We start from the raw sequence: 72089 nt of genomic DNA, 5'->3' as shown, positions 1-72089 counted from the left end.
GAAAAAATTGCATATCGAATGCTATTCCTAAGAACTATTTATTTATTTCAGGCAAAATCTCTTATAAATTACAATCCACATTTAACATGTCAAATAAATTTATTTTTAATATACCCAAGCACAACTAGCGCAATCGTATCTTTATTTTACCGTATACGAAGTATAAAAGAAGTATTATAATCGCCAAATAATTCAAATTCCAGATTTTGAAGTATTTCCACGTTTTATCCCATTCTGAGTAAGAACACATTTTCACCGTTATGTTTTTATGTCTGTCTATCAGCACGTTAACTCAAAAATGATTTGAACAAGACAGATGAAATTTCGTATATAAATTTATGGCCTAAAGTAGATTTTTATCAAATTTTGCAAGAAATCAATTCACAGAAAGTCTACGTGGCTGTTTCAATGCAAAATGCTAAGAAGTAAAAATTTGGTATACAGGTTTACCATAATGATTTGTTTAGGTAACACCTATTTGTTGTGACTTTAAAGTCAAATTGCAGACTGGTTATATTGAAAGTATTTTCATTTAGAGCAATTTGGAAATGAAAATAACTGCTTTAAAAATATTGACGTTTGCATTTAGGAACATGAAAATAACATAAAGAAAAAGAAGTGAATGAAGTAAAGAAAAAAATGAAATGAAATTTTTATTGTGGAGATCATTCTTTACATTACAACTCTTTAATGTGTTGAACTTTAATTTAGTTGTTTCAAAGGAGATGTTCTTTTAGTGAACATATTCGTATCCGTTTCCTCTCTTTATTTCTATACATTTGAGATTAATATGATTTACGAATATATGTATGTACATTTTTTTTTCATTTTCCATCTAACGACAATAAATTAATGTAAGTCATTTGGGCCATGTAAATTCTTTCTTAATAAAAGGAAATAATTGTGGCTATCAGAAGGTTGTTATGCCGGCGACCTGGCTAGCGGTAGCGCGTCTTCTCCTAGATCTGGGTTCCCCGGTTTCGAGTCCTATTTCGGGCGTAGTTGTTCTCTACTCTGTTTTCTGTCGTTGAGGTGTGTGAAAAAGCTCCCCCCCCCCGCCTGTAATAAGGGGCTGTGCAAGCGAATGTGTGTGTCAACGTCTTATGAGCTAGAAGTCAGACTTCTGCCCTCGGTCGCTCAGGAGCTTTGCCCTCAAAAGCTATTGCACACTCGGCTTAAATCGCTGACAGTTCGTCAGCGGGATTGTAAAGTGCCGTAAGTAACAACAGATTGTTGTGGCGGATTGGATTGTGGATTGTAAGAAACAGAAGATTGTTTTACTATCGTTCGGATAGCTGCAAGAAGTTCACCTTCAGATTTTAAAACTAGAAGATACATTCCGAGTTTAATCAATAATTTTATTGGCAACTCTCATTTTCACAGCTGAATCTTTCCGGCATGAAAATGGAACGATTTATTTCCCACTCTATCCTCATGGTTGAATTGTTGACATAAGCTCAAAGGTAAGAGAGCACATGGAGAGAGAGATAGGCTTCACAACATTAGAAAAGTATTTCAATAAAATAACATTTTCATACCGAATTTTTAATAAAAAATTACCGTTTTATAATTAATTCGGAAAATCGGGATAGTATTAAAGTTTATTACAGAATATTCTTAGTATTTTTCTGATTTTAAGATAATACTTCTCTACAATACTTTTTTTTTTCAACTTCATTTTCATGCAATTTTTCAACTTTTTCAACTTCAATAACATTCAATGTATAATTCATTATATTTAAGAATTGTTTGTTTTACTGTAATTCTGAAATGAGAAATCAACAATTAACAAAATTAAATTGACAAAGAGCAAAACAATGGAACCAAAATAATCAGCAAATAACATTTTTTTTAAATCTCAATAATAGCTTGCTATGATCACACTAATTATTGGGGTATTTTTCATTGAAAAAGACAAATGTGAATCATTTATTATTATTTTCAAAATTATTTTTCATTGCTATTTATTTATGATGAAGCAAAAAATAAAATAAAAATGAAATTGACGAAGAACAAAGCAATGGAACCAAAATAATCACCAAATACCTTTTTTTTTAATCTCAATAATAGCTTATTATCATCACACAAATTATTGCGGTATTTTTCATTGAAAAAGAAAAAATTGAAACATTTATTATTATTTTTCAAAATTATTTTTTATTGCTATTCATTTATAATGAATAGCAATGGCAACATGAAAATACAAGCCATTTTTTTTTCAAAACATTTTTTCATCATTTTTTTTTTTTTTTTTTTTACTTAACAAAGTAAAAATGAAAATTTTTTTTAAAAAAATTGCACACATTATAACGCATTTGAATGTGATTTTCTGACTAAATTATTTTCCATATAATATTGAATTTGATGGTCACAGAGTCAAAAAAAAGGTCTATTTTGCACTAAATGTATATTTCATATTTCAAACAAAGAATAAATAAAAAATATATATTTATGAAATAGACGAGAATATCATGAAAAAAGCATCAACGTGTTTATTCAACAAATACAAATAAAAAGATACAATATATCGAAAATAAACTGGAGTAAAGTAAATTTTATAAATCCAAAATAAGGAGAAAAAAAACCACGTGAATAACAAGAAAAAAATACATAAACATATGGTGATTAATGTATAAGATATGAATTAAAAATACTAATATAAGTTTTTAAAATGAGATTTTCCTTCCCTATTTTAGAAGAGTGGTAAAAATGAAATTTTTTAGAAAAAAGTACCAAGTTCTAAAGTTTAAATAAAATGTATTTATGTTTTAATTTTTTTTAAATTAACTTTCAACAACGTTTTATAAGGATGAATGATGTATTGCCAACTTTTTCAAGCGTCAATTAATTTTTGAATATGCGATATTCTCTTTAAAAAATTGCTTTTAAAAAGCTTTTAGTGCAAAGCGCATTAATTATAATTATGTAAAAAAATTCGAAAACCTTTTTAACGTTAAATTATTTTATGTTTTCTTAACATATTGTTTAATTTTATGTAAAAAAATCCATGAACAGACTGGATATCCCATCTTTACTATTATTGAATGAAACGTACGTAGCATTAAATAATGATAATATTCAATACCTAAGATGCATACACTTTTTATCGATTTTTAAAACTGGAACTTCAGAAAATAACTCTTAATATTTATAGATTACGCATTTCAAGAGAAAAAAAATCTCGCAATTCACTGCAGAGGAAAAAGATTTTAAATCTGATGTTATAAATATTCACGGTATAAAAAAGAGTTATCCATGTACCCAATAAAGAAAATCCTGCGTTGAAAACCATTATATACGAGGAAATAATGAAACTTCTCTGCACCATGCCAATAAATCAAACCACAAGAAGCTTCTTTTTATGTTTAAATAAATGTTAGAAATGTTAAAGCAAACCATTAAAATAAAACAGACACTGAGAATTTACCGTGACAGGGAGACATTAATGCATTAATATTTTAAACATGTTTTTGCCTCGAATTCTATTACTTTTTTCCCGTTTCTGCCTGTAAGTAATGCTTTAATCTAGTTTGAAAGTTTCACCTTTGAGCAGGAGAGAGTCTTTAGTGGCGTCTGTCATCCTAAAAATACTCGTAAATTCAGCCACGGGTTGTCGCAGAAACGGATGGCGGCAAAAAAATTCTAATAGGATTAAAATGAAAGATTTGAAATATGCGGGCAGTAAAAGAGTGTGCTGAAAATTAGTTCCGCGCGTTACCTGGAAAAGTTTCTGACAGAAAATTGTGCTCCGCTTTTAACATAATTACATTCTAGTCATAATCCTTTTAAGGATAGTATTTTATCTCGCAAAAACTGGAGAGATGTGGAGAATCAAACTTAATAATGTTTTACTCTCGACCATTTTTGAGATAGACGGTTTTGTCACTTTTTTATAACTCTCGGTGTTTAGATGTTTCAATACGGTTCGGAAAAAGTTTTTATATGCAAATTTTTTTCGTAAATATTAATAAATTAGTAAATGAACAATTTTTTTCATAAATGCAAATTATTTTCAACTTGGCATTTCGCATCAGCACATTGGCTTAAAAAATTTTCTCGTTTTTTCTTAATATCTTTACTCTATTTATCCTTAAATAAAATAATAATATGGGAAGTTAAAAAAAAATTAATAACTGACTATGATATAGTATATATGATATTAATACTTAATATGATATTAATACTGACTATGATAAGTAAATATTTTTAACTTATATCTTATTATTTACTTTAAATGAGCTTGCATTTGGTTTGGAATTTTTTTGACATAGGAATTAAATGCATTTGGTATAGCATGAGCTAATCTCTATTTACTAGTAAATTCTGTCAAATAATAAATTTTAATATAAATTAAACGAAAAATACCAAATATATTGATTACTTGGCTGAAAATTGTGAAGGTTACTTAATCCAATCACTTGAACATCCATCAAATTTCAGTGACTGGGCCACAGAAAATAAGGATGCAGGTATTGTGTACCACACAAACAGACTTCATTAAGAGAAATTCTTGTGTGGAACTCTCACAAGGAGATGTTTTTGTCAGTGACAATGAGACTATAAACAGAATTTTTCATCATTTTGGTATCGCCATGACGCAAAGAAGCTGTCCACTCACTCTGTTCTTCATTACTAATAAAAATGAGTATTTGTCTGTCGAATTTCTTAATTATAAAAGGATAAGACAGTCGCATTGGTAATACAATTACTTGGTAATTTCAGCGTTAGTTTAAACCTCTACTGAATGAGGCTCAAATGCAACGAAATAATTTTAAAAAGTTGTTACATCAGCGCTCTGGGCTGATGTATTGCAATAGTATTTCCTGTGGTTGAGAAAATCTGCTTTTAATTGTTTTCAGAGCAGTCGTCTTCATTTTGATCTGTTAAGTTTATGGATTTCTATTTTGTATGTATGTATGTGTGTGTGTGTGTGTGTGTGTGTGTGTGTGTGTGTGTGTGTGTCTGAAAAATTATGGAACTGTAATGCACTAATGAACCTTAGAAGATTTCTTAAGTCCTTCAACAAAATGTGTTTGAATTTACTCAAAATAGTTCTAGTTCTGGATTAACTGCATGGAATTTCTCAAAGCAACTGTAGAGGAAAAACGATAACTATTTTCAATAATATATGAATTATTTTTTCCAAAAAGAAAAATTTATTATTATTATTATTATTATTGCATTTGCATTTGCTGTGGTCTATCTCATTATGTTTCTAAATTTTCCTGTCAGCATGTTAAAAAAAAAAAGAAAATAATTGTGGGTATAAAATCTATTGAATCGTTTATTTATGAAAAAAAATTAACCTTAAGTAATACGCGAAATTTTGCATAAGAAACTTTTTTTCATTCATTGCAAATGCATTCTTTACCCTTGCCTGTGCAATACATTATCCAGAGAAGTTAAGAAACATGGGATAGTTGAAACTGCAAAATATGTAGTAAGTAAATCCTAGTTACTTTACAAATGAAACGCTAGCATCAGTTTCATTTATTTTAAGCAAGAGACATTTTTAATTTTTTTAGTAGATATTCATTTTCAAAATAATTCTGAATCTATATGTCCTTCGGAAATAAATTATATTGCTGATATTACGATAGAATATAAAAATCTTAGATTTAGTTTAGTTTAGTTTAATTATATTAAAGTCCCTCTTTAAAGAACTATTTTGGGAAGGACCTCGCAATTTTGAACCGCTGTCAGATGACTAGGACGACTACTAAGCTGGCACACCCCTATCCACACTACACCGTACCAGCGGGAGTGCATTTGTTCCGGACGGGTTTAACGTTACCAGGCGCGCTTACACACCGGGTCTTTGGTGGAATCGGGTCTCGAACCTGAAACCCTTCGGTTCTGAAGTCGAGACCTTACCACCAGGCCAGCGAGGCCCTAAAAATCTTAGAGAAAGGAATAATTCTATTCAATTTTTTTTAATTAAGAAGTTAATGAATTAGAAACCGTATTAGTAAATAACTTAAGGTTGATTTTTGAAATGATTTATCCGTTTATAATCCTCTGCCCGAGAATCTTTTTGCTAATAGTTCAAAATAATAAGGAATTAGTTCAATAAATAACAATTTAAGCCAAACATTGTTTACATCTAAATAATTTAGTAATCATATTGACGAATAACTAACAATTAAAAATCGTACATTCTATCAAGATTTAATCTCTTTCGTTCATCAAGTACTTAAAGCGGAAATATTATTGTTTATCAATATTTCCTTTCGGTTCGTAATGTATTTGAAATATTCGGTTGAATTATATTTCCTTTCCATTCCATTTCGGAGCAACTCCAGGATATTTCAGGATGGACTTCATATTTTGAACGTTTGTTATATGGTTATGTAATGTGCTTAATGTGCTCGAACTGTGGAAATATTATACTTTTTTTAAACCTATTTTGAAAGTTTATTTTGATAGAGTGATATTATAAAATTACCAGACAATTTTAAGATGGAGCTTTAGATTAGCAAAACTGCATGCCTGTCCTGTCATGTCAAGGTATTTTTAGTTCCATATTCATTATTTTAACAGAGCTCAAAGTTATTTAGAAGATTACAAAAATATAAAAATAGCAGCATTTAGTCGGTGTAAAAGCTATTGAAAAAAAATCATGATAGATATGTTCATAATAATTTTTGATTGTCTTTTTAAACTGTTTGCATGTTTAAGATACCTCATCAATATATCTATTACTACTATATTTGCAAACCGTTTATACTTTGTATGCGCTATACACAGGAGGGGGGGGGAGTTGTATTAATTGCAGGTGAACAAAGATGATGAAAGGCACTATAGAACATTTTTGATAATATACGATTTTAAGTTGCTAGTCTGAATATTATGCTAATATTTAAACTGTTATTAAAAATAATACACTAGAATTATAAATCTAATAAGCCCTTTTATCTTCAAACTTACGCTTAACTGTGTTTTAACCCTGCACAAGACTAAATAAAGAAATATTTTCTAAATTAAAGCCTTATTTTGCTACTTTGAAATATATTTTGATATATTAACTTTTTTTAAATTTCATTTAAAGGATGACTTTTTTTTTTTTTTTTACGAATGTGTAAGCAATTATTTAATTATCGAAATCTAGAGACATGAAAGTGGCGCCCTGGCTCGAATGGAGTTTGCATCCCATCCCTCTTTTCCTCCAGTACAAAGACGTAGTTAAGAGTTATAGAATCGTATGGATATTGTCAGATAATTTTGTAACACCCGAGACTGCTTAATTTTTTTAAAAATATACTTTTTTTCGGAAACTATTTTAAAAATACTTATGAGTGTATGCACATCCAATATACTTTTGAAAAAAATTCCGTTTCAATTATGATCTCCTTTGAAATGTATTCGGTTAATCCCTTTATATGGGTTAAATGATATACAAATACCTTATATCTAAGATAAATTTATTTAGAAATGTTCAACTAAATAAAAACTAACCATTTAAAGTAATCGCTAAAATTGCTTCGTTAACATTATCGATAGTTACTGAAAAGCTTTAATAGTATATTTTTACCATAAATTTTCTATTTGATTCTAAATATGCTGAACTTTTCTTCAACATTCGTACTTAGTATATAGCATGCTATGAATCTCGCATACGCATTACGCATATGTCCATATCCGTACATTCTGCAGACATCAGACATTCTGCATTTATAATTCAGATAGTTAAATTTTATTTACATTTAAAATTATTGGCATTTTAGTCAGGCGATCCTTGCATGAACTTTCAATGCGATTTTCATGATGCTGTCAGAGAAAATCGATTTAAAATCCTGACATGAATGTTAAAAATAGAATTCCGATAGTAGTTCTACGGACTGGTATACTATTTATAAATTGCGTTACATTGGTAAAGATCTCTCGAAATGCCAAGATCGATCTTACAGCAAAGACCAATGGAATTGGAATTGCAGAATTTGGTATTTTTACTTATTCGGAAGTAAATTCTCTGTTAAAGAGGCTATTTCTGAATTTAAATTAGATTTTAATCAATAAAAATAGAAATTTATCCTCAATAACATTTAAGCATATTGACGTTTGAAACCTATTTCAAAATAAAAATAAAAACTTATTGTACAAATTTGAACTATTGAATTTTCTTACTATTTTTATAGTTTTAATCATTAAATATTTTTAAACACATCTTGCAAAATATTTGATTTTAATTACAGGATTTAGACTCGCAAGTTTAGATACATTTTCTTCATTTGACAAGTTTTTTAGAACAAATAGTTAAAAAATAGTCGAATCAAGTGTGAAATTTTATCACACGTCGATGGTTTGAATGAAAATTTGAATCTGCTTTACGTTTTTTCGCATTCATTCCGAATAAATTAAAAGTAGTTCCACTTGAAAATTCAATTTAGATATTTCAATGGTAATGTAATTATATCAAATCAATCAGTATTGCATTTAATATCATTAACTGAATAGTTATGGCTCATGCATTGTTCCTTATTGTTGGTCCGCCAGATGCGTTTTGAGGTCAGAGAACCTCAGAACTCAAGGAATAAACGAACATACAATTAATTTAGGGACTAAATAGTTGGAAGAATTCTCTTTCGTATACCAATCCCTTAAAACACAGGTTGCTATTGTAATTTTTAAAAGGGAAAGATAAGGAATTTATTTTAGAAAGAGAATTGCGATTCTTCAAGTGTTCCGAGGTGACAGGAATCGAATGTTCTTTGGAATAAGGTAAACATGATCACACATTTGATTAATTTCTACATTGGCAATAATAATAATTTATATTTTCAAAAATTCAGTTATTTGAAATTTAATGATAATATACATTTAAGATTGATTTAATTACTATATGTCGGAACTTACCGAGAAAAAAAATGTTCATAAATAACGAAATTAAAACTATTTTTATTCACAAATTAAATATACAAATACAGCTTATAAAATCATTATAACTTTAAAAACAATGGATACAAATAACAAAAATCTCTACGGGAGAGAAAATAGCAATATAAAATTTTCTTGTTTGCCTTACAAACACAATTCAATTATATAAAAATACCTTCATCAAAATATCACAAAAAGTGCATAGGCAGATCTTAAAGGTATTGCGAGTTTCAAATACAATCTATTTGTTAAAAGCCCTAAAAAACATTTTCCATGAAAAACTAAAAAAATCTTCAAAAATGTTAATAAATTGATTAATATAAAATTTGGATCTACTAAATTTTTTAATGAAATATCGCGTGCTCTTAATGTAAATTCAACACTTCTGCGTTTTCTGTGAAGAGAACATCTGCATTTTATTTATAACAATGAAATTAACCTAATTAAAAAAGAAAGTCAATTCAATTAATAATCCGAGCTCACTAAATTTTTCCGATTCTAAATTTGCAGCATTTGATCACCCTGGTGATCAGGCATGATGATCAAATCATGTTTCCTGAAATTTCAAAGATTCCTGATGGGCTGGCCGGCCGAGCCAATCAGTCATCTTTACTTGAAAAAATATAATAATTTTATTAAAATTTTGAATTAAAAGCAAATCACTTCAAACGCAGAAGTTTCAAGTTTAAAATTATTTATCATTTAAATTTACGAAATTTTAGAATTTTATATAAAATTTTCTAACATAGAAAGAAAAATTCAAATAAATCTTAAGCAAAAAAAGTATGATTATAGAAGAAAAAAAATCAACTATAAAAAAATTTAATGTTAATTTTGATTAATCATTTTCTCTTTATGGAGAAATGCAGATTTTAAAAGTTGATGTATCACTTGGATTAATTTACATTTCTTAGTACTATCAATGAGAAGATTACTGTAGAATATCCAGCAAAATTGCTGAATGAAATAGAATGAAATTTCTTTAAACATATTCAATAAATTTAAATTACGTTAACTACAGATAAAGTTCCCAATATTAAAGAAATTTGAATTCTACACTTACACAATATCAATAAAGTATCTTATTAACAAAAAAATTTGAATTCTACACTTACAAATTTCCGATTCAAATACAGACAAATTTGAATTCTACACTTACACAATATCAATGAATTATCTCATTAACAAAAAAGTACAGACAAAAATCAACAACAACAATGTCAATAATATATTATCATTTCATGTACAGAAATATAAATTTTGCAAAATAATATTAACGATTCTATTTACTAAAAGTAACACTGCAGATAACCAAATTCTAATTCAAAATTTCTGGGAAAATTTATTTCAACCTTTAGCTTTTATTTTCCAGATTATTACGATGAAAGTATTTACTGTTGATTATTTTGAGAGTTACAAGCATAATTCTGTTATATAATTATTTTTGAGTTGAAAATAAAAATAAAATTCCTTCATTAGTATAAATCCAACACTTTTAATGTGTGATTAATTTCTACATATTAATATGAAAATTTTCATTTAGATTTAAAAATCTACAATTATAATTGCAAGGAAATAATTTCTTTGTACATATGATTTTCTTAACCATATACAACAGAAGGATAAATGAGAATTTTGCAATCATATTGTTTCCTTTCAAATACAACACAGCATCATTAAGACAGCAGAAAAGATCATGCATATTTAAAATTCTGAAACGGATGCTTTCTTAAGTTGCTGACAACGAGAAAATTAGATAATCTAATACAAAAAGCAAACAAGAGGGTTAGCTAATATATTAATACAATGAATTCAGGACTGAAACAGCGCACTGAATTATTTTATTAATTATAAAATTACAATAAGCTACTTAAATAATTTTTTAAGGGATTTATTTCCCTCGCCAGTAGAAGACTATATACAAATCAACGTGCAGGTGTAAAGTAGTAGCAAAGTATTCTTTTCTACATAAGTACTCACTGGTCATGATTGCTTCTCAAATTTTTCTTAGCGGAAGTCTGATATACCACTTCATTGTGAATGTGGGGGTGATCCAAAGAACCATTAGTCACCTTATTTATGATTATCCTATGTAAGATAATGTTGGAACTGAAAATTCTCCTTCAAATCTCCTCTCGTGGGAATCCTTGGACTTTGCAATGAGAGGTCGATCCAAAATCGGTCTCAAAGTTATTTCAATTTAATTACTTTATACAGTGTATCTGGTGCTTTTATTTTATCCTAATTTAATCTTACAATTGATATTTGATTATTTCGAAAGAAAGGATATGACCTTACTTGCATAAGTGAAGTCTTCTGAATTTTGTTTCCCTTAATGCACCTTGTACAATTTTAATACCAGTTTGAATAAAGCATTTCTAAAGCAAGCATTTTAGAAATAATGTAAGACGCTAGATTACTGTACCACGGCTGTATCTTCGATATATTCAATTGATTTCTTTACTATCACAGCTGAACGCTCGTTAGGTCATTGGTTTTTGCTGGATACTTTGACAAAGAGGCGTTTTTCTTCTGGATTTTCATTTATATTGATCAAATAGGCTTTGCAAGATATTTAAATTTCTAATTCACCACTGATTTTTTTTTAAAGAAAAGACTTGTTCTAGTACTTGTTAAGTTCACTCATTAATTATAAAATAATAAAACCGTTTTACAGATATAATTTGATACAATTTTCCTTTGGAAATGATAGACATTAGAATCTACTGTGCCTCGCTGGAATAGAAAGTTTAAATAGAGACAAGATATTTTTGCTGCAACTGAAGACAAAGTAATGTTCTTGATCAGGTCTGCAGTCTCTTTATCGCAGTCCTTGAAATTCTTCATGGCATATTATATCTTAAAATTATCACTTCTATAATTTTTCATGTCTCGGCCACTTATCCACATTTCCATTTTGGTTTACAACACTATCAAACTGGAAAGATATCTAAAACGAAATAAATTCAGTAAATATATTATATATCAAATTGAGAGTTCCCATAAATTACAATAGTGTAAATGATAAAAGATAATCTACAACAATTTGAACATTATTTGAAAAAAAAAAATTAACATTACCTAAATGGATAGGAGAACTTGCGTTTTGATGTAGGAAAACTTTCTGGTTGCCCTGCAAACCTTAAATCTTGCTTTTGAACTGAAAATAAAATCAATTTGAATATTGACATTCAGAATACAATTTATTTTCTAAATGCATAAAATTGACGCTAATATTCTTCATGAATGAATTACTTAATGAAATTATTATTAATAATTTAATAAAAATTCAGTTCTCTTAGAAAATACAAATAGTTATACATTACGATTTCCAAATAGAATTGAATATTATAATTCAACTGTTAAGTTTCTACCAGGTTATATATGATTTTTTGAATATCAAAGTTGATACTTCTGATAAAGTTTCAATGGTCAAATATTTTATTTGAGAATATTAGATTAGAAAGCAGAATTGATTAGCTGTAAAGAAATCAGTTTTAATGCTAATTCTTTAGTTTGAGTTGGTGAAAATATCTTCAAGAGTAAAAATATAAAAAATTTATATGCATTTTTTTTGCGCATAAAAATATATATAATATTAATTTGAAAGAATTACAGGTTAAATTTAAAATGCAAAACTGTTTTCCTTTATGTTATGCATTTTTAATTTTTTTACAATTAATGAAAAAGGCATTGGCTAAGGAACTTGTAAATTATATAGGTATACAAATTAAACATTTTTATACCTTTTATATTGTAACACACACACACACCATTATATATATTAAAATCAAATTTGAGGTGGTGGTTTGGGTCCACTTATAATGTTGGAAGGCTCAATGCCCCCATTAAATATTAATAAATATGAATAATTTACCTTTATTATAGTACAGGATAGTACGGACTGCTTAAATATTGAGACAGAAGTTTTTTCCCCAGGTCTTTATGGACGAGATCCAGAACATCGAATAATTTTCACTGTCAATTATATTAGACTGTACTAGGAATGACCACAAAATTTTCTAAGCTGATAAGAATGTTTGTAGGAAATCATAAGGCAATTATTCTATTTTTATTCAGATTTTTCGTGGAATAATTCAATCTTAATTCTCAATAAAACGATATCCTGTAACTCAACAAACTCCAGATAGGGATTTTTTAAATCAAGTAATGACCAAATTATATTTATATATTATATAATTCATATATTTCATTGCGTATATTTTTTTAAAAAAAAACTATCTTCCTAGATATAAAAATGAAATTATCATATGACCTTTAATCAAATTCTATTAATGGAGTTCTCAAAAGAGGCATTTAAAATGCTGAAGTACGCCACTCTCTCAGTTTTGTTCCTACTCATTTAGAATTTTATTTTATGTCACTTAAGTTAAATATTTACGTTCTTTTCATCATTTGATGTGTATCCAAAATGAGCATGTTTTCATTCCAGAATATTATGAATATTTTAATTGCAATGAATTATTTAGTTGCAATTTTAGAGTTATATGCATTAAGTTTGTTATTTTAATTTATATTTTGCAAAAGATCCTTATCAGTTGCATATATTCAGCCCTTAAACGTTCTTTAGCGTTAAAACGATATTAAACGTTTATCCTAATGGAATGTGGCTTACGTTTAAAGAATAAACTTTTACTAAAATCCTTTTTAAAATTAGATTGAATCTTTTGGAGTGCTGGTAGAATAAAAATCATTTTGGAGGGTTTCTAAGGATTTGGGAGGGGGGGGGGGTGATAGGTTATTTTAAAATTTCATTTGTATCAGTTAATCATAATCGTTGAGAACCTAATTTCATCATTTGTATGGATTGAAAATAGTTTAAAATACTAAAAATTTATTTTTTTAAAGAGTCATGAATATTTCCACAATTATTAATTTTAAAAATGTTATATATGTGATTATTAAAAGTTTTGGCTTAATGTTTAGATAATTCAACATATAACAAGGAATACGTCAGTTGAAGATAATATAATTCAAGATGCAGAGTACGGTTTCTCCTAAATGAATTCGCTGTAAACTTATGTAATGAAACAAATTGAATAAAATTTTAAATAGTTATTCTAGAGAGATTGATTCCTCAACTTATAAATTACCTTTATTCAAGCTGCGTAAAAATAATCGTTTCTTTCAACAACCAATAAAAATACTAATTCCTTTTCATCACGAATAAATATAGTTATGAGCTATATAAAGATACAAAAAGAATACGGAAAATACAGAAGTAAATAGTTAACTATTGATTAAAGAAAGACATGGGAACGTACTCACAGCTTTAAGGAATGCATTCTTTTTTTTCTAATAATGTTGTATAAACTTGGTTTAAAGAATGAAAAAAGAACACGAGTGACGATAGCACTTCTAAGAGTTCCATTCGATAAAAATATTAAGGTTATATTTAGACGATATGTAATGCATCCAATTTCTTTTGTATGAAAAGCGAGATGTTGCTACCAACAAAGATGGAGAAAAAGAACAAAAATTCATAATCTAATTCAAAGCGCAGGAAAAAGTGTACCACTTCTTAAAACATTAGATATATGCAATCTAACATTTCTTATTAATATGAAATTTATTCCTAAAAATAAAAATTATCCCCATTTCAAATGATAGAGGAAAACAATGAAATAGATTTAGATTCGTTATCAGTTTCTCAGCTACTAAATGAATTCAGGATATAGTAAATTGTATTAATGGCTTAATTGATACTTTTTCAACGTATTTTCAGCTTATGTAGGTGAATACAATACTAACACATTACGGTAAGATCTAAAAAGACCATTGTCAAAATAGAAGAAGCTATAAATTGCCTAACTACAGTTCCTCATTTTATATTACTACCTCATCTTTCCACTGTGAATAATTGTTTTCTAATGGGGTCATACAAAATGATGCCCAAATTACGTTCTTTAACACATTTGTGAGGTTTCAAATGAAGAATTTAATACGAAGTGTTGATCTTTTAATTGAAGCCATAAGTCATAAAACCATAACTCATCATTTATAGAGTTCTCTGGAATGTTATGTTACAAATTAAATTATTTAACATTCTTACTAAATGTTTTTCTGTGTAATTACGATCAATTTTTTTCGAGACATTTTTTCAGAAGACAAAATATTAGTATGGATCAAACTAATTTCGTATAATATTGGTGATAAATTTATAGCAAATCTCAAATCAGGTGGAATCAAATCCCTGAATTCAAAAATAGATTCTATGTCCTATTGTACTGTCTTGCATTGTCAACAGATATATTTACCATCCTCCTACAACAACTGAAATAATGCGATGGAGTAATGCAAATGCCTTATTTGACTTTAAAGAATTGAGTAAATATTTAGGCGGTTTCAATTATTCAATAGGCTGAAATTCAAATTACTTAATACGATTTCCAAAATAAGCGAGTTTTTTCAAGAATTTGTTTAGCTACGAAATGTTAGGGTAATTGTTTTAAAATCAGTTAAGTTCATTTCTCTTAACATTTTCATGGTTATAATGGAATGTTTGAAAGTAAATCTTTTCCTTTTAATTGAGATACAAGAAATAGAATAGCCTTATAATTGACTTATTTTTCATAGCTTTATAATGAAAATCAGTCTTTCCGAAATGTGATTCTACGACAAATCTGATAAAATCTAGTTATCTGCGATTTTTATTGATATTGTAAAAAGTAAATATTTCAGGCAATGTTCCTACTACATATGATTTATTATTCATTTTTAAATTATTATAATTTTCTAGGTTTCTTCTTTATAATTTTTTTTAGAAACAATACATTACTGAAAATTCTCAAATATTAATCGACTCCTATAGTAGAGGATTTAACCTTCTCAGCAATATTTATAAAAGTAGTTAATCTCTTAACGACTTTTTTTAATGCCTCAACATTGTGAAGCGTTCAATAGCTAACACGCGTTAAACCCGCTCATGTGTCTTACTTACACATGTATACATGTTGCCTTGAGTAATTTAAATATCAGATTTTTATCTCAATATGTGTGGGTAGATTCTTAAAATAAAGTAATGTACTTGCCCAACTCCGTCAATGTTTGAACGGCTTGAATTTAAATTCCGATTTAAAGTTTTTTATTTGAAAGTAACTGCACAGCCACAAAATCTCAGAACCAAAGATTGTCGTTGCAGTCAGTGACGTAAGCTTACATGTTAAAATTTATACAAGTAGATTTTAATCCACTTTCTGTCCATATATCATGGATGTGTTGTTAATTTATCGGTAATAAGTAACTATAGTTTAGGAATCGAAAGCGATAATTTTGGAAAAAATACTAGATTAGTTCCCCAGTTTATTACTAATAACATAGAATAACTGAATAACGATGACTTTAATGAAATGAATAATATTTTTTGTAATAAATGTTAATTTTAAAAGCATTTGAGTTGAATAAAATTATATTTCAGATTAATTAGTATTTATGAAGTTGAGGTCTCAGTATACCAATATTAGATTATATCTTTCTATAAGCAAAGTATCATTTCGAGTATTAACAACATACCGCAGTATGTTTTCTGAAGAGTTGAAATTTGAAAATAATCCGATTTCTATAGCCAAGAATGATTCAAAATTGTTCGACAAAAATTTCGAATAAGGCGCAAATGGATAATTGCCAACGATTCAGAAGCTTTGTCTAAAGTAGAGAATCTTTGTATATATTCTGTTATTAAAAGTTTGCAGATAATTGGATTAACTCTTGGCCATTAAATTAACTATAGAAACTTTAAAGTATCCTTAGACTAATAGATTCAGAATATAAGATTGTTCAGTTGATGTTAGTAATTAGCAAGTCAATATTATGAAAAATGCGAAATACTTAACGGAAACATCTTCGTAAAATTAAAAGATTTCTAAATTTAATTTTTAACATAGTTATTTGTCACTTATAAACATTTTATAGTTACCATGTAACGAAACGAAGCTTTCTTCTTCGAAAAAGTAAAGAATTATTCACGTAAGGCTGGAATTACCATATAATTGAATAGATATTAGACGAAATATATCTTACAATATTTATATATCCTTCCGTATTCTAATAATACCATAATTATTTTAGACCAATTTTTTATGGGAAGTAGAGTATGCCAGGTATTTCTACAAGTACAATGTGAAGCCAGAATGAGGCAGAACTTACCATTCAACAACTTTCTTCAAAATTTTTAGAAACCTCGCATTCAAACGCAAACCTTTAATCATGTATAGTTCAACACAATATATTCTTCAATCAAGCATGCCCACTTCCATATGTATTAGCCTTAATTTTTCTATGCCTAAATTATTTCTCAATCCAAATTTCTTAAAATGCAATTCTATACTTTTTACTCAATGCATAATCATTTCTTTCTTTCCAAAATTTTCCATATGCAACTCCATTATGTAAACGTTACCATATTATGTCAATCAAAAACATTCATTCCACAATATACATTTCACTTCTAATCCCACAGGCCACAATTTTGCATTCCACTCCACCACAGCCCACAATATTTAAATCAACTTTAGTATGATCTCAAATTCTTTTCATACCAGACCATTTTACTAATTCCAACGTGTTTTCTAAATTGATTCAATACCAATACTCAAATTTTCCATTCATTTTCCGCACTCGAGCGAGCCTCCAAACACATTCATTACCAGCATTCAAAAACTTTCCAGGCACATACACTACCCACAATTAAAAACACCTCCAAACTCATCCATCCATTCCCCACACTCCAGAAACCTCCTACTCATCCATCCATTCCCCACACTCCAGAAACCTCCTACTCATCCATCCATTCCCCACACTCCACAAGCCTCCGAATTCAATCATTCCCCACACTCCACAAGCCTCCGAATTCAATCATTCCCCACACTCCAGAAGCCTCCGAATTCAATCATTCCCCACACTCCAGAAGGCTCCGAATTCAATCATTCCCCACACTCCAGAAGGCTCCGAATTCAATCATTCCCCACACTCCAGAAGGCTCCGAATTCAATCATTCCCCACACTCCAGAAGGCTCCGAATTCAATCATTCCCCACACTCCAGAAGGCTCCGAATTCAATCATTCCCCACACTCCAGAAGGCTCCGAATTCAATCATTCCCCACACTCCAGAAGGCTCCGAATTCAATCATTCCCCACACTCCAGAAGGCTCCGAATTCAATCATTCCCCACACTCCAGAAGGCTCCGAATTCAATCATTCCCCACACTCCAGAAGGCTCCGAATTCAATCATTCCCCACACTCCAGAAGGCTCCGAATTCAATCATTCCCCACACTCCAGAAGGCTCCGAATTCAATCATTCCCCACACTCCAGAAGGCTCCGAATTCAATCATTCCCCACACTCCAGAAGGCTCCGAATTCAATCATTCCCCACACTCCAGAAGGCTCCGAATTCAATCATTCCCCACACTCCAGAAGGCTCCGAATTCAATCATTCCCCACACTGCAGAAGGCTCCGAATTCAATCATTCCCCACACTCCAGAAGGCTCCGAATTCAATCATTCCCCACACTCCAGAAGGCTCCGAATTCAATCATTCCCCACACTGCAGAAGGCTCCGAATTCAATCATTCCCCACACTGCAGAAGGCTCCGAATTCAATCATTCCCCACACTGCAGAAGGCTCCGAATTCAATCATTCCCCACACTGCAGAAGGCTCCGAATTCAATCATTCCCCACACTCCAGAAGGCTCCGAATTCAATCATTCCCCACACTCCAGAAGGCTCCGAATTCAATCATTCCCCACACACCAGAAGGCTCCGAATTCAATCATTCCCCACACACCAGAAGGCTCCGAATTCAATCATTCCCCACACACCAGAAGGCTCCGAATTCAATCATTCCCCACACTCCAGAAGGCTCCGAATTCAATCATTCCCCACACTCCAGAAGGCTCCGAATTCAATCATTCCCCACACTCCAGAAGGCTCCGAATTCAATCATTCCCCACACTCCAGAAGGCTCCGAATTCAATCATTCCCCACACTCCAGAAGGCTCCGAATTCAATCATTCCCCACACTCCAGAAGGCTCCGAATTCAATCATTCCCCACACTCCAGAAGCCTCCGAATTCTGTGGGTAACCTAATCATACTCCATACTTCAAACTTCTCCAATTCAAGTAACGATATAATTTCTACACTTTGGATTCTTCCTTCATCCATTTTTCTAAGACTTCCTGCATTCCAAAATCTTATTTCATGCATCTATCGATACATTGTCAACATTTCAATCCCTACATTCCTCCATTAACTAAGTATACTGCAATAGAAACCATTCAGTTAGAAGATTAACAATCCAAGAAAATAATATTTCATTGCTATCAGAAAATATATATAAGCAACTGCAAATAGTTACTAGGTGTGCCTCGTTTCATAAGGTATTTTGGATTATAGAAATTTACCAGAATACGTTTCGCAATTGTACATAAATATTTAACGAATTCGATTATCAAGAAAATTTAGGAGATTAGTATCTAGGAGGCAGCATTAGCTTTCTCGTTGTATCAATATGTCGTATCAGTAACTCAAACAATTTCGATTAGACGAATCACGAAATTCTCTAATAAGAGAAACAAACTAATCAAATTAAAAATATTCTAGCACCAATAATGTACCGAAATTAACCGACTCAAAAAATAATATCTTGATTTTGATGAAAGGACTATTGCGCATGATGTTGATCAGACTAATAGAAAAACAACCCACTTGAAAAGAACTTTAAAGAAGTTTACTTTATGACAAAACATAATGAACATTATAGGTAATTGCATTATTTGTTATGGTTTCAGTTGAAATCTCCACATCTGATATTAAATTCCACATTTGGAACCTTGAGCATACGCAGAGTTGAATTTTTGTTTTATGGCACTACTTTGGCTTAGTTGATAATATGCAGGAGACAGAGGTAATTTAAGTTGTTTAACCCCATGAAATGAAAAGTTGATAATTGAAATATATGGGTATTTAAGATGGAAAAATTTAATAAAGAAACTCATGGTTTCTAGTTTAAGAACGGTATCTTTAGATATTACCATAATATTTGAATGTACGGCATTCAAGAAAGAAATTCAAAGAAATTCACTACAAATTCATGAACTTCACCAATTTTGGAAGTTTTATTAAGCAATTTAAATTTGAGTCTATTATTCATTGAATAAATTAACCACTAAGTATTTACCTAATTCTTTCAAGTCAAATAAGGCATTTTTTTTCACTCCATTACATTTCAAAGTTGTTGTGGAAGGATGGTAAATATATCGTAACAATGCAAGAATGTACAATTTGATTTAGAATCTGCTTTTGAATTCAGGAATTTTTTATTCTATCTGATATCAATTTTGTCATAAATTCATCAATACTGTACAAAATTAGTTTGACCAAACTAATATTTTGTCTTCAAAGGCAAGTGTCAAAGGAAATTGATCGTTATTGCATAGAAAAATATTCAGTTAGAATGTTAAATAGTTTAATTTGTGACATAGCATACCAGAGTTCACTATAGGGCATTTCATGATGGGCTACTTTTTCAGTTGAAATACTCGCACTTTATATAGATTTCCTCATTTGGAACATCAACGATGTGTAGAAGAACTTAATTTAAGCATCATTTTGTTTGGTCCCATAAGAAAAAAAATTTTGATAATCGAAAGAGTTTATTGTAATTTAAAATGAAAATCTGCAATAACCCAATGTATAGCTTCTACTCTGACAATGGTCTTTTTAGATAATACCGTAATATTTGTTAGTATTTTATTAACCTACACTGAATATATGAATTTGAAGTTTCGGAGAAAATCAAGTGCTGCAAATTAATTTGACAGGATTTTTGGTGCTTTCAATCGTTAAATTTTACGTTTAAGATACTGAATATATGCATAAAATTTCGATTATATTTCAAATATTGTAGACGGAATTCTATAAGAATAAATCTAGAAGATCTTACAAAATTTATCTGCGATATTAATAGACAAACATTTAAAATATTCTGCAATTTAAACTGATGATAATTGAATAAATTGAATATTAGTATTTAATAAATATTGAAAATAAGTTTAATACTTTATTATCAGATTCAAATTGTGCTTTAAGTTATGTAATGACATTTTAAACGATCTAATATTTGATAGCAAATCGATGAGTGGCTTATAGATTTACATTGATAAAATTTATTCCTGCTTTCAATGGCATTGCCTTAGGTATCGCCATTTTTTCCAAATGCTATTTAAAAGGTAACAGTTTTCATATTTATGTCATCTGAATGTTTTAATTAATACTCGGAATGCAAAAAATAAAATAACAATATTAACGTTGATTGTTATCCTGATCCAACGAATAGAAAATATCCTGATCCAATGAATAGAAAAGAACTATCGAATATCCGGCATAATATCTTCCGTCAGCCAGAATTGAAAAAAAATATGTGGTCTTACTTCGTACAGTCAAACATGTCCGAGAACACCATTAAATCAAGTCGTCTGCTATATGAACAATGAAATTCAAAGAAAGCATCGTTTGTTTTTATCGTTTGTTCAGACATACTCTTGCTAAATCCCGAGGCAAAAATTTGAAACTGTCTTCTGGCTTAGGATATCATCGGACACCGAATATTCTTGACGAAGACTGTCAACTCCAAGGCTCAATTCAAAATAACCTTTATAATCAAGATTCTTGAGCTGTAAAAAAAACAGTTCTACTCATTAATTTTTATATTAAAACAATGGCATCACTACTCATTATCCAATTTTAATCATTTACAAAGAAAAGAAAATAGTGCAGTTGGTAAAAAACACACCCCTCAAGTTAGATAAGTTATATTTTCCTTTTCTGAAATGCATCTATTTTGGAAAGAACCTCAGAATTTATAACCATTTTTAAATGGCTTTCGAACCTTTTACTCTTCATGTGATTTCGACACAAAACCAATGTTAAAATCTTGGTAATACATTTTGCTTTTATTATAAATCCTTTGCATTTTTTTAGTATTTGTTATACAAGTTTGCATATTACTAGAACGTCCGAGATTTCGATTACCCTTAAACGTCCTACAGGTGTCGTTTCGACACCGCGATATAAATTATACAAAATAACTAATGACTAAATAATTGCTGCACTACTATTCAGTAGTGTTTAGTTTTAAGACTTTTTCATGTAATTATCATATAATATGAACATTTATATCAAAAATGAACTGTAACAAAACAAATGACTTATTTTCACGCAATCTTAAGTCTTCATCGGAATCTAAATTAAAACAAGACAGCTGACAACCATCTGATTCATTCTCAGAATGCTCTCGCAACTAATTAGCAATTTCATCAGAGCTTAGACCTTTTTTACGAGCCATCATTTCAGGATGTTTGCTCTGCGCATGGTTCGAAATTCGAATGATTCTTTTTTTATGAGCAGATAAGCAAATGCTGTGTAACTAAACACTTAGACGCATCAATTTTAGAATAATTGATTCATTTCCTCTGTGAACCTATTAACAATGCATTCAAGGTCAAACAAATATGCATAGTACTTTGGGAAATTTTTTTATTAATGACATTACTTACGACAGCTATTTATAATGATAAATTGCCTTGGTGTCGAAACGACACCAGCGGACGTTCTAGGTATATTTAGTTGTAAAATCTCTTAATTCACCTAGAACCACAAAACTTTTTCTGTGTAATCACCATAAAAAATGATTAAAAGTCAAGAAGAATTATCAAATTCCCTGCTAAAATGTGGAAACGAGAACAAACTAAACAGGATCCGGTATCCAATAGACACCGAAGGATGTTCTAATATATGCTATGTAATTTATTACAGAAGTTTCAAGATTTAATCTTTAATACTTTAAAAAGGTCTTTATAAATAGGAGTTGCCCATTTCCTCTTAAACTACTGTTACACAATTCCTATGTATAATGCAATTTTGATATCAATTCATAGAGTTTATTTAATACTAAGCATTTATTTTATAATTACCGATTGAATAATTGAATTGAATTACTGATTTTATAATTATTTTATAATCTTGATGAATCCATTTTAGAGATGCCATTTGAAAAAGGTTTTCTTTGAAAATGATACATTATATAATATGCCTTTTAATTTAGAAAGTTCGTTTAGAGCTAAGATTTTAATTAGTATTTAAGACATACCAATGTTCTTCTGGTTATTTAGAGAAGTTGTGCAGTCTCTCTACCACAGTCCTTGAAATTCATGGCTTATACTTCTTATTATAAATTAGATAATTATCCATCTCCAAATGACAGCTTATCTAAATACCCATTTTAGACTACAGCATTATCAAACTGGAACGATATCTAAAACGAAATAAATTCAATAAAAAGATACAAATTATAATTTAGTAAAAAAAATAGACAAGTTGAGATCTCGCATAAATCACAATTGTATAAATGAGTAATCATAATTGATGAAAGGCGATCAACAGTTTGAACATTCCTTTTTACAATTTTAATATTACCTGAATGGGTAAAAGTACTTTCGACTTTGATGTAGGAAATTATTTCTGGTTCCTCAGGAGGCATTAGATCTTGCTTTGGAACTGAAAAAAGTCAATCGATATATCAAAAGAAAGATTATAATTGATTCTTTGCTAAATATAAGGAAACTGATGCTAATATTCTTCATGAATAAATCACTTAATGTCTTTGCCGTAAATAATTTAATACAAATTTTTTTTAAGAAAATTAAATAACTATATATTATGGTTCCAAATAGAATCGCATACTTGAAGATAATTCAGATTTTATATATTTATATACAAACTAGGTTATAAATGATTTTCTGAATATCAGATATGATACTTCTGACAGAATTTCATTGCACAAATTTCATATGAGGATATTAAATTAAAAAGCTAACTTCATTAACTATAAAAGAAATGATCATTTTTAATGCTATTTTTTTTCATTTGGGTTGGTGAACCGTAAAGAATAAGAGCAAAAAATCATTTATATGCATTTTCATACATAAAAACAGCTATTTGGGGTATTTTAAAAATTATTAAGTTAAATTTAATATGCAAATTTGATACTTTTATTTATATTGTACAATTTTAAATTGGATTTTCTCACAATTAATGGAAAAGGCAGTGGCTAAGGGATTTCCTATCATAACGATGTATAAAAATGTTTATGATAACATACAAACATTGAAATCAAATTTGAAGAAGTAGGTTGGGCCTTCTTGCAATGTTGGAAGTTTAATATCTTCATTAAATATTAATGGATTGAATTAATTGAAATATAATTATTGTTATAATTTATGAATTATTTCATAAATTACCTTCATTATTGTCCAGGATAACAGATCTCTTGCATCTGTAGATTGTCATTTTTTCCAGGACTATGTTCGCGATCCAGAAAGTCGAATTATCTTCAGTCTAATATAATTGAGGGATAGTGACTAGGAAATTCCACAAAAATTTCTCAGCCGATAAGAATGGTTCTATGAAATCATAAGATAGTTACTGCATTTTTATTTAGAATTTCCTGTCTCCATTAAAAATTAATCAATTTGAATTATTTCATAAATTACCTTCATTAAAATCCAGCAAAGAAGGAGTAATTTAAATGTAGAGACAGACGCTTATTTTTCAGAACTCTCTATGGACGACATCTAGGACGAATAATCTTCCCAGTCATATTTCAATTAGACTGTACTAGGAATGACCACAAAAGCTTCTAAGCTGATAGGAATAGTTATGTGAAATCATAAGATAATGATTCAATTTTTATTCCGAATTTCGCCGGATTCAATCTTAATTCTCAGTAATATCCTATAACTCAACAAATTAAAGAAAGGTGCTTTTTTAAATCAAATAATGATATATATTTATTTTTATTGCATTGAAAATAAGTTCTTGGATATGAAGTGAAAATATTATATGACCTATAATCAAATTCTATTAATGGAGTTCTCAAAATGACATTTAAGATGCTTAAGAACACCATTCTTAGTAGTTTAATGATTTTGTTTCTACTCATTAAAAATTTAATTTTATGTCACTTAAGCTATAAATATTTATGTTCCTTTCATCCTTCGATAGGAATCCAAAATGTGCAGTTTTTAATTCCAGAATATTATGAATATTTTTTATTTGAATTGCAGAAATTCGAGAGCTTCATTTAGATTAAGTTTAGTATCTTAACTTATATTTTACGAATGATTCGTATCAGATGCATATATTCAGCCTTTAAACGTACTTAGTGTGAAATGGAATGTGGTTTGTAATGTTTAAAAAATTAAACTTCTATAAAATTACTACATCCTCTTTCAATTACCAATAACTTTTTCCATGGAGACAAAATAATACTTAAATTACGTCTTCTACACATCACTTAGATTTCAAATAAATAATTCAAAACAAAGCGTGGATCTTTCAACTGAAACCTCAGCCCTTCATGAAATGACAAATTTCTCTGGTATGCTATTTTACAAATTCAGTTACTTAACATTATTACTGAATGTTTTTCTGTGCAATCGCGATATATTTCATTCGTGGCCCCCCTTCAGAAGACAAAATATTATGGTCATACAAATTTGGTTCAATATTAGTGATGAATTTAAAGCAAAATTGACTAGTGGATTCAAAAATTCCCGAATTCAAAAACTGATTCTAAATCCTACAATCTTGTATCGTCAACAGATATATTCACCTTCCTTCCCAACTTTGAAAGAATGCAAAGTAGTGATACAAATGTTATTTGACTTAAAAGAATTACATAAGCACATAGTGTTTTATTCAGTTTTCAATAGGTTTGAATTCAAATTACTCAATAATATTTCCAAAATTATTGAATTTCAGATATTTGTTTAGATAAGAAATTGTAGGATAATTGTTTTAAAATAATTTAAATTTATTTTTCTTAACAGTTTCATGGCTATAATGGAATGTTTGGCTGTAAATCTTTCTTTTAATGGAAATACATGAAACAAGTTTTTCCGTAGTCTTCTAATGAGAATTTAAATCCCTTAGAGTTTCGATTCTATGACAAACATTACGATAAATTAAAGTTACCCGATTTGTATGGATATTTTAAAAGATGTAAATATTTGTGACTGTCTCCTATCATAAAAATATTCAGCATTTGTAAATTATTGTAATTTTCTGGTTGGATAGATTTCTTCTATATAATTTTTTTTATAGATACAATATTACGAAAAAAAGGCTTTTTTTTATTTCAACGCTTAAGGATTTAATCTTCCCAGAAATGTATTTCAAAGTAGTTCAATTCTTAAAACGCTCAGCGACTTATTTGATTGCTCCAAAAATTTACAACATTTATTAGCTAACATTTATTAAACTTGCCCATGTGTCTTCGCGTATATATGTGCTACATATTGCTTTGAGTAATTTAAATATCAGGTTTCATCATAATATATATATAGGCAGCCTTAAAAATAACAAAGTGCTGTTATTTTTAAGTAAATCAACTCAATCGATTTTTGAATGGCTTGAATTTAAATTCCGATATAGAAAATGTAATTTAAAAGCCTCATTGCATAGCCAAAAAATCTCAAAATCAAAGGTTGTCATTGCATTCAGCGATTTAAGTTTATTTGTTAAAATTTATATAACTGGATTTTATTCCACTTTTTATCGATATGTTTGGATGAGTTGTTAATTTATCGATAGCATGTAACGACAATCAAGGAATCGAAAGTGATAATTTTGGTAAAACAGTCATTAATTTACTACTAATAAACCTAAAAACTGAATAACAGCATTTTAATCAAGTGAACAATATTCTATGTAATAAATATTGATTACAAGAGCATTTCACTTGATTAAAATTATATTTGAAGCTAATTGGGGTGTATGAAGTCGACTTCTTGGGAATCCAATACGAGATTGTACCTTGCTACAAAATAGAGAATCACGTAAAGTAGTAACGCAGATCAGTATGCTAATTTCCTGAAAAATTTAAATTTGAAAAATAATTTTCTTATCCAGACGGATTTAAAATATTTTGAAAATAACTTCAAATATTATGCAAATGTTTGATTTTCTACAATTCAGAAGGTTTTTCGAAATTAAACAATTCTGTGCATACTTTGTTATTAAATGTTTGCAGATAATTGGATTAACTCTTCACTATTAGATTATACATAGACGACTTTCCAGTATCCGCAGCCTCACTTAAATGGAATAGAAAATTGTTCACTTAAGGTTAATTATTAGTAAGTAAATATTATTAAAAATTAGAACTAAACGAAATTATCTTTGAAAAATTAAAGATTTCAAAATTTTATTTAATATACTTATATGCATCTAAAATCGTTTTAAAAATATCATTTAAGGAAGTAAAGCTTTCTACTGTAGAAAAGTAAAAAAATTATAAATACACATAAGACGAAAAATTTTACAATAAAATTCAATAAACTTTAGAAAATGAAATATTTTTCCAACATATATGCTTCGGTATTGTAGTAATACCATAATTATTTTATGGAGAGTAGAGTAAGCCTGGTAATTTCACAACTACAATCTGAGCTCACTGCGAGGCAGAGCTTTCTATTTAACATCATTCAAATGCTTCAGAAACCCCGCATCCAATCTCAAACCCTCCTTTAACCTCAAACATTCTATATTCCTCAATCACGTATTCACATTTGCATATCTATTAGCCTTAATTTTCTATACTTAAATTATTTCTCAATCCAGACTTCTTATAATACAATTACTTTTTCCACAATGCATAATGAATTCCTTTCTTTTCTAAACTTTCCACATTCATCTCCTTCATATAAGCATTGAAATATTTTATCAGTAGAAAACATTCATTCCACAATATACATTTTTCTTCCATTATTGTTCCCGACAATCTTGCATTCAACTTTAGTATGACCTCAATTTCCTTTCATACCAGACCAATTTACTAATATCTATGCGTTTTCGAAATTTATTCAATACCCATAATCGAAAACTTTCAACTCATTCACTGCCCACACTTCGAACACCCTCCATTCATTCATTCCCCACACTTCGAACACCCTCCATTCATTCATTCCCCACACTTCGAACACCCTCCATTCATTCATTCCTTCCCCACACTTCGAACACCCTCCATCCAATCATTCCTTCCCCACACTTCGAACACCCTCCATCCATTCCTTCCCCACACTTCGAACACCCTCCATCCATTCCTTCCCCACACTTCGAACACCATCCATTCATTCCCCACACTTCGAACACCATCCATTCATTCCCCACACTTCGAAAACCATCCATTCATTCCCCACACTTCGAAAACCATCCATTCATTCCCCACACTTCGAAAACCATCCATTCATTCCCCACACTTCGAAAACCATCCATTCATTCCCCACACTTCGAAAACCATCCATTCATTCCCCACACTTCGAAAACCATCCATTCATTCCCCACACTTCGAAAACCATCCATTCATTCCCCACACTTCGAAAACCATCCATTCATTCCCCACACTTCGAAAACCATCCATTCATTCCCCACACTTCGAAAACCATCCATTCATTCCCCACACTTCGAAAACCATCCATTCATTCCCCACACTTCGAAAACCATCCATTCATTCCCCACACTTCGAAAACCATCCATTCATTCCCCACACTTCGAAAACCATCCATTCATTCCCCACACTTCGAAAACCATCCATTCATTCCCCACACTTCGAAAACCATCCATTCATTCCCCACACTTCGAAAACCATCCATTCATTCCCCACACTTCGAAAACCATCCATTCATTCCCCACACTTCGAAAACCATCCATTCATTCCCCACACTTCGAAAACCATCCATTCATTCATTCCCCACACTTCGAAAACCATCCATTCATTCATTCCCCACACTTCGAAAACCATCCATTCATTCATTCCCCACACTTCGAAAACCATCCATTCATTCATTCCCCACACTTCGAAAACCATCCATTCATTCATTCCCCACACTTCGAAAACCATCCATTCATTCATTCCCCACACTTCGAAAACCATCCATTCATTCATTCCCCACACTTCGAAAACCATCCATTCATTCATTCCCCACACTTCGAAAACCATCCATTCATTCCCCACACTTCGAAAACCATCCATTCATTCCCCACACTTCGAAAACCATCCATTCATTCCCCACACTTCGAAAACCATCCATTCATTCCCCACACTTCGAAAACCATCCATTCATTCCCCACACTTCGAAAACCATCCATTCATTCCCCACACTTCGAAAACCATCCATTCATTCATTCCCCACACTTCGAAAACCATCCATTCATTCATTCCCCACACTTCGAAAACCATCCATTCATTCATTCCCCACACTTCGAAAACCATCCATTCATTCATTCCCCACACTTCGAAAACCATCCATTCATTCATTCCCCACACTTCGAAAACCATCCATTCATTCATTCCCCACACTTCGAAAACCATCCATTCATTCATTACCCACACTTCGAAAACCATCCATTCATTCATTACCCACACTTCGAACACCCTACAAACTCATTCATTCACTACATACACTTCAAAAACCCTCCATTTCTTCATTCATTGCCCACACTTCGAAAACAAATCCAAATCCTGCCACTGTCCACACTCGAGAATTCTTCAATTTCTGCCATTGCCCTACACATTCACCAAACTTCAAACCTCCAATTGTAATACCTATGCAATTTCTACAATTTGGTCTCTTCCTTCTTCCATTAACTTATGGCCTTCCCACATTGCAAAATCTTATTTCCTTCATTGACGAGCACATTTTCGACATTTCAAAATCTTCATTCCTCCATTAACTAAGTATTCAATTATAGGAAGATAATCGAAGAAAAACTTCCGTTGTTATTAGAAAACATGCAAGAGAAAGTATATCATGAATGTTATTAAGCACACTTAATAATTGAGGTACTTTAGATTACAGAAATCTATCAGACTTAGATTTGGAATTGTGTAGCAGTATGAAAAAAAAATCAATTACCAAAAAAAAAAAAAAAAAAATTGAATTGACGTATCTCAAAAGAAAATTTAAGAGATTAGTATCTAGAAGGGATCATTAGTGTTCTGGTTGAATCAGTACCTCAAACAATTTCAATTATACAAAGTACAAAATCCTCTTATAAGGAGGAAAAATATTCAAAGTACCAATGATGTACCAAATTGAACAGACTCAATATTTTGATTTTGTTAAAAGGAGATTTCGCGTGATATTTTCACAGATTCATAAGGAAAAAAAACACTTTACTAAATCTTCAAAACAGATTATTTTATGACAAAGCATACCGAATAACACAATAGAACTTTGCATTACAGGTTAAGGTTTCAATTAAAAACTCCACATTTGATATTAAATTCCCCATTTGAAACTTAATATGACAAAGACGTAATTTAAATTATTTAACTTCATGAAACATTTAACTGGAATATGTGCTTATTTAAGATGGGAAATGTAATTAGGAAAAGCAAGGCTTTTATTTTTACAATTGTCTGTTTACATATTATCGTAATATTTAAAAGTACTGCATTTACCTACAAAATGTAAATGAGCTTGAAAAAAAATTTCTAGCTAACAAATTCTTGAAATTAACTTATATTGAAAGTCTTATTAAGTAATTTGAATTCGAGCCTATTTCAGATTGAATAATAGAACCACTAACTTTTTTCCTAATTCTTTCAAGTGAAATAAGGTATTTATATCAATACATTGTATTCTTTCAAAGTTTTTAATAAGGAAAATAAATATATTTGCTGACAGTAAAAACTGTAAAATTTAGAATCTGCTTTTGAATTCATGAATTTCTGAATCCACCCAATATCAATTGTCTTAAATTCATCAATATTGTGCGGTATTTGACCAAACCAATATTTTGTAGTCTAAAGACAAGTCTCAAATGAAATTTATCGTTATTACACAGAAAAACATTAAGCTAGAATGTTTAATTTGTGGCGTAGCATACCAGAGAACATTATAGAACTTTTCATGATGGGTTACTGTTTCAGTTAAAAGATCCACAATTTGTATAGAATTCCTCATTTGAAACCTCGACGATGTCTAGAATTATTTAGGCATCTATTTTATTAACGTAATTTATGCATTTTGTTTGACCCCCATGAGAAAAAAATGTTGGTAATCGAAAGAGGATACTAACTTAAATTTGAAACCTGCAATTAGGCAATGTATAGCTTCGTCTACTTTGGCAATGGCCTTTTTAGGTGTTCCCGTAATATTTGTTAGTATTGTATTAACCTACACAAGCTGAAAATGCTTTGAAAACTTAATCGAACTCTTAATGGTATTTTCCCTATTTTTAATTAATTTTACAGCTTGGGAAAATTTGATAATGAAACTAAATCATTTTAATTGTTTTCAGCTATAATCTGGATTAAGGATAATCGACTTGAGGAATAAAGGCCATTACATTAATGCGTTCTAATTTTTTTGAAATTCTAGATTTCATAAATCTGCGCTTTCAATAGTGGTAAACTTTTGTTCTTTGAAATATATTACAGTTTTCAGTTGATCTTAACTTCATCTTTACTGGATTTAATATATCGCTTTTCATGTAAAAGAGGTTCGATATAGAATGCATCCTTTAAACATACTGGCATTTGTGGCTTAAGGATTTATTTTTAAGACACAGTAAAACCAAATTAATTCAGTATTTTAAAAAAGGCATGATGCAGTTGTCAATTGCGTCATAAGTAAATTTGTTATGTGCCGAGACCTATTCTTATCTGTCTTTAAAAAATGATTGTCAGTTGGTTTATGTATGGTATCAAATTTGAAAATCTAATGGTTAAAAGCATATCTTATGTATTTAAAGTTTTTGTGGAAATCAACTACAAATTTGATACGAGTTGTTTTAAAATTTTACTTTAAAAGGTACTAAATATATGCATACAATCTCGATCCCATTTCGAATATTGCCAATGAATTTCTGTAAGAATAAATTTAGAAGATCTTTGGGGATTTAATTGCGAGATGAAATTAACATATTCTGAAATGAAAATTAATTGGTTAAATTGAATACAAATATTTAATAAATATTCAAAACTATTTTATTAATTTATGATCAGATTGAAATAGAACCATTTGAATTATGTAATACCAATTTTAAATATCTAATAATATTTGATAGCAAATCGACGATTTATTTATTATTCATCATAAAATTTACTACAACTTTCAATTGTATTGCATTAAGTTTTCAGATACTCCTTATGTTATTTAAAAATTCGCATTTCAGTTTTCATATAATTTATGTTACCTGAACATTTTGTATAATAATCAGATAATTCTTATAATAAAATATCAAATATAACATCCTGATTTAAGGAACAGAAAATATATTTCTAATATCCTGCAGAGCCAAATCTATCAACCAGAATTGAAAAATTATGTGGTCTTACTTCGTACAGTCAAACATATCCGAGAACACCATTAAATAAAGTAATCTGCTATATGAACAATTAAATTCACCAAAAAAATATCACTTATCTTTTCCAGAAACTTCGCATAAGCTTTCTCAATTCAGAGACGACAATTTAAAAAAACTCTCAGGCTTCTGGTGTAGGTTATCATAGGACATCGAATGTTGCTTGGAGAAGACTATTAGACTTTGAACTGAGCCATGGGAGGCAAGGTTTCATTTTTAATCCAGATTCTTGAGCTGCAAAAAAAAATTGCAATAATTCGTATCTAATTTTAAATATTTAAAAAATAAAAAGTGCAGTTTGTGGAACAAATCCAAATTAAACATCCAATTGAAACATCTATTTTGGGAGGACGCACAACATTTTGAACCATTTTTAATTGTTTACGTCACCCTTTCCAAACATTTTCTCCAAATTTAATTTCGATTAATTGCAAATTTCCACCCTTTGTTGTTAAACAAGTTTGCATGTTTAATGATGTAATGTTTTAAAGTATTCAAGATTAAAGTTTATTAACAGGTGTTCATTTCCTTTTAAACTACTGTTGCACAAGTCTTATGTAGAATGCAAGTCTAGATATAAATTCAAAGTGGTTATATTACGAAATTGGTAAAGAAAAAAATACAATTTCTCAATACTTGTGGTAGCAATTTTAAAATACTTGATCCTTTAACCATCCTTCCTATGAAACATCCAGACATTGAATAATCACTTTTCTAACTTATAAACTGAAACTCAATCTAAAACACCATGGCAATACAAAAATTATACTTAATCAACAAAGATCTCAAAAGTATTCAACACAATCTTAACAGAATCTGTAGAATAACATTCGTGAAACTAGAAAATGTCAATAGATTTTTTTTAAAAATGCACGACAAATGGGATAATTTTAAATGCAAGCATTTTAAAATTATACATTTTTCTCTTATTTTTTATTTACATGCTTGTTTCCTACCTCACAATAAAGGGAAGGACAGAATATTCATTTTGGATACATTTCCCCTGAAACATTAGGTTCACGATTTAACACTTGCCAATTTTTTATAACAAAATCGCAGATAAATTTATAAATCATATTTTTAAATTATTTTATTTCTATATTCACGAGGAGGCAGGTGACTACCTATTACAAAACTGCAACACTGCAATTTGATAATGGATTATATTCTTGACGATAAACCATATAACAAATAATATCCATCGGTTGTTTAATGATGTTTACAAGAGAAACCAGTTTCTAAATGTTTGGAAAATGACTTTATAACATTTCCTCATCCATCAAGAAAGAGCTCTATTTATCGAGAAAATAATTTGCTCACAATTCTGATACTTAAACCCTTTTTCTTGAACCAAAATATTTAATGAAAATTAATGCACTAATCAAAACTTTATATTAAAGAAATTCACAATACCCTTCAAAAAATTCACAGCAACAATTAATTTCGGTCTCTGATAATTAATTTTTCAGAACTTTTGCCTAAGATTTTATATGTAATTAATCAACGAACAATATTAATGCTTATTTTAGGAATATATTTCATAATTGCGTGCTTTAAAAATCGAGATTAAAAATTGAAATTAGTACAAACTAATATTTCAGAAAAGTTATTTTGTTCTATACCTTATTAAAAAGATCTTTTCGTTGTATAGAAGAATCATATGTTCAACGGCTCGTTTATAGTATTGCATTCAGAACATTTGAAAGGTTGAACCGATAATATATTTTTGATTATGAAAAGTTCTTTTAAATACAATATCAGTAATGTGGACCACTACTCACTTTATTTTTTTTATAAAACATCTTTATCTTAATTGATCAAACTAATATCGTTCCTAGGATATCATATAGGTGGTGGAAAAAATTCTTCTAAATTTTACCGATGCTAGTAGCTTATTACCAAAGAAAATTTATTTCAAAAATGTTAAGATTTCTTGGCCATGCAGTCGAGTTCAGCACTTTTAGTCTTCATTGAATACCGAAGTAGTAATTTTTAATATGTTGAAAAGAACATAAATTTAGATTTTGAAATCACAACACATCTCAATACTCGATTTTTTACTCTGGTTTCTACTCTTAATCATTTTTTACTCTTATGAGAAAAATTAAATATATATGAGAAAATTTTATAAGAAATTTATTTTTATCGCTTGCGCATAAACTTTCCAAATTACTTCAAATTTCTAATTTATTACAGAATTTATATTCTCAGAAGCATCCTAATCAGAAAGTATTAAAAAGGTAAGAAATATTTTATAAAATTAAAAATCTGATTTTAGTTTTATATCAAATATATTAGAGAAGCAAATCAGCTTTAAAATGCAGGACAAATACTTAAGAAGCAAACCGTCTGTGAATCAATTATCAAACTATAATATCAAAATGCTCATGAGTATATTTAGATGCAAAGCGCATTATGACATGCTACACTTTCCCGAAGATAACATTTGTAATTTCTAACTTTTGAAAACAAGAAATTAAAAATATTTTGTTTCTTATTATTAACAAAATATTATAACAGATGCACACATAAATTTTAATATTTTTGTGTTCAAATTTAAATTAAATATTTAAGAATATGATTATTTCTTTTGCAAGTTCATTCAAAGAAAAATATTGAAATTTTTTTTATAGAAATATGCATATTCACGTAAATTTGTGTACCATGTTTACATGTTATTTTAGTAGCCGATTTTTAACCAACAGAGACATTGAAAACCACTAACCAATAATTGCCATCTTAAAACAAGTAATTTGTTAAAAAAGGCAAAATTGTTGCAGCTTGCGTTACCAACAGAAAATTTTTTACTCCACTTGCATTAATCATTGATGGTTAACGCAATATACGAAACCTTGCATTCGGTTAAATCAAGAATATCATTAGAATTTTACTTCAACATAAATATTATAATATCATATTTTAAATAACTTTAATATTTTTAAACCTGGAAAAAAGATTTTATAATTAACTATTCAAGAAGCACAAATGAGGAAAATAACTTACAATGCTTTTATCAGAACCATGATGACGTAAGTCGGTATTTATAATAATGCTATTAGTATATCAAACTATTTCATTTTCGAGTAAACACTACAAAGTTGCGTCTAAACATTTGAAACCACTTTCGCCAATTTAAACTGATATAACTATGAAGACATTAAAACTGTTGCATTAAAAACTGTGCTCTCAAGCTCAAAGATAATCTAACTGCAGTGTTCAACAAAATTAAAATGAGTGCATTGCCCAGCCTTGAGTTGGGAACAGAGTTGAGAAGTTTGTTTCGTGATATGTACTTGCTGCTTTGACAGTTAATCTCAAGCTTTCTTGAATCCTTTTAGTGTAAGGACAGTCAGAAGAAAATGTGTATCAGAAAGATTAAAAAAGAAAACCTGAAATGCGATGATCTATTGAATGATTTCTTGAAAATTGAAGCAAAGAGATTCAAAATTTATTTATTTTTTAATTTTTAAATAAATATATAAATATTTGAAATAAAATTAGATAAAAATACAATCACGCAAATCATTCTGTAGCTTAAAAATCAATCATATTCCATAATGAATTTTCTATACCGTCTTCCGTCTCAATTTTAAGATTCTACAGAAAATATACATACCAATAATCAGAGAATTGCGCGAATTGTAAAATAAAAGTCAATGAAAATGTATGAGCAAAATACCATTAATTTGCTTACATCTATGCCTGTACATCTATGCCGACGTTTTTGAAAAAAAAAGTATGCCATTTCTACGGTTTAGTAAATTATAAATCACTTTCACCTTCTAAATAAATTACTTCATCGATAATTGTGTTTGAAAACAGAAAAAAATACGTGGGATTGTCCTGAAATATGAAGCTCTTGCGTCATGGCGGTAAGTTCTAGCTTTCAGACTGAAAGCTCGAAGCCAGTTTATTAACCAATTTTACCAATCACTATGTTGTGTATGTGGACAAGTCCCACATAAATTCAAGCAAGCGACTTATGAAGGGTGGTAGCTTCAAAATCGGGTGTATACATGTATATGCTTTCGGGTGTATATGCTTTCATGTGCATGTGGGCATGGTGTACTCTGTATCTGAAGTTGAGTGTCAAATGACCTCCCAATGGCGCAGCGGATAATTTTGTAAAGGAGGTTTGCCTGCTCATTATCTGACAATGGTCTACTAAAGAGCCTCAAATGCCTGTTCAACAAATCTATGGTTACCACCCGAGACGCTTGGATATCATTGCGAAATCCCCTCCCCTCATTAAGCGTGATTCATTGAATATCTGTGGGCCTGATTTGCTCGCTAGAGTCGCTTTCCTAGATAGGTTTGGAGAATAGCCATTAATTAAGCTCATTTTTCTGTATATTACCCACTAAATCTCAAGCTATCATTGTATAACAGTCATTAATGAAGCGCCTTTTTTGTATATTACCCCTTACAACTTAAGCTATCATTGAGGGTTTTTGAGGAGGAGTGGGGGAATATGAGATATGAGAGAGGTACTCCGGCGTTTCAGTATTCTGAGGCCTCTGGATTCGAATGATCTTAGGAATGAGAGTGTTAAAAGAGGGTGCAACCACAAATAGTGTTCACGTTTGAAAACTGATGCTTTTTTAGGGCCGCGGTTACCTGATGGTAAGGTCTCGATTTTGGAATCGGAGGGTTTCAGATTCGAGATCCAATTCCACCGAATAACCGTCGTGTAAGCGAGTATGGTGCACGTTAAACGTCCTGGTCAAACGTCCTCCCGCTGGTGTGGCGTGGTGTGGAGAGGGAGGTGTGCCAGCTCAGGTGTTGTCCTCGTCATCTGACTGCGGCTCAAAATTATGAGCTCCGTTCCAAAATAGCCCTAGTTAAAACGGGACTAAATATAACTAAACGAAACCAATCTGATACTTTTTTACAGTATCAATTGTTACAAATATAATAGTATGTATTTTTATATTTAACGTTAACATATTCAGAATGCATGATATATAAAAGTAAGAAAATATGCGAAATTATAAATCAAACAGATCCGAATCCCGTAATCAGAATTTATGAATATATTATTTTGTATAACTTGTGCAGCTCATTTCTTAATGTATATTATTTCTTTGAGCTGAGTGATACTTAAAAATAAATCGACGAGACCAAATAAAAGAGAAATGTTGGAAAAAAAGAATGTTTATTATTCACCTTATTTGAACATAGTTTTATCATTTATTTTCTTTTCAGATGACCTAGCTTATACATTCTGTCTCAGAGAAGAAAACAATTTGATTCAAATCAGCCAAAAATATTTTGTTGAATTAAAACATTTTAGAAATATTTTCCACCATCTTTAAAATGTGATTTCTAATTTTCTTCTGGTCTTTTTATAATAGATGGGAGTATATTTTCATATCTGCCTTCATAGAAATTGTGACTCATGTACGCTGATTCTGAAACCTCAGAAATTAAAAAATAGTTACATACTTGTGTAAATTGAATGCACTCAAAATCGGTTCTTAGCATCATCGTAATAGGGCTAAAAAATCATGTATATTCACGGTGTGTAAATTTTAACATGGTAATATTTACAGAATTGCATACTACCTATAAATTGCAAGAAGCTTTGTAAAAAAGTCGTTTGAAACACTTTAGGAAGCATCTCTTTGAATTTCAAAATTTGAATGAAGTTATTAATGAAGGACCTTTGAGAATTGTAAATTAATTTTAATTAAAGAAACGGAAATATTAACGTTCCTTTTAATAATTTTGTAGTTTGAGTTAAGCCTACTTTATATCACAACAAATTTAATTTATTAGAAGCCTTAGAATTATCGAGTCTACAGGGTGACAGATATAATTCTTAAAATGTGATCTCATCGGGTTCGTTAAGTCATTATAAGTAAAGATTCATCAAAATCTCTTAGATATCAATAGAATGGAAGAGAAATCAGCAGAAGTTATCTCTAACCATTTTTCAAGCTTATCCCCATCCTAGTATAGGTCATTTTAGTATGCTTAAACTTTTTACAGTTTTCTTTTTCTACTCTTCTCAAATCCTGTTGCGCAAATATTGAACCTTTAACAGGTTGTGCTAGTGTAGGAGGGAAGATGAGAAGGTTTCAAATGTCACGGTTGTCTGCAAGTAGTAGTTTCCTCTTCTCCCATTCCCAGTCCGGTTAGAGGGACACCAGGTGTTCATTTAATGCCTCGTAATATAATGAAATATAAAATAGAATGCATTTTTGATGTCCTCTTTTCCACTGCATGAATCTAAAATTCGACACCAATACGCAATTTTGACTAAAATTATAGCATACTAAATTTAATCCATCTATGTAGTTGAGTTTCTGAGTTAATATATTTTAATAACCATAGATAAATTGCATAATAAATGTTCCTACTTTTGGCAAATTTGGTATAAAGATTGATATACATATACAATTCTGATGAGAAATCTGAGTTTGAAATATCATCTTTATAACTTTTTGTATTCTTCAGTTACCTTTTCCCAATCTAAAATCCTGTTCTGCTGCGTCATTGTTATGGAGGGGTATTCGCCGATGTAAGGGACAATATGCCAAGATTATATACTTTGGGTAGCGTCACCCAAGAGTTTAAGGGAATTTCACTTTGCTTAGCTTTTCTACATTTGGGGCTAAGCTGTCCTTCTTTCTTTGCTGTCAAGGTCTTCGGAGACACTGAAGCAGCTTCTCACCCATTTTTTACTTTCTCGTAAAGAGAAAGTACAGTAATCGTCAAAAAATTCGACCTCGAGATTTTGATGACTCACCTAGTTTTAGATCTCCATTATTTAGAAAAACAAATTTCTGGAAAATGTCGGTCTTTCTATTTGTGACAAAGTTAACTTAAAATTGCTTTCATCAGGAAGATTTAAATTTGATCTTTATGCCAAATTTACAGATTTCTATCAAATTTGGAGTAAAATCTGTTAAGAGAAAGTCTGTCTGTCCGGCTGTTCTAATGTAAGTTATATAATAATTCAAAAACTAAAAGAGCAAGATAAATATAATTCGGTGCGCATATTTGGCATATATATTGTAGACACTTGTCAAATTTTTAGACAAATCCAACTAGAGGTTGATTGTTTGTCGGTCTGTTCTTTCAGAAACAAGTAAACGCAGTTTCAGAAATGCAGTGACTTAAATATATCAAATTTCATACAATATTTCATCCTAAAAGTCCTGTTTCATGCCCTTTTTCTCCAATCAGTTGAGAAAAACAAGAATTTGATTTTTGGATAATATTAATGCATCCAAAGATTAATACCCAAATAAATCGCCAAGGGCAATACGATAGATTCAGTACAAATTCTAAATTCGGGCCAAAAGTTAATATCTTGTAACAGTTGTATGCCAATGTAAGGTGTTCTCTGGCAACCACTGCTGCTGGTTTATTCAAAGATCTGATTTATTCATTAACTTTTTGGAAATTTTTGAAAATAGATAGCTTTACTAATTAGTAACATTGAAAATGTCCATTTGACCCAGAATTGTATTTTCTTCAACGGATTTCATGAACGTTTGTTAGAAATAATTAGATCAATCATGTAAATATTACTAAGACTATATACAAAATTTCTTTGTTCTATTCCAATTTGTTACTTTGTCCTCAGACATATAGAGAGCCAGATGTAATTCCCAAAATGTTATTTTTTCAACTCAAGGAGATGTGAAATGGAATGGTGAATTCCAAATCATTAATGTTTCGAAGATCCCAATACAATCTCTTTGGATCTTTCAAATATGAGAAAATAAAAAAAGGAGAAAAAATACATTTTTAAAAAACGTTACAAGATCTATTAAAAGGAGCCATATTTTTAAAGAAAAACAAAGAGTAAAATTAGTCATTATACTTTTACTCATCAGCCACTGTAAATCCATTCTTTCTTTCTAATTATGCAGTGATGATACTAGATATATACCATTTTTATACAGAGCATTTTACAAAACCTTAATTGTCGAATATTACTGACTCCATAAAAATGGACCCCATTTTCTTAATGTTAAGAAAACGAATACCGCTAATGCTTACAGGTATTCATATTTAAGCATTTTTCATCCCTTCTTATGAAGATGTCTAAATGAACCTTTCTTATGTTAATCTTTTAACTTTGTAGTGAATTGGAGCATTAATATTTAAATCTCAAAATGTTTGGACATTTTTCTTTCCAACCGAAAAGGCAAAGCAATTTAATTGGCAGCGATTACTTGAACAAATGTTTATTTCACCGAAGTCATTATTAGTCTTAATTAACTGGGTCTTTACATCAGTAGCAGAGAATTCAAAAGAAGCAACGAACAAAGACATAGTATCGAAAAAAGAATAAAGAATCATGTGTTATGTAAAAGATGTATGCTAATCGGAACTGCATATGCGATTTCGTTTTTTTTTTCTCCACTTCCTTTGTTCGTTATGTATTTTAAATTACCTCTTGGCGATATTCAGAAATTGCAAATACATGAATCTGCTCTTTAAGAAATCTTTATGGTTGCTTTTTTTTCCGTTGCTGTATTTTCCAATTTTCCTTTTGGAACAATGCATTATAAATAGAAACGGTGCTGGAAAAGACTGTCGCACTAAAGCGCTCATTAAAATGGTAATGATCTGTTGCTATTGAAAACTGGAATGGCTAAGATTTTTCCATTTTTATTTGAGAATAAATTACAGAAGGCATTTGCATTCCAGAATTAAAAAAATAAATAAAGTAAAATGTTATAAAGCGTAACAAACGTCTTAAACCGCTTCAAGCAGTGAGAAAAATTATTATGAAGTGGTTTTGGTCTTTTATGCGACTAAGTGCCTTCATCAACAACAACGTAATTTCCTTTATAAAAGAACTCAGATGAGCAATCTTGAAGAAGAAAAAAATAATGTTTAGAATTAGTTCCATTTTTGATATTGTGTCGCTGAAATTAAAGTTTCAGAAATTTTGTTTTCTGCTGCAGTTCGAAACGAGAAAATTAAAGGAACTAGGGAGAAACGAATAGCTTTGTGGTTCCCCGATTTCTGAATATTTACTTTTGAATTAAATTTTCTGTTCTAAATAAAATAGAAGCAATAGTTCATTCCTTTTTTAACAAATAACCGAATTATTGTAAAAAAGACTTTTAGAAACTTTATAAAGGTTTGTTAGTTTTTAAATATTTTCTATTTCGAATAAACATATTAGCATGATTTGTTAGTAAAGTATTATTTGTCTTCTTTATATAAACTTTGAATGGTATTTTTGTAAAATTAACTGTGAAGCCTATTTTTTTAGTGATACATCAAGAATACCTCACAAATGTATTTCGATGTATAATAAAAACCATTAATTAGCTTTTAGTAATGCATTTTATTTAACATTTAGAAGTTCAATTAAATTCTTATATAATGCTAATGAAGCTTATTAGAATAAAAGGAAACTCGAAACAGAACAAATAATGTGAACTGAATATTTTTGACCAAAATAATGATGAAATAAATTAACATAGATATTTAGAAATAAACAAATTATTTTTTAAATCGACTGATATTATAAAATAAAGAAAATGGCATATTGTGAAAATACGCATTGAACACAAAGTCTTTTGTTTCATTCTTGGATATTTTCTTAATGGTTTTTAATAAAATCCGATGGAATTAGTCTTATAGAATCTTTCTCGTATACTATCATTTAAAGGTGTTTGTCGCAGTTTCTTTCTTTTATAAAATTGTGCATTTCTGACAAAATCATGAACGTCACTAGTATTCAGATTTTATTTTCATACATGATAGTTTTTCATTCATAGTATAATAAAAAAAAATCTGCACTTATAAATTAATTGCATGGTATTGCGAACAATATTTTCGAAAGTTTGAGCTTTGGCGTGATTTTAGCTTGTCTACAGAATCTAGCATGCGATCTTTGGCGATTAATAGCTTGCACAGATACCCAAAACACGAATATGTATTTTTAATTCTTTTTTCCGAATCGAATGAAAGGAAAATTTGACGTACAGAACTCAATTGCAGTTACAATATTGCATATCAAAGGTTATTGCATTTCTGAGTTAAAGTCGATAGGTAGTCAATTCTTTTCCGGATTTGATCTCCAATCTCACATTCTGATTATAACTCAATATTCCAAATTTAATATACTATTGTTTTTTTTTGTTGCTGTTCCTTTTGTTTTATAACTATCGTTTTCACTTGTACTCGGACAGGTGGCCAGACAAAATTCTTCTGACAGGAGTTTGTTCAAAATTTGATTGTAATTTAACATCATGTTAAATCACTATACCAATTTCATTCATCTACTTCAAAATGTTTTTGAGCAATTGCATTCAGAAATAGATAAACATAATTTTAAGAATGTGTTTCTCAACCTTAGAAGATCTGAATTGTGGATATTCTTCAAATTCTCGAGTTCGAATTTTATGAAGATTATAATATTTTATCTTTGTATACTTTATATATGATAATGTAAATAAAAAAAGAACTTTTTGAAAACCACATTTGATAAACTAGGAGAATGAGGACTGAACGTCAAATATTCAAATACATCCTTTTGACCTTTCAGTGTCTCAATCAAAAGTGTACTGGACATGCAATAAGTTCTTTCAAGTTCATATTTTTTTTTTCACGAATAATGTGTTGTCGGTTTTCAGATTCGGAAATTCTTCTTGTTTTTGCACAGGCTTTGATTTTATTGAAGTATGAGAGAGTTAAAATATCTTTTGGAGCTTTTTAATTTTTATAAATAAATAAGTTTAAATATTACATTGATTTCGAATTCAAATGTATTTAAAAAGTTACAACTTCAAAAAAGAATAAAATAAAAACGTATTTAACAAAGAAGCTCGGAAAAGGGTTCTTCTCATTCAATGCTCTTCACCTATTAACAGAATAGAATTGTCATTTAAAACGAGCAGAAAAATAAGCGACTTTTTTTCGTTCTTCTCCTTTTTTAATTATTTCACTGTGTTAAGTACACTGCACTGTACAGTGTACTGTATTATACCTAGTGTTAAGTACACCATTCTATTTCTAGTTCCTGCTTTCAGTAACTGATTTGATGTATGAATTATTTAATAAAATACATATTACTATTCTTGTCGTATAGCAAGCTTGTAAGTTTCTAAAGAATATTTTAACTTTTTGGGAGGATTGATACACTGGTGTTATACAGATTTTTATACTGTCTGTTATTTTTTTTCTCAGAAAAAACACAAGGAAGAAAATGTATAAAGGTTATTTATCTTATAAGTGAATGGATCGCAGCAAACAAAGTAGTTTAAAAATATTCCTAGAAACAATATTTTACCAAATGTAACGACAAATCTTGTTGAATCTCTGAATGACGAAAATTTTTCCTATATGAAAAAATCTCTAATATTTTATTAGAGATTTGACAAATATTACTGAACTCTGAATGATATAAAATAACACAAAATACATAATAATGAATATTAATTTCATACATGAAACATATAGTATTATATTTCATGTTATTTTTACCTATTTTCTGAAATTTCTTTTTTTTTTTATAAAGAACATATTTCAGACAAAAACGGTATTTGAGTATGGATTAGTTCCACATTTATATGCGTTTATATAAATAAACCTCCAAATCATAAAAATTCAGTGTAAATTAATTCATAAATTTATAATTGGATTTTAATAGTGAAATATATAGAGATTAGCTAATACAAATTGCTACGTATTACATAAATGTCATACATTTAAGAAATTCTTCAGATATACAAAAATAAGATAGTTAAAATTATCAGGAAAAAAGTATCAGATATATGAGCTTTACTTTCTCCAATTTAGTAACTTTTAGAATTTTTTCCATATTTATCATAAAAATAAAGAATTTTTCTCAACCGAGATAGAAATATTAAACCACGTTTTTTATTTAGTATCATTATATCAAAATAATGACTTCGAACCCAGTTAATATAGGGTTTAGTTATTTGTAATTGATAATACTCAAAATGCAAGTAAAATATGTATTCGTAGTTAACCGCATATTGCAGCTTGTTCTAGACTAGATGAAGATGTGGTGTATATGATAATGTATCAATATAATATATGTGATCAATATAATATAATTGATGCATCAATATAATATATGTGCTGCATATGATGATGTAACAATATAATGTATGTGCTGTATATGATGATGCATCAATATAATATATGTGCTGTATATGATAATGTGATGCATATAATAATATATGCCAAATGCATCAAGATGGTGAGTTCTCTAGGTAAAAAATTAATTTCGTTTTTAAAATTAATTTAAATGGTACTTTACAATACTTTACAATTTTAGCTAACAATTTTTGTCGTTAAATTTTTAAAGAATTAGATCTTTTATTTATACCTAATTTTATTGTGGAAGGACCCACCGGAATTACGATATAAATTAATGAGTAAAATATTTGCTTTTAAAGTAAGAACACCTATGTTAATAAAAAATAACTTTATAAAAGTATAATATATGAAAACTGGGCAAAATTTTCCTAAGCTCTAGTATTTCAAAGCTTTAGTATGATAGCTAATAACCTCGCGAGTATTTTTATATTTTTCCAAAGTTTGCTATGAACATAGTATGTACTTTTTCTTTCTAACAATTCAATACAAGCTTTCGTAATTTAGTTCCGTCTAAACATGAAATAATAATTTTATATCGCCATTTTGATTTCCATGCCTTATTCCTCCTAGGCAATTGCCTACTTTTTGAAAATCATGAAGGCCGTAAAAGATCATGGCGAAAACTCTGGAACATTTCAAGTTCGTGACAACATCAAATAAATTAGTCTCGGCAGAGTATTTGGAAACATGTGATCAAGTGTTTATATCAGAAGAAAACGGAACGTGATATTGCAAATAAAATCTCTAAAGTTTACGTTTGCTGGAGAGCTCGGTGTAAGCAACTCTTTTAGAGGAATTTATATTGAAAGAAAGAATACTTTTAAAAGCATTTTGTGTCTTCCATTATCAGGATTAAATGAATCATTTAATAGAGTGCATTGCAGAGAAGCTTTTGTAAATAGTTTTATTTATACCGGTTTTACTGTTAATTTAAAAATCTCAGAATAAGGTAAATTCTTTCGTTTGCCCAACTTTTATTTTTCTGCGATATCCAATATGAGGGAAAATTTGATCTCAGTTTTCAAAAAGAAAGATTATCTTCAAATTGTTTGACTTAAAACCTGGCCTTTGAAAAAATGTTTTTAGAATAACTTTTATTTTGATAAAGAATATTTAAAATTACCTCTGCTCACGATTATTCTTTGGGCTGGAAATTTCGACTTATACCTCTCTATGAAAAATTTATTAAATGGTAAAATGTGATGCAACGAAATATTTATTAACAATTAAAAATTAAACACATTTAATTATAGTTACACCTATTCATTTCGTGATTTAAGTGAAATATTTCAAATTAAATTTATATTCTGATTTTTCTTTGAATGCTTACAGCGAGTCTTTAATTACATCTAATCAATCTTAATATCACTTCTGTGATTGTTAACCTCATATCAAAGAGAAAGTCCTTGAATAGGCCATCCATAATTTTTTTTTAAAGCATTAGAAAATGTATTATTTTATCCTGGTTTCATCACCACCCGAGTGGGTACAGAAATGGTAAGAGTTGCCACACCTCCTACCGATGATGTGACGTGTTTCCCACTGGAAAGGCTGTACCGTGGCCGGTTACGGAGCTTAAAACTCAGCATCAGTTCCCCAAACGCTGCCGTCGTGATCCAGTCATTCAAATTTAATCCGAATGCCTTTAATTAGACTGGACGGAGTAGCCTTGTGTGGTTACCCTGGTTTGAGTAAAAATAAATTTTCTATATTTTATAAAATATTTTATGATTAAGTTATAACAAAAATAGTAATTTCAATTTTAAAAAATCAATGGGAGGGATTTCTCTTTAATTTTCTGTATTACTTTCACACTTTGAAACACTTTTTTTAGGTTGTTGCTTAATAAAAAGCAATGAAAATATTTTTTCTTAAACATTCCTCTTTTCTTTGAAAGATTTCCTTTAGATTTTGACATATATCTGTAATTTAAATATAAAAAAATATCACGCTAAAAATTAATAATTCTTGTTTAAGGCGTTTTACAAGACGGTTACTCTAGTCAACTTTTCCCTGATTTTGTTCCATTTGTAAGAAATTACAATTTTATTACTAAAACTACATGCGAAATTTCATATAGCTAACATATTGTCAGACATACAGACCGACTAGCTAGATTGCTAGATTTCGCTCAAATCTGATATCTGTAATTGTGGTGTTAAGACAACATGCCAAACTTCATCTGTCTGGATTTTCTGTTTTTAAGTAATTGTGTTTGTTCCTTTGTAGGGACAAATTTCTTCCTTTCCATATATGGTCACCATGGTAACTGGCTCATGTGTAATTTTTCCAGAACTTTGATTTTGTTTTATCTCTATTTTTAATTATTATTATTTCTAATTCTTAGCTATGCAGATTTTGTACTGTCTAATTAGAGATGTAATTGTCAATGCCTTTAGGTTCGTGTGTGTTTTTGTGCTTGTCAATAAACGACACTCTTTTTCGAACGATATACTTGATTATTAATTAGAAAATATATTCTAAATGTTATATGAGATATAATTAAAATCATTGACCCACATAGCAGATTTAGAAAGGCGCAAATGCACTTAGTTGTTGAAAGCTTTGGCGCTGTTGTTGGCGAAAGTTGTTGGCGCTATGAACATAAATGTTCCCAAATAGACAGAAATAATTATAAAAAAAAAGATTTTTTGAGAGTGGGAGAGATCTAAATGGTTGGATTAGATAAAATAATACATATCAAATTCTTTGATGCTTATAACATTTTTGTCTGTCTTACATTATATGCGAAAATATAAAATTTGCTCAATTAAATTTTAATTTCTTTATTTGTGGAATTATAAATATATTATTTTATATCTGTCAACTGAACAATCTGTATTCACAAAGTGTTTAAATTATATGATTATAAAATTAAAGGACATAACACAAAGTCCTCTCAGTTATTTCGCACCAATTTCTTCGAGAAAAATTAATAAACCTAATATTAGTCCTTTCGCAATCATAATGGCCAATTTTGACAGTTATATTTCGTGATATCCAAGATCCCGCTGCTGAAATAAAGTAAATAATTAGTTTCTGAAAAAAGTCAAGAATAAAAAAAATTGACAGGTTATCGCATGAAAAATCTTTTCAACCTTTTTAGCATGCATAATATCCACAGATAATTGCTCTAAACAATTTATACAAATCATAGAATTTTTCTTTTTTGAAAATTACATGCTTATCAAATCATAGTGTTAATATTTGAGCATGACACTTTAACCTCCAAGCAATCTATGCTAATTTTTTTCAATATTTCAAATTAGTCAACGCAATATTAGGCCCTTAACTGTATTAATTTCCAGTCTTGGAAGTTACTTTAATTGCCAGTAAAGTAGATAGTTTGATCTTGCAGTGGTGATACAGACAGCAATTAATTTCTAACAAACGAAGAAATTTAATGAATAACTTTTCCAGCGGATGCATTGCTCATAATTAATTCTGCACTTAAAAATCTATACATTTCACAAAATTTATCTTTTTTCTAATTTCATGCTCACAAAACTATAACAGTTTGGCACAGCACCTAGTCCTTGCGATTATTTTAAGCCAATTTCTTCAGATTTGAAATTAGTTAAAGTAATATTAGCCCTTTAAAAATATCACTTTCTATTCTTAGAAGTTACTTGACAGCTAAGAATATACTTTGAACTTGCTGTGAAGATAAAGAGTGAAATTAGTTTCTAACAAACAAGGCAATTTATCGGATGAAAATGCTCTTCAACTTTTTCAGCGGAAGCATTGTCCACAATTAATTTTGCTATGAAAAATCCGCACAGTTCCCACAATTTATCGTTTTTTAAATCCCATGCTCACAAAACTTATTAGTTAGGCACAACAGTTTGTGTTTTCAATTATTTTAGGCCAATTTCTTCGAGATTTGAAATAAGTCAACTTAATATCAGATGATCTTTGAAGTTTGATCATCTGATCTTAGAAGTTATATATCTCTCTTTATTATATATCTCTCTTTGATTTTAGAAGTTATATTAATTGCAAAACAAAGAAGTTTACATCAACAAAAAAAAATACTTTGAACTTGCTGTGGAAACACAGAGAGCTATTATTTCCCAAAAAACAAGGTAATTTATCGAATCAGAAAGCCCTATAACTTTTTCTGCGAAAGGATTGTCTACAATTAATTCTGTACAGCTCATATAATTTAAAGAATCTGTACAGTTAGTTCATAGAATTTATATTTTCTTAAAATTCATGCTCACAAAACTTAATAAACAGGCACAACTGCTAGTCCTTTCAATTATTTTATGCCAATTTCTTTGAGATTTGAAATACATCAACTTAATATTAGCCTTATAAAAACACCATTTTTCCAATCTTGGATCTACCTTGTATGACAGCAAAGAAGACACTTTGAGCTTGTTGAGGGAATAATTTGATCTAGAGCAATTAGTTTCCAATAAACGAAGTAATTTAAGGATCAAAATGACCTTCATCTTCTTCAGTGAAAGCATTGTCCGCAATTAATTCTGCACTGAAAAATCTGTACAGTTCATATAATTTATATTTTCTTAAAATTCATGCTCACAAAACTTAATAAACAAGCGCAACTGCTAATCCTTTCAATTATTTTATGCCAATTTCTTTGAGATTTGAAATACATCAACTTAATATTAGCCTTATAAAAACACCATTTTTCCAATCTTGTATCTACCTTGTATGACAGCAAAGAAGACACTTTGAGCTTGTTGAGGGAATAATTTGATCTAGAGCAATTAGTTTCCAATAAACGAAGTAATTTAAGGATCAAAATGACCTTCATCTTCTTCAGTGAAAGCATTGTCCGCAATTAATTCTGCACTGAAAAATCTGTACAGTTCATATAATTTATATTTTCTTAAAATTCATGCTCACAAAACTTAATAAACAAGCGCAACAGCTAATCCTTTCAATTATTTTATGCCAATTTCTTTGAGATTTGAAATACATCAACTTAATATTAGCCTTATAAAAACACCATTTTTCCAATCTTGGATCTACCTTGTATGACAGCAAAGAAGACACTTTGAGCTTGTTGAGGGAATAATTTGATCTAGAGCAATTAGTTTCCAATAAACGAAGTAATTTAAGGATCAAAATGACCTTCATCTTCTTCAGTGAAAGCATTGTCCGCAATTAATTCTGCACTGAAAAATCTGTACAGTTCATATAATTTATATTTTCTTAAAATTCATGCTCACAAAACTTAATAAACAAGCGCAACTGCTAATCCTTTCAATTATTTTATGCCAATTTCTTTGAGGTTTGAAATACATCAACTTAATATTAGACTTATAAAAACACCATTTTTCCAATCTTGGATCTACCTTGTATGACAGCAAAGAAGACACTTTGAGCTTGTTGAGGGAATAATTTGATCTAGAGCAATTAGTTTCCAATAAACGAAGTAATTTAAGGATCAAAATGACCTTCATCTTCTTCAGTGAAAGCATTGTCCGCAATTAATTCTGCACTGAAAAATCTGTACAGTTCATATAATTTATATTTTCTTAAAATTCATGCTCACAAAACTTAATAAACAAGCGCAACTGCTAATCCTTTCAATTATTTTATGCCAATTTCTTTGAGATTTGAAATACATCAACTTAATATTAGCCTTATAAAAACACCATTTTTCCAATCTTGTATCTACCTTGTATGACAGCAAAGAAGACACTTTGAGCTTGTTGAGGGAATAATTTGATCTAGAGCAATTAGTTTCCAATAAACGAAGTAATTTAAGGATCAAAATGACCTTCATCTTCTTCAGTGAAAGCATTGTCCGCAATTAATTCTGCACTGAAAAATCTGTACAGTTCATATAATTTATATTTTCTTAAAATTCATGCTCACAAAACTTAATAAACAAGCGCAACAGCTAATCCTTTCAATTATTTTATGCCAATTTCTTTGAGATTTGAAATACATCAACTTAATATTAGCCTTATAAAAACACCATTTTTCCAATCTTGGATCTACCTTGTATGACAGCAAAGAAGACACTTTGAGCTTGTTGAGGGAATAATTTGATCTAGAGCAATTAGTTTCCAATAAACGAAGTAATTTAAGGATCAAAATGACCTTCATCTTCTTCAGTGAAAGCATTGTCCGCAATTAATTCTGCACTGAAAAATCTGTACAGTTCATATAATTTATATTTTCTTAAAATTCATGCTCACAAAACTTAATAAACAAGCGCAACAGCTAATCCTTTCAATTATTTTATGCCAATTTCTTTGAGATTTGAAATACATCAACTTAATATTAGCCTTATAAAAACACCATTTTTCCAATCTTGGATCTACCTTGTATGACAGCAAAGAAGACACTTTGAGCTTGTTGAGGGAATAATTTGATCTAGAGCAATTAGTTTCCAATAAACGAAGTAATTTAAGGATCAAAATGACCTTCATCTTCTTCAGTGAAAGCATTGTCCGCAATTAATTCTGCACTGAAAAATCTGTACAGTTCATATAATTTATATTTTCTTAAAATTCATGCTCACAAAACTTAATAAACAAGCGCAACTGCTAATCCTTTCAATTATTTTATGCCAATTTCTTTGAGATTTGAAATACATCAACTTAATATTAGCCTTATAAAAACACCATTTTTCCAATCTTGGATCTACCTTGTATGACAGCAAAGAAGACACTTTGAGCTTGTTGAGAGAATAATTTGATCTAGAGCAATTAGTTTCCAATAAACGAAGTAATTTAAGGATCAAAATGACCTTCATCTTCTTCAGTGAAAGCATTGTCCGCAATTAATTCTGCACTGAAAAATCTGTACAGTTCATATAATTTATATTTTCTTAAAATTCATGCTCACAAAACTTAATAAACAAGCACAACAGCTAATCCTTTCAATTATTTTATGCCAATTTCTTTGAGATTTGAAATACATCAACTTAATATTAGCCTTATAAAAACACCATTTTTCCAATCTTGGATCTACCTTGTATGACAGCAAAGAAGACACTTTGAGCTTGTTGGGAGAATAATTTGATCTAGAGCAATTAGTTTCCAATAAACGAAGTAATTTAAGGATCAAAATGACCTTCATCTTCTTCAGTGAAAGCATTGTCCGCAATTAATTCTGCACTGAAAAATCTGTACAGTTCATATAATTTATATTTTCTTAAAATTCATGCTCACAAAACTTAATAAACAAGCGCAACTGCTAATCCTTTCAATTATTTTATGCCAATTTCTTTGAGATTTGAAATACATCAACTTAATATTAGCCTTATAAAAACACCATTTTTCCAATCTTGGATCTACCTTGTATGACAGCAAAGAAGACACTTTGAGCTTGTTGAGGGAATAATTTGATCTAGAGCAATTAGTTTCTATTAAACGAAGTAATTTAAGGATCAAAATGACCTTCATCTTCTTCAGTGAAAGCATTGTCCGCAATTAATTCTGCACTGAAAAATCTGTACAGTTCATATAATTTATATTTTCTTAAAATTCATGCTCACAAAACTTAATAAACAAGCGCAACAGCTAATCCTTTCAATTATTTTATGCCAATTTCTTTGAGATTTGAAATACATCAACTTAATATTAGCCTTATAAAAACACCATTTTTCCAATCTTGGATCTACCTTGTATGACAGCAAAGAAGACACTTTGAGCTTGTTGAGGGAATAATTTGATCTAGAGCAATTAGTTTCCAATAAACGAAGTAATTTAAGGATCAAAATGACCTTCATCTTCTTCAGTGAAAGCATTGTCCGCAATTAATTCTGCACTGAAAAATCTGTACAGTTCATATAATTTATATTTTCTTAAAATTCATGCTCACAAAACTTAATAAACAAGCGCAACTGCTAATCCTTTCAATTATTTTATGCCAATTTCTTTGAGATTTGAAATACATCAACTTAATATTAGCCTTATAAAAACACCATTTTTCCAATCTTGGATCTACCTTGTATGACAGCAAAGAAGACACTTTGAGCTTGTTGAGTTGATAATTTGAGCTAGAGCAATTATTTTCCAATAAACGAAGTCATTTATGGATGAAAATGACCTTCATCTTCTTCAGTGGAAGCATTGTCCGCAATTAATTCTGCACTGAAAAATCTGTACAGTTCACATAATTTATCTCTTTTAAGATTTCATGCCCTGAAAACTTAATAGTTGGGCACGACAGTTAGTCTTTTCAATTATTTTAAGCCAATGTCTTCGATAGTTGAAATTAGTCAACGTAATATCAGCCCTTCAAAAGTATCACTCGCCAATCTTGGCAGATATTTTGCATGACAGTAAAGAAGACGCTCAGATACAGTGAGCAATTAGTTTCAACAAAGAATAAGAAATGAGGTAGTTTATCGGATGAAAAATCCCTTCAACTACTTTAGCGGAAACATTGCCCATAATTAATTCTGCTCCTCGTAAATACGGGACAGAATGGTGGCTTTTAAATCTTAAAAGTCCATCCGGTATACACCAAGTTTATTTTCCCACGACGCACATGTAACTTAAGCACACTCCAGTAATAACATATTTCTAGCTCTATCATGTAAAGAGTAGAGTCAGATTTATGGCGCTGTAGTTTACTCAAAGTGATTAAATAAAGGGAAGATTAAGTTAAGTCTGTGGGCTTAAATCTTTTAGTTTCAACGTGTTACCAAAGGGAAGCTAAATCCTAGAGTAACTAATATGCTGGCCGCTTTTATGGGAGCATTAAATTTTGTCTGATGACAGAGAAAGAGTAAAAAAAATAGTAATAATAAAGGTTTGACGCTGCATAATCTGTTTCTTTGTTTGGAAATTTTTGCTTCGCTTAAAAACATTATTATTAGGGTCTAATAAAATTGAAAGATAAGTGTCTTGAAAAAAAAATTATCAATTTGAATTATCTTTTCCAGTGTTTGCTCGACTTTTTTATTGTTGTATTTGGAAAGAACAATTTTAAAAGATAATTTTTTTCTGTTTTTGATTTAAAGCTTTATGAATTATTATGATCAAAAATGCAGAAGCTAATGATAACTTAATGAATTATCTCATTTAAATTAAGCTCAGAAAGAATATGATAAAAAAACATTTTTCGATGAAATATATTTAAAAGCCTCTAGAAAATATTCAACCAACTCCTTTGGTTATTAATTCTTTCAAAACAAACTGTAAAATAAAAAAAACCCAGTTAATGTTTTGTTGCAACATGCTTTATTTACTATCCAGTTTTATGGGATGAGTATTTTATGTATTTTTCTGCAGAAATTTTAACTTTATTAAATGATAATTTATTACACAAAAAGTAATAACAAAAGATAAAACAAGCATACTAAATAATGTGCTTGTTAAAATCAAGCATATATGAGGTGTAATACAATCCTTCAAAGAGTGTGTATTGATATGTGGAAAAATCGGCAAGAACGTTGACCTTCTGGCTGAAAGGAAATTGATTTAAATGCTTTATTAACCAAACTGTCAGAAACTCTTCTATGCCTCCACGTGCTGAAGAAATTATTAATTAATGACGAATATTGCTTTATCAACAATAACTGCAGATTATTTATTAATTCCCTGATTCTACTTCTTTACTTTTGTTTCTACATTTACTATTATTTTTATTTTTATTACTTACTACTTAGCATTTTGAAAGAATTTTAATGTAAATCAGTCTGCTTCTAATATTCAAATTAAAAACTTTTGATGTTTTTTCTTCTTCTTTTTTTCTTTGTAATTTTATATCAGATGCATTGTTTTACGGCGATCCATCTTTCCCCGTTTGATTTCGATTTGACGGAATTAGGATTTTGTGTATCTTAAAGTTCAGCATTTTTTTTTTAAAATCAATTTTGATTTCAGTAAGATCTAAGCTCTGCGTATATTTTATTTGTTAACTCTTAAACTAATAATTGATAAAGGATTTATTAAATGAATTGATAAATCAGAAGTTTAAAATAACAAAACAAATGCGCTGAAGATAATTCAATACTCTTATGAATAATCAAAATTTATTTCATAGACAGATATTCTCGTTATTTATTTCATATATGCATCTATTTTTGAAGCTATAATAATCATTAGAAGTTACCACTTTTGAGATGAAACAATTATATTCGAATTTCTCTCAATATCCTATAGTTTTTCACTTTTTAAAAATAAATATTTTGTTAAACAAATAAATTGGCCGTTGTGGCCTGGTGGGAAAGTATCGACTTCAGAACCAGAGGGTTTCAGGTTCGACACTCGATTCCACTGAAAAACCGTCGTGAAAGCGGGTTTGTACATGCTAAATCCGTCCGAACCAAATGCGCTATCACTGGTGTGGTGTGGAGAGGGGGTGCCAACTCAGGTATCATCCTCGTTATCTGACCATGGTTCAAAGTTGCTAGGTCCGTCCCAAATAGTTCTAATGTGGCTTTAAACCGAGCATTAATATAACTAAGCCAAACTGAACAAATAAATCTTTTATGTCTTCCTGTTTATTTTCTCTGTTCATCCAGATATTTTGTGATAAAAAATAATTTATAAAATATGAAATCTGCTATCGCATATTTCAAATTCTCAAGCAAGAATAATCTTATTTGACAATCGAATTTTGAGAACAAAAATTGAATGCTTAAATCATCACTCCTTTCATGAAATGCGTTGATAAATTGAAACATCAAAATCATTTTGATAAACGGTATTGAACCCTCGCACCATGATCATTCTGCAAAGATATTTTTAAACTATTAGATGGTTTTAATTAGGAAATTCTTCTGAAACGTTCGATATTTTCTCATATTTATGGCCCCGGTTCAAGAAAGAATTCCTACGCTTTATGAATTCCAATAAATCATACTCTATATTTTTCTGCCTAGGTAATTTAAAGCTTTAAAAAACCACTAAACAAAACAACATCATGTTTTTACATGATAATAATGTAACTTTGCTATACATTTTTTAATTAGCATTAAATAATCGTCAAAGATGCGAAACTATCTTTGCAAAGGAATATAGTTTAGATGATAACTATTCCTTATAAATTTCGAAAGTGTTCCGCTTTTTCTGTGATTTTTCGTTTTCAGATCAATCATTATAAGCACGTGCAGGATATGTCATCGTAGGAGCGTGGGCTCAGTCATTTCAGTAAAAGGGGCACTGAATCCGGCTGAAATCCTACACTTGAAACTGAACTTTGATATTTTTCAGTAATTAATAATGCGACTCAGATCATTTATCTGAAGAGCTTATTTCCCAATTACTATGTCTCGACTATGCAGATACTATGTCTGATATACTGATATTTTGTCTCAATTCAAGGCAGATCACTCATACAAATGGAAATATGTAGGAAGATAAATGAGGAAATAACAATAAACGCCACGAAGAATTCCATGAAACATTTGTGATATACCAATTTGAAAAGTACGATATGTGAATTAACAAGAAATATTAAACAAGATTTGATTAATGATTTTGATTCTGGATATTGCAGTTATAGTCACAAACAATCAGGACAAGGTTGGAAATGAATATAATGATTATGATTACTTTGAAACCAGTTTTAATTTTCAAACTCACATTGATCAATGCTTTATTTCTAAGATTGATATCTTTAGATATTATTTGTAAGTCTATATTAGTTACTTATTTGTGTTATGTTATAATGTTTGTGAGGTATAAAAAGAAGATGTGTAAATAATCTACACAATCTTTATTATTATTCAAAAAAGCCTTTATTAAGAATAAAGGAATATCTGTAATGTTGGATGATTGCTGAAAAATAAAATATTAATAAGAAAGTGGCATATGTATTTTTCTGTTTTTTCACCATATGGGATAGCTTTATTTTTTTATTAAATAGTAGAGAATTATTATGGTTGAAGTATATTTATTTGATAAATTTTGAACTTATCCACTTTGTTTACAATCAGCTTGTTCTATTTTAAAATTTCTATTATTTAAAAATATTCCAATAATTATTTTTTGATATTTAACTGGAAAAGATTTTTTGCAAAGTTGTAATAGATTAACCAGAAGAAAAGCTTTTTGAAAGATATAACATCTGGTAACGAAGCATGTTTATTAAAAAAATTTATAGGGAATCAAAGAGTTGTTAAAGTTTACATAGAATTAAATAAAGTATTTCGCTAATTTCGCTTTCCTAAAATTCTACTTTTTTTGTCAGATGATTTTAATTTTTAAATAAAATGAAAAACCATAATTTCTTCTAAAATTAAATGTTAAAACCTGTTCATACAATTCTTTAAACTGAAGTATAAGTATAAATGGCATGCAAATGAAAATGAAACATTGCTAACTGCTATAAGATAAAGACATTTTTGCAAGCGCTAAGAGAGAGAGAGAATGCATTTTAATTCATTATGAAAAACATAAAATGTGTTGTTGGCTTGTTTTAATTCAGTAAAAGAGTTTTCTGTACAAACAACCATAAATCAAAAATATACAATAAAAAATTGCTTCATCATATCATTAACAAAATATCTTACTCAAAAAAAAGTCTGAATTAATAAAATATGTAATAAAAAATATCTCAAATTCTTTTTATTAACAAAATCGAGATAAAGCCAACAATTTTTAAAGCATGACTGACCATGCTATAATCTGTTACATTACATTTTCGTAGTTAGTATAATATATTCGCTAGAACGAATAGTATATAGTATAACATAGCCTAAGCTATAACATAGTTAATATAGTATGCAAGCTAATGCTTAGTATAATATATAAGCACCAAACGTTTGTTTAAATATGAATTAATATAAATGCGGATGCCAAATTGCCATGAGTCATAATAAATAAATCAAATAAATATAAACATTTTCACTAAGTGTCTAAATTAAATTAATGTCGTTAAAAATATGTTGAAACGTGAAGTTAAATCGCGCAGCTAGTTTAAAAAGGGGTTTCATAACTTGAAATGCCCAGAACCAAAAATATATCAATATGTCACTGATAAAAGTCTCCATCACTTGAACATATTGCGGAGGTTAATATAGTGAAAGATGTTGAGTACCTTCGAATTTCACATTAAATTTCGTAAACATGAACTCTTTCTCCACTTTGCATTCGAGTGTTATGATTCGATATACTACATTTTATTTTGAATTTCTATTGAAGGAAATGACTATGCATATTTTGGAATTCTACTTTTCAAACAATTGCCTCCAGATTTCACTATAGATATACATATTTAAAGATAAAACGACATACCAAATGCTATTTATCTAGAAAGTTACGATTTCAGTCTTGGCCTTTAAGCGGAATCAAAAATACAGTGCTACAGATTATCAACCGTTAAGGGATTTTGTCCAAGATATATTCAACATCTACATTTCTAGTGATTATATACTAAATCTCAATAATCTAACTCTTTGCCTTATCAAATTATGGTGTTCACATTCATTAACAAACAGATTGGCAGCAAATATTTAGTTCCAAAATTCAAGATAAATTTGAAAAACGTTTTTTGTTGACATATTAGTGATAATGACAATCTATGGAGAGAGGAAAAATAAACCTATAAAAAGGATAAATTAGAAAAAATGTATTATTTTCTTTTATACGAAGCCATATAAAAATAAAGCAGGCCGGAATAGTCTGGTTGGTAGGGCGTTGGATTCGCATCCCTTGGATTGTGATTTCGAACTCCGCCAGCCAAAGACTCCCCGTGCATGTGGTGACTGGTGCACATCTAAAATCTGCCGTGGTCATAAAGGCCTCCATGCCGAGACAATACCACTCGGGGTACTGGCTCAAAGGATATCTTTTTCTGATTCAGGTCTAAATTACGATCTGTGGATAAGTGAATGAAATGTATGAATGTTGTCCGCCCCATTAAATGGTTGTGACGCATGAGTAGCTAAGTCGTACTCGGTTCAATATGACGCTGCTGAAAAACAAGGGATTCTCTCTTGGCTTAAAATCGCTGAAAAAATTCATCAGTGGACTTATCTATGACAACTGACATTCGAAACAACAAAAACATAAAGAAAATATTGTAATCCAAATTTAGTAATATTAGAAAATACTGAAAATATTTTTTATGAATATTAAAAAATACTTTATTACTTTTTCTTATATGAAACCCAAAAAGAAAAAAAAATATTGTAATAGAAATTTAGTTATATTAGAAAATATTGAAAATATTTTATATGTATATTAGAAAATATTTTATTGCTTTCTCTTATATGAAGCATAAAAAGAGAAAATATTGTAATCAAAATTTAGTTAAATTAGAAAATATTTTATAGGAATACTAGAATATATTTTATGACTTTCTCTTATATGAAATATAGAATGAAAAAGTACTGAAATCGAATTTTAGTAATATTAGAAAATATTGAAAATATTTTATATGAATATTAGAAAATAATTTATTACTTTCTCTTATATGAAGTGTACAAGGATAAGATATTGTAACCATAAAATAATCGAAATCGAAATTGTGACAAATCTCCGCATTCAGGATCTCCATGAATCCTAAAAACACTTTTTTGGAATTGTGACTGTATAAACATCTGTACTTTGTACACGATAACTCAAAAATGTCTTGAACTAGACGAATGAAATTGGGTATATGTTCTTTACTCCAAATGTGCTGATTTCAATCAAATGTTGAAGGAAATCCGTTTATGTTAAGTATGCCCGGTTGTTTGATAAAGTTAACACAATATCTATAAAAAGAAGAGAACTAGATGTATTTGACACACACACACATATTTAACATTTAGATACGAACCGAATTTGGAACAAAATCCCATCAAAAGGGTTGATCGTCTGCTGCTCTGTATTTTTACATACGCGTAAACGCTATAACTCAAAAACAGCAATGATTTAAATATATATATATATATATATATATATATATATATATATATATATATATATATATATATATATATATATATATATATATATATATAATTTGGGATGTAATTTTGTGACCATAATAGTACCACATGCGTTAAATTTTTTGTTTCAATTGACTGGGAAAAAAGTGTTTAAATTAACTTTTAACTTTCTAGTAATTTATGTATTAACAGCATTCCAATGATTAATGGCCAAAAAGGCTAATATCTCATTCTGTTTAATATCAATTGCTAACCCATGGAATATGGTTAATAATACAAAAGTGCATTTATTGTAGAGTGCGGGAGAATGTTTTGGCTAGTAATCAATTAGGGATAGCAGATGAATAATGTTTTTTTTTATTTTATTTATTTAGAATTTTATAGAAAATGGCAATAAAATACATCTAATGATTCATATGTATTATACATATCATAATTAAGGATTCGTTTGATATTTTAAATATTGTATTACACATTTAAAATATCTATTTAAATGAAAAACAATATTTACAGGCATACATAAAACTAAGCATTTTTTCCAATAAGAACAAATTTCATATGAATTATACAGATAAGATGTGTTATACAAATCATAATTTAGAATTCACTTCAATTTTTATTGAAAAATAATGTAACACATAATTATTATACTGCATTTAAATGAAAAGCAATATTTATTAGCATAATTAAAACTAAACATTTTTGTAATAATAATAATATTCATATGAAATATTGTCAAAAAAATTTATCTGAGTTCTTATAATAATCCCAGCAATCGGAAATCGAAGCAAAATATATTTAAAGAAAAAATCCTTCCAGCAAAAATCAATTCAGTTGAACTTGAAACTCAATTTATGCCCATATTCTGAGCAGGCATGTATCCGATCTTATTTGCATCGTCAGCATTGAATTGCAGTTCTCTAGGAGAACGCTGCTTGGCTTTCAGTCAATCAAAACTTCTGACATTATGTCAAAAAAAAGTGGTGAATGTTCAAAATTTCACATTTGGAATTCACTAGCTGTTTCATTTTTAAGTTTATAGCAGCGAATTTTTGGCTTTCTGATCATACATTTTTTTATATATTTCTTCCATGAATTGAGTAGGTACCTTCATTTTAAATATGGATATTCGAAATATATAAATGATTTTAATAAATAAAAAAATAATTTTGATTTAAAATCATCAATCAAAATTGAATTTGATTTATCATTTATAATTATAGCTTTTATACTGAAAGTAGTAAAATATATACAAAAGTAATTATATACTTTTGTATATATTTTACTACTGAGTTCATTCACACCATGTAAAATCGCTAAATGTATTTGTAGATAATAAAAAATGAAATTATAAATAATTTATATACATTTTAGTATAAAATCATTGATAAATCATTAGCATCCTAATCTGTGGTGATGATTGAGTCTGCTGATAATAATAAAGGAAAATTTATCAATAAAATATAAATTTTGTATTTTCTATTATCATTAAATATAACATTAATGAGTTGTATAAATGCAGGAATGAGGCAACTTGACAATATTAATAGTTGATCAGTTTTAGCAAATTCAGTTTTTAAAATAAATTATTTTTCTTTGCATATTTTTTGGAATAACTATTTCGTAAATTATATTTATTTGAATGTTCTTAATATTAATTTAATGAATAATATCTTGCTTTTTAGAAAAAGTGACTGCTTAAAAAGACGATTTTTCGCAAAAGTATAAAAAAAATGTTTATGTAATATTTTTAATGTTTGATCAGTTTTCCTTATAAAATCGTTTGAATTTTATTTCTAGGTCCATTTTGCAGATAGACAGATTTTTATATTTGCTTTTACACACATTTTAATGCTATTTTCTGAGAATATAATCTTTGGTAGAATTTTCTTGCTAAAAACCTCATAAATTAAACTTCATTAGATATTTTTTGTTCCAGGTTTATATATTAATTTCTAAATATGTTTTACAGCTCCTGAAGAAGAGAATAAGTAATGGATTCCTTTTGAAATATTTTATAGATTTTCAATGCTAAATAGCGCAAAAAAAGGTTAAAATTTTCATATTATTTATCAGTTGAACCGCAATATTTAAAGAGTGGACGGAAAAAAAGCTTATTTTTTATCTGTGGAATTACGTATCTGCAAAATTTTATACAATGATTTGATAAAATTTTAAACTAAAGAATTTTTACTTTATACTTCTTTTTAATCGAAAAACTTGTCTGTTTTTTGTTTTTTTTTTTTGAAACTTTTTTTATTTAACCGGTATACATTTGCTTCATAGATATTTTTTAATCTTTTTATGGCAAAATGTTTAAAAAAATATATAACTGTTTAAAGCGTCTATCAACAAAATACATCAATAACATAATTACATACCTTAAAAATATAATGAAATGAAGTCATCTTGCTTTGGTAATAATGAAAAATGATTTTGGTATCGGGAAAAGATGATCATTCTGATAAATATAGAATACAAACTTATTATTGAATTATATAAAATAATATATTAATTAATTAATTATGTTTAAACATTTTTTGAAAACTATATAATGAAACGGTTATTTTGCTTAAAAATCTAGCTTACAAGAAAATTAATATCACTCAAAATCGGTGTTTATTAATTATAAAAAAAAAATGAAACTTAAATTCTTCTCCCAATTCGTAGAGTGGAATTGGGAGAAGAATTGTATTGGAGAATTCTCCAATACAATAATTTCCATTGCATCAATTATTTCATAATCAAAGCAACTTAACTTCACATGCAGGACCTAAATCAAATTTCTTCCTCAGTTGTTACTTATGTACTCCATGGTCTATAAATGATCCTGCACATCCTCATTAGAGTGATACCTTGATTCATTGATTTATATAAATATAGTTCATCAAGCTTAATTCAATCCAAAATGAATTTGCAGAGTATTTTGATATTTTAATAAAATGTTTGAAGAAAAATTTTATGCTGTGTTTTTGAAATTCTGCTTTTTATTATCTATCTAAAATAATGTGTTATGTTAAAACATAATTTTGAAATAGATTTATTATTTTGCTAATATGCAAAGGAAAAAGAAATTAGAATGAGGATACTTTTTACCCCCCCCCCATTTGAACATTTATTTTTTAATAAACATTTTATTATTTACTAGAAAGAAACAAGCAGCAACTCATACAACAGCATTGAAAAGTAAGATATGATGAATATTCTTTTTGAAAGAAATAAAATTAGACAGAAACTTTACTGTCATATAGTTAGGAAAATATAAAGCAAAGAAGATAAATTGAATTTGAAAGGTCTGTCACAAATAAAAAGCATTTTTGAATCACAAGGATGGTTATAAGGGAGATTTAAACTTTCTCTATCAGATTTTATAAAATTAATTATCCAGAATTATATTATGATTTCTTCTTCAATTATATTATTCATTTCTTCTTCATAAATTAGAGGATAAAAACTGTCATTTTTGTAATGGAGAAAATATGTAAATTTGATTATTTATATCCTAAATAAACTTGTTATGAAAATAAAGTATCATGCATTTTAAAATTCAATGCAATTGCAAATTATTTCCAAAGAAAGATTAAATATGTGCAGAAATTTAGTAATCGTTAAAAAAAAAGGAATCTGATGTTGTTGTGATTTATTTTAAGCCAAGGTTTTGCACAGTAGCTTCTGAGGCTGAAGACCCCTGAGCAACCGAGGGCAGAATTCTGACTTCTAGCTCAGAAGATAGCACACACACACACTCACTTGCACAACCCCGTTTTACAGGAGAGCTCATGCACGCACTTCACAGAAGGAACACATGGTAGAGAACAAATATGCCCGAAGTAGGACTCGAACCCGTGAAGCCTAGATCTCGGGGAAGATGCGCTACCCCTAAGCCAGGACGATGAGATACATTCGAAAGTGCAAAGTACGTTATAAATAAATAAAAAAATAAGTACATTGGCTTTTATGTTTTAATGCTTTATACTTTACACACAGAGATTACTGAATTTTTTTTGTGTGAAAAGATTAAAAAAAAAAAAAAATGAGCATGAGATTCGAAAGTTGACTCAGTATCATAAATGTTAATATCTCTGTTAGCACAAAATGCTCAACAACATATCAAAAACATTATAAAGATATCGTGTAATATGTTTCGTGCTAACAGAAATACGTATCCTGATGCCAAAGGGAAAAGAATATCCTTTATTTTTTTTTCATTTCTACTGTACGAAGTAGTAAATAAAAACAGAAAAAAATACAGTAATCGTCAAAAATATTGGTTCTAACGGATCTCTATATTTCGAATGTATCTGAGTCGAAGAAAGACCTTTTGGGAACAATATCTGACTGTGAATCTGATTATTTGAAAATGCCTAGAATCAAATGGGTGAAATTTGGAAACATATTTATAGTACATTTGTAAATTTCAATGAAATTTTAAAATAAATCCATTCAGAGTAATTTCGGTTGCTACAATGCAAATGAACATGATAGCTACAAAATGTAAAGAGTTTGATAAATTAAATTTGGTACACAGATTTAGCATCCGTTATATAAATCAGCAGAAAATTTTGCACTAAATCAGTGGAGGGATATACCATCTCTCGGTCTGCAAATTTTCATGGATGAAAAACGAGATATGACCAAAATGCAATGAATTAAATAAATGAAATTTCAAAGATGGTTTTGTGACTATAATTATAGTTTTTTTGTGTACAATTATAGTGAAATTTTAGTTTCAGTTCGAAAAAAGAATCTAAAATACATATTCAGTGCACATACATATACATATATAGTACATACAAATACATGTTTAATACTTGTTAATTAACCGCATTTTAATTATTTTCCACCAAAAAAATATAATTACTGAAAATCGCATATTAGGTTCTTTCATAACGTATGTTGTTAATAATAAAAACAGAAGTACTGCTTTTATTTTCTCTACTACAAACCAAAGTAACATTATATGCAAAAGTTTGAAAATAAAAATCTGAGTACTCTTTCTTTTCGCCGCCTTGCCCATGATTCATAATTTTATGTGGAGTTCGAGAAGACAAAAATATCATATTGGAATATATAAAACTTTATTTTAGAATATATATTTAGAAAATTTTGAGAATATTGCTCCATTTATTTAATAGATAATATAAGGAAATTTTTCATACTAAAATTGAGCAAAAATTGTGTATCAAACGAAATTTTGTCCATAAAGTGTACATTCTGGAAGTAACATGCGTATCTAATAATTAGTAAAGAATTTATGAAGCATTTTTGATCAGAAAAATGAAAATAAAAAAAAAATTATCTTTAATTGCTCTTATTCAATTTAATTTTAAAAAAATGTTTTTAAATGTGAATTTTAATTAAATAGTTAATATTTGAAATTAGAAATGCGTCATATTTTTACATTGCAAAAATTAATTAATGTTTATTCATACAACATTTGGAAAACAATAAATAATGTATTAAAGCATTAAACTCAATAATACATAAAAAAATAAGGATTTACCTTTAAACTTTTCTGTGATTCGATAGTTCAAATTGATACAAATTTGCAGGAAAATACATTTTTTTTCTATCACAAAGAAAACGTCTTTTATAAAATAACTAATCCCTTATTCTTACACCTTTTCACAATATAGTTGTAAGAGTATATCTTTAGATATGATTCCCAAAAACAGCTTTACGAATACGAAACACATAATATATATTAAAAAAATCGCTTTCTACATACATATTTTTGCAGTTCGTCGTCATAAAATATATTTATATTATAATATTATTTATGAATTAAATCTTTTCAAAAATGAATCTTGTTTTTGAGATCATAATATAAAATATAAAAACTGAATTAATACAAATTTTTTGCGTGCTGTTCCACAAGAATTGAACAAAATGCCACATGCAATTAAGATAATTTTTAAAATCGTGTTTTAACAAGCGAGATCAAGAGAAAACGACTATCTTTAATTCACTGTGGCGCCATCTCTATTTCGTTTATTCAGGCATTATTCCTGATGGGTAGGAATAAAAGGCAAAACATATTAAGTTTGAGAAATTTTGAATCTGGTAATTAGGTATTGAAATAAAATTAGTTCCCCGAAAAATTGAAATGATGTAAAAATGAATTGGGATCTTTAATATGTTCTGAAATTATTAAATTAGAAAAAAAGTTTAAAACTTTAATTTAAAGTTTTGAAAAAACTGTCTTAGTGAACACCTACTGGAAAAGAAATTATAACTCATCAAATTTGACTGTAATTTGTTAGAACTATCTGCTTCTTTAAAGGTCTGAAAGATTTTTTTTAATCATGGATCTAGTAGTTTCTGAATATCATATTAATCTATAAAAATTATTCCTGTTTTCCTTTTAAAAATTGTTCCAAACCTCGTGTGTTTAAATGCCGAAAATTAATCCCCAGATATCAAATTATATTCTATAATGTTGAAAAAACTAAACAATTAATACTACACAATATTTTTTTCAACATCTCAAATATATATATATATATATATATATATATATATATATATATATATATATATATATATATATATTTGAGATGTTGAAAAAAATATTGTGTAGTATTAATTGTTTAGTCTTGGGAGTATTAGATCTCAATATTGTACAATATAATGTTCCTGGTATTCAGCGAATGAATTCCGAATACCATCAATATTCCCACAATTCATTTTGATTAGAAAACTCCCCAGGGAACAATTTCTTACAACGTAAAAATGATGAATAAATAGATTTGGTGAAATTATATACTACCCCTATTAGCACAAAATGCCCAAGAACATCGTTACAATATCTTGACGATATTGGCCATCATTCAAAATATCGGATAACATTGTGCAGACATCGTATAATTTCTAGCTCTAATTAGTATAAATTTCTTTAGGAAAAATCTTAATATTTTTATTAATTACTAATTAAAAACTTTTATATAAAGTGGAATACTTATTTTCAAATAACCGAATAATAATTCTAAGTTGTTTCAAGAAGAGAGGAATTTCAAGAAACATGTACGATTCGAAATATGCCCTTCAACTTAGGAACTCTGATATAAATTCAAAAAATATATTCTTTTAATAAATCAGAATTTTTAGCATGGCGATTCATTCAGGTCTAATTACTTTATATGGAAATTTAGCTTAGTAATACTATGGCTTTCTATTAAGATTTTAATTTCTGGACCAGATGATTACAAATTTTATATTCTATTGACACAAAATAAATTTCTACATAAGTTTTCTTCTCAATCAAGTATCAATCTCAAGTCAAGTATTCTTGCTGGTGAAGTGGTGTGGAAATCTAGAGAGAATGCGGCTGATATAAATTCTTTTTTCTCACCTAACTGTAACTCACATTTGCTATCTTCGTTCTCATATAAGTAAGTGTTTCAAAATGAAACTTCAATTTAAACTAAAATATTAAATGCTTCATGAACCATTATTTTCGTTCCATATGAACCTATCATATATTTTGACATAACATGACTCCAACATAAGAGCATCATTCAAAATTACATTTTGCTTTGTTTAAGTCTTTCCTGCTTTGCAACCATATTATTATTTAGTCAGGCTGTGAGATAATATTTGTATGCTTCTAAATATATATAATATTTTTGAATAATAACAAATCGGGTTTAAAAGTAGAAAATAAATAGAAATCAATTTTTCACTTAAAATAGCGTTTATTCAATATATATAAATAACACTACATATTTATAAAATTAATATATATCCTTTAGTTATTTATTCTTTTTATCAAGACCAATAATATATTGAATCATTTGTTATAGATGAAAGTTCGAGACGTGATAAATAAATCATTTGGATGATAATATATAAGATAAATCATTTCGTTTGCTGAAAAAAAAATTATTTGAAGTTGAATATAACCTATTTCTAACCTAGTAAATAAATGATGATAAATGGTATATAAAAAGTTATGATGATGTAAGTGAATTGTATGCACCTGAAATTGAGCCAAGTATGCTCTTAGATTTTCTTTCCCGGGAATTTATTATATAGTACATTAATTATAGTTACCATCCAAAAATTCATTATAAAATAGTCTTTTCTTTATTTTCTGAAGATTAAAATCGCACGTTGTAAAGAAAACTATCAAATCTTTGCAACTTTTCCCAGAAACAATTTTTAAGGAGAAGTCACCTAATAAAGAAGTTAGGTTTCATAAATACAGATAAATATTTTTAATTAAAAAAATTAAAATATAACCAAAAATATTTAATTTTTAATTTTTAACTGAAAATAACCTTATATTTTAAAAACTTTTTCAAAATCCTTACGTTTTATCAAAACGAAAAAGGAATATAAGAAAAGATATAAAAATACATATCATATAAAATTTGTCAAGTAAAAATGAAATATAGTGTTTAAAATATTATTTTTTAAAACTGGTAGTTCACATCGATTTCTCAGACAAACTCATTGATCGTACCGATTTGTCTTGTGATTTTTGAATAAAGAATGTTTTTTTCCCAAGTTTTATTGAATTAAAATTTATTGAATGGAATGTAACAGTGAAAAAACAAATTGATAATTCTTAAAGTTATTAATTTCTTTGTTGCTAGAATTTTCTTTTTTTCTTGTTAATGCAAATGAAAAGGTTACTTTCTTAGTAGAATGCGTATGTTTTAAATAAACTATTCGGCTGTATAAATATATTTTTTAATTTATATAACGGGAACTGTTTACTCATCTGAAAATGTACAAAAGTACCGATTACAGTGATTGCATCTTATGTTCAATAAGGTATAATCATTGTAATCAATCAATATAAAATATAATATTATGTTCAATTCTTAAAATATTTTTAATGAATTGAATCAATCATTTTTAATATTTAATATGAATTATTTTTATATGAGTGTACAAAAGACTATATAGACTAAAGTAGATAATTTGAAGATAGTTCTTCAGCAGAATGTAATATAACGTAAAGTCAATATAGTGTGAAAGGAAAAAAAAATCGCGAAAATTGCAGTTAAATTGAAACTTCTTGTTATATTAAATAAAGAAACTATAATAAAGTACCCGTGTCGAAATTTTCTTTGGACATTGAACAGTGTTTTGATGTTACTTATTTTTCATATTGCGAAATTCGATTTCTATTTAATGATGTCCTCTAACCTTTATTTTTTTACATCGTTGCTTAACTTTTAATAAATCGATGCTTCTACGAAATCAATTGAACTGGTTGCCATGGAAAATGTATGGGAGATGTTGTAAGAAAATAAAGATGTAATGTGATCATCTCCAGGCTCATTAAATATTGTGAGTAGCAAAGATATTGCGAAACATGACGAATTGCACAATATTAAGAAATGTGACCACTTCACTACGGGGAAAATAGAGATAATAATAAAAAGATCATTAAAGAAAAATTTCGCAACAAGAAAGAGAAACAGTTTTTGATGCAATAGGAAGAAGATTGCAATATCAAGATAATGTTACAAATGATATGCTTCAGTTTTTACAAAAATATGATAGCTTTCATGAAAAACATATTTTTGTATAATATACATATACAAAGTAAGATTACTAACCTTTTCTCATTACAGAATATGAGTTAAATTCATAAAGTGCTAGATAAGTTTGTGTCTTTATTTTTTTCTTTCGTAATTATAGGAAAAATTTTATTTAGCAAATTTTTTCTATCATGAAATTTTGATTTGTACAATGAGATTTCATTAAATCTGGAATCAAACAAATGATTTCTTTAAACCCATTTAATTATGGGATTCATTACATCATTTATATTTAATCAAGAATTTTTTTTTGTATTACATTCCAGAAAGTGTCTTAATTGCTATCTAATTTTTCATAAAACAATTATTTTTATCAGATAGGAAGAAATGCATGGCATAAGTAAACCTTAAACCATTAACAAACAAAAGAGACCATGCTTTATTCCATCTTTCTCTTTGATACTTAAAAAAAGTAAATAAATCAGAGCATATCTAAAGAGCTGCAACACCCCCTCGAGGCCTCAAAGCATTGATTCCAAAAGAAATCAAAGCGAAATCTTGAGACTTGTGATAGTAAGTCTTCCCAACTCGAACGGATCATTTGATTTGGGAAACTTCTTATCTCGAGTTGGGAGATTTAGCCTCGCCACCAGAAGCCGTGAGGTAAATGAAGGTCGTTAAAATACTACAAGAGTGCTCTTATCTCATTAGTTGAGATAATCTTTAAAAGAATCTAACCTTATGAATATATGCTTTTGTAGAATGCATGCATTTGAGATTTCCCAGTCTTTTTCTTAAGAAAGTGTATTAATGGCTTCCACAGTTTTGCTTGATTTTATTTTTCTTCAGAAGAAAATAATTCAACCATTTCTTTAATCTATAGAAGTAATGCGTTTTGGTAATTATTCGAAAAAGTTATTTTTTTTATTATTATTGATTCGGTTGCTTTGTTTAATCTTTACTTAAAAGCACTATATTCGAAAATTAAAGAAAAGGAGGTTTTAAGCTTTGTTAAGGATTTTTTTTTTATATATAAATTGGAAAGAAAAAAAAATTCTACTGACAAATCTGTGAAATAATTATATATTTAATTACTTGTAATGCTGGGAAAAAACGCCAATATTTTAACAAAATTATATATATATATAATTTTATGTATTAGCATGTATTAGGAATTTACACTGATCAATATATGATTCTCTCATTGTGTGTGTATATTCGTTGTCTCGAAATGTTGAACTTAAATCTATCAAATTTGGCGCAGATTCTACTTTAAATTTTGATGATGTGAGCCTCAGAACTATTTTCTTTTTAAATTTTTATCTAAGACTTAGACCAAATTTTGGTTTTCAGCTATTTCAGGAAGACTCGTCGCCTTAAAAGGAAACTCATTTACCAATAAGTATTGCTTTAAATATTCTATAATATTTAAATAAATTTTTACAAATGTTAGAATTTTAGTGATCTACGGTTAAACGTGTTGAAAAGGATTATATTTTATTCCCTCCTTACTAAAAGCAAGTGAGAAAATAAACATCATATTGAGCGACAAGCTAGAGATTGTGAAAGCATAGAATTTACATTTCACAACTTGGAAATATTCGATGACCACAACAATTTTAAATTTCAAATGCTGTACATCATGAAATACATATATAATTTTTAAATATTTTGATAATACCAACCTATTTATGAATTTTAAGCGTAAAAATCTTTTTACATATTTTTGAACATTGTTTAAACATAAAATACTTTTTTTATAATTATTAAAATACGTTAAGTTATCATTCGTTAATATTAATTAAAATCAGTCAAGTCTTTGTAGAATTTGATGTTGCTTTTAGTTTGATGTTGTTTAGTCATATTCAGAGCATACTTTCTACAAATTTATTCCGATCACCAAAAGAAATGGAATGCTTGATGAAAAGTTCAATTTAATTTTTTGCTTCTCTTATATACAGTGGAGCAAAATACTTTTTATCCATAGGAATCCATGTAAGATACGACAATACGTCCTATTTCGAAGAAAATACTCAAAGAAAGGAATTTATAATAATATAATTTATTACTGATAAACGATTTTTGGCTGCGAGTTGGTTTACCAAAATAAATGATTGCAAAAATATTCACTTGTTTCCTCAGAAAATTATTTTCGAACTTCAATTTCGATATTATATATGTATGCTTACATTATTTCCAAAGCTTTACAAAGATCTATTCTTTGAGCTTTGTATTTTCCTTTCAGTCGAACATCTTTTTAAGTCGAATTACATCACAAAAAGCAGTAGTATTTTAAAATGGTAGTGCCTTAAACATTTTCCTTCATTTCTTGATTCTGAACTTAAATTTTAATTTTAATTATAACAAATAATTTATTAAAAGCAGGCTATATATTAAGACTACATGGAAAAATAAGAAGTATCTTCATATCTTGATTAAAACAATGGAAATAAAAAGAAATGTTGATAGCAACCTACTATCAACATTTGGTATTATTGAACATATTTTTTTTTTTAATTTTAAGATGTTGTAAAAAAATATTTTTCTGTATTTAAGAAAAAATATTAATTAAAAAAAATTCAATTCAAATATCTTATTTAAATAAAAAATCGTTTCTATGTGTACATTTCCATTCACCAAAGTATATACGTCTTCAACTTTGGTAACTATAGATCAAACGATCTGGCATGTACAGCGTTATCATACATTCAAAACACCAGCATATGCACATACACATACGCATTCATCCTTATTATTAGCAGAGATAGTAGTACATAGCGTATGTACTATACATTCTATACATGTTCTATACATTCTTAAGTAAAGGTGGTATGTAAATGGTTGCGAGATGTGACGGCTAACGGTGGAGATGAGGTCATCATGCATGTCCCATTCTGGGCCATCCAACAACTATAGATGATTCAGAAATATCAAATATTTTGGTTCAAGATTACACTTAATAGTCGAGGTTTACACATAAAAGGTCCGATGAGATTCTCTTCTTTAACAAAGGCCGAAACGTTTGCTCTCAAAAGTCTTTACCCAACACTGTTCTTATCACATTTTTTGTCTTTTCAGGTGTACTTTATGAGGATTGACATCCACATCGTCTGTGAAGAACAAACCATCTGGGAACGGCTAAAAAAATATGAACAAGATATGCTGTAAAATGCTTGGAATGCATGTTCGCCCGCTGCATCAACATCCATGTCTTTTAAATATTTTTATGTGAAATCGATCTATTAAGATGTATCATACCCCACCTAAAAATGTGGAACGTTTAGCTGGAATTTTGTGTGTATATCGATACATTGAATAAAAAATAAAATTTCGCAAAATAAGTATAAAA

This window comes from Argiope bruennichi, chromosome 5 (genome assembly GCF_947563725.1).
Source record: "Argiope bruennichi chromosome 5, qqArgBrue1.1, whole genome shotgun sequence".
NCBI lineage: Eukaryota > Metazoa > Arthropoda > Arachnida > Araneae > Araneidae > Argiope > Argiope bruennichi.
This window is presented reverse-complemented; position numbering follows the sequence as displayed.